This window comes from Chiloscyllium punctatum, chromosome 50 (genome assembly GCF_047496795.1).
Source record: "Chiloscyllium punctatum isolate Juve2018m chromosome 50, sChiPun1.3, whole genome shotgun sequence".
In the NCBI taxonomy this organism is placed as follows: Eukaryota; Metazoa; Chordata; class Chondrichthyes; order Orectolobiformes; family Hemiscylliidae; genus Chiloscyllium; species Chiloscyllium punctatum.
In genome coordinates this window covers 48,262,376-48,334,464 of record NC_092788.1, presented here as the reverse complement: position 1 = coordinate 48,334,464, position 72,089 = coordinate 48,262,376, and the positions used below count along the sequence as shown (strand labels likewise).

At 45.6% G+C, this 72,089-nt stretch overlaps 1 non-coding gene across 1 annotated transcript; it reads left to right on the top strand.

Moving 5' to 3' along the window:
• The first annotated feature begins 37,375 nt into the window (after nucleotides 1-37,375).
• Nucleotides 37,376-37,457, top strand: trnas-gcu (transfer RNA serine (anticodon GCU)). The gene has a single exon. It is a non-coding gene; the product is annotated as a tRNA-Ser (tRNA).
• Nucleotides 37,458-72,089: the final 34,632 nt, after the last annotated feature.

Here is a 72,089-nt window from a genome sequence, read left to right as displayed (position 1 = left end):
ATCCAATGAGATTTTGTAAATGATACAAACAATAAGAGGGGTTGGTAACGTTACAGTGGTTGCACTATAAGCCTTCAAATAATTAATGGGAATTAGAAGAACAAATATGCAGGAAGACTGGCGAGACTTGCAGGAGCAATAGGGTTGTCATAATAGGTGATTTTAATTATCCTAACATAGATTGGGACTTCCAGAGGGTTAAGAACTTAGATGGAACGTAATTTGTTAAGTGTGTTCAGGAAAGCTTCCACAAGCAGCATGTACAGAGTCCTAATCGGGAAGGGACAAACTCGACCTACAGTTGGGAAACAGGGCAGGATAGGTCATGGAGGTAAAGTGGGGACCATTTTGGGAAAAGTGACCAGAGATGTATTAATGTTAAAATAGGTATGGTAGGGAAAGAATTGGCCCACAGATTCAAGTTCTAAATTGGGGCAAGGCGAATTTTGTTGAAATTAGACAGGGGATTGCCGGGCTTGATTGGAGGAGTGTGTTTCTAGATAAAAGGATCCAGGGCAAGTGGGAGGGCTTCAAAGTGAGATAGCTCGAGTTCAAGGTCTGCATGTCCCTGTGAGGGTGAAGGGAAAGTGAGGCTGGAAGAGAGAACCCTGGATGACAAGACATATTGAGGCTCTGACCAGAAAGAAAGGAGGCGTCACTCAAGTACAGGCAGCTGGTTCCAAGGGAATCTCTGGAGTACACAGGGGTTACAGGAGTTTACTGAAGAAGGGAAATCAGCAGGGCTAAAATGGGGTATGAGATAGCCTTGCTGAGCATATTAAGATGAATCCAAATTCAATATAGTAAATAAATAAAACAACTAGAGAGAGATAGGACGCCTTAAAATCCAAAATGGACATGCATGTGTAAAACCTCAAGAGATGGGTGAGGTCCTCAATTTCCCCTCTGTGTTTATCATGAAGAAAGACATGAAGACCTGTGACCTTTGGGAGGTTAGTTGCGATATCTTGGTACAGTCAATATCACAGTAGAGGTGTTGTTGGACATATTAGAACGCATAAAGTCAGATAAATCTCTTGGTCCTAACCAGATATATCTAAGAGCACTGCACAAGGCGAGAGAAGGTAGTTCAGGGGCAAGGTCCAGGAAGATTGGGCAGTAACAAATGTAGTGCCCTTATTCAGAAGGGCTGCAAAGAAAATCCTGGGAAAGATAGACCAGTAAGCTTCACATCTGTTTCGGAAACCACTTGAGAATGTTCGGAGATATAAGATATGGATGCATTTGGGAAGACAGAGTTTGACTTGGAGCAGTCAGCATAGCTTTGTGCCTGGCAGATCATGCCTGACAAAGTTTGATCGAGATTTTTGAGGAAGTGACCTGGAAGGTTGATGAGGAAAGATGTTTGACATAGTCTATATGGATTTCATTAAGGCCTTTGATAAGGTTCCACATGGTAGGCCGCTCGAGAAGGTTAGATCGCATGGACTCCAATGTAAACTGGCAAAATGGCAACACAATTGGCTCAATGTTCTGAAACAAATGGCTATGGTGGAGGTATGCTTGTCAGACTGGAGGCTTGTAACTCGTGGTCGGTCCTGGGCCCATTGCTGTTTGTTATCTATATCAATGATTTGGACCAGAGTGCATAACGCAATGTTAGTAGGTTTGCAGATGACACTAAATTAGGAGACATCATTTGCAGTGAGGAACATTATCAGAAATTGCAGCAGTACCTTGATCACCTGGGGAAGTGGGCTGAGAAATAGCAAATGGAGTTTAATTTAGATAAATGTGGCGTCTTGCATTTTGGAAAGTCAAATCCAGGGAGGAGTTTAATGACGAATGATAGTGCCTTAAGACGTGTAGTGGAACAAAAGGTCGTTGGAGATCAGGTGCACGTTTGTCTGAAATTTGAGTCACAGATACACAGGACAGTGAAGAAGGATATTGGCACATTGGCCTTCATCAACGCATTGAGTATAGAAGTTGGGACGTTATGCTGCAATTGTACAGGATGAATGTAAGGCTGCAGTTGGAGTATTGTGTTCAGTTTTGTTCATCTTGCTCTGGAAAGGATATTATTGAACTAGAAAGTATGCAGAACAAATTTCCAAGGATGTTTCCTGGGCTAAAAGCTCTAAGTTATAGGCAGAGGTTGGACAGGTTAGAACTTATTTCTTTACAGCGTAGGAAACTGAGGGGGTTCTTATCGAAGTGTAGCCCTTATAAAATCATGAGAGGCGTGCATGGGGTGAATACTTCAAACGTCTTTCTCAAGTTTGGTGAATCGAAGACTAGAGGACATCCATTAATGTTTGGAAAGGATAAAAAATATAAAAAGGAAACTGAGGGGCAACTTTTTTACGTAGAGTGTGGTATGCATATGGATTGAGCTGTCAGTGAAAGTGATTGAGGTCAGTACAATCACAACATTGAGATGGCAATTGGACAAATACACAGATAGGAAAGGATTAAAGGGATACAGAACAAGGGCAGGGAAATGGGGTGTGTCTGGATGTGCATTTTGGTTTCCATGGACCAGCTAGGCCAAATGACCAGTCATACAGGCAGTCTCGTGCAATATGACTGTAAATGAGTGTGTTTTGGGGTGGAGATAGGATGCGGGGGTGGGAGATTGAGATAAAATGTCATGGAAGGATATGTTCACAGGTTTCAGAATGAAGACATTTCGATAGTATCATGCAACACGGGTCTGTATTTCGAAGAATTATGAGTGAAAGGGATATTGCTGTGAGTTCAGGCAATGGAGGGTTTTGGATGAGCATTTGTTCTGCAGCTTTGTAACTGCGAATGAGGACAGCAGAGTGTTCACCTCACTGGGCTGAATCTAACAAAAAACTGTCGCAGTGACATTTTAATTAAGTGTGACAGAGGGGTTGTCTGCATGAGGCCGAGCTAGTTTCCTGGTGCTATCTTACCAAACTCACCTCATTAACTACCCACCCCACTCCATAGTCTCCCTCTCATACCATGCCAGCCCGATTCTGCCACCCATCATGACTGGAGGTACTCACAATCGCCTGGATGCCCCTGGATATTCTATGATCACTGACACTGGTGCCATCTTTAAAAGGCCGATGGGCACACGGTTGCGCTTTCTCAGTTTGGAGCTGCCCTGCACATTTTCCCCAAACATGGCAGCGAAGGGGCAATTACACCACGGTTTGTCGACAGCAACATGGAGGTCCTGGTGGATGGGCAAATACAAAAGCAGACCATTCTCTTCCCAGAGGGGGCCACACTACCAGACCCACCGAGCATGGGCTGCTCTCTCCACCCAGCTCAGTGCAGTATCTACGGTCTGAAGAAATGCCCAGCAATACAGGACAAGCATCAATAACCTTCCCCATTCTGTCAGGATAAGGTTCACCATATTTTCTCTGCTCCCTCACACTCGCTGTATATCTGTTATAGCACCGACCCCCGAACAAGGCTCATGCTCCACCACACTCACTACTGCATACAGCACCTTCCCTCTCTTTCTCTCTTGCTTTTCTCATGCACCCCACATAGTTATAGAATATTCCTGGGAATGCCAATTATGGAATTTTCGAGGTATTGTTCCAACTTATTCCCAGTTTCAGGAAAACGGCAGAGCCCCAGTGTGTAACATGTAAGAGGATGGAGGAGAGATGTACGTTTTTCAAATCACAAAAATTAAAATCCACCATGAGGCCATTCAGTACTTCAAACATGCTCCAACAGTCAATACGTTTGGGGGTAATCTGATGGTTTTCTCAGCTCCATGTTACAGGAACTTTCAGTCATTCAACCCCCAGGTTCCTGTTACTGAGCAGACGATTCTCAGACACTTCATACCCCGGGATTCTTCTAGCACGTGTTCAGAAGGCATTTCCCATGTGGATGGACTCTCCTTTCAATATATTTCATCTGATTTATAAATTCATGCAACAGTCAGCAAGCTTTCCACAGACCAATCAAAAACATGGACTTATTTTATGGTTATCGATATCCAATCACAATTAGTCATTCTGGTTATTTCACTTGTCTCACCTTATTGTATTCAGCCAAAGACAGCTTCCAAACACTTGTCCCATTATAAAATACAATTTCTAGCACAGAACATTTTTGTATCAAATACACCTTTTTCCTTGTCATTAAAATTTCTCTTGCCTTTTTTCTGCGGCTGATTCTGTGTGTAGCAGTTACACAGTCTCCCACTCAGTTGGTTGGATGGTTGGTTTGTGATGCAGAGGGAGGCCACTAGCGCAGGTTCAGTTCCCCACAATTCTCCAGAGGTAATCGTGAAGGGGATCCTCTCTCAACCTTACCCTATCACCCGTGTGGTGACCTTCAACGTAAACCACCATGAGTGGTCTCTCTAATGAGAGTTATTTGGGACTCTAATCTATCCATATTAGCATTTTAATTTTTAGCAATTTTTTTTATTGAAAAAGATATTTTTATTATTATATTAAACCAATAACAAAACAACTCAAATAACTGATCAAAATTACACCCATGTAAATGTATATACAAAATAAGTTAAATTCTCTAAACGGACAGAAGAAAATAAAAATAAACAATAAATAATAAATAAATAATAACAAAGTGATAACTCTCGTTCTTCGAGAGCATCAACTGATACACATTCATACGTTCATAGTTCCTAATATGTGATTCATTAGACAATATCGTCATGGCTATATAAAAGACCTTTTTAGAGTGGCAAATAATTCTGCATCGCGGTAATCCAGAAAGGGTTGCCATATCTTACATAAATCTCTGCTTTTCGGTGCACCATACTAATGAGAACGTCCAAAGGGATATTCTCCATGACGAGCGAACAACGACCCATTAGACCCAATAGGGTTTTCAGACATCCAACACAACAGAATATTTTTTCTAGCACAGGAAGTATGGGGGAGATACTAAACGAGTATGGTGCATCAGTATTTACTGTGGAAAATGATTTGGAAAATATAAATTGTAGTGAAATAGATGGTGACACCATGCAAAATGTCAATATTACAGACGAGGAAGTGCTGGATGTGCGGGTAAAGGTGGATAAATCCCAAGGACCTGATCAGGTGACCCCAGAACTCTGTGGGAAGCTAGAGAAGTGATTGCTGGGCGTCTTGCTGAGATATTTGTAATATGGATAGTCACGGGTGAGGTGCCGGAAGACTGGAGGTTCGCTAACGCTGTGCTATTGTATAAGAAGGGTGTTTAGGACAAGCCAGGGAACTATAGGCCAGTGAGCCTGACGTTGGTGATGGGCAAGTTGTTGGAGGGAATTGTGAGGGCCAGGATGTTCTTGTATTTGGAAAGGCAAGGACTGATTAGGGATAGTCAACATGGCTTTGTGCGTGAGAAATCATGTCTCACAAACTTGATTTAGTTTCTTGAGGAAGTAACAAAGAGGATTGAGGAGGGCAGAGGGGTAGATGTGATCTACATGGACTTCAGTAAGGGTTTTGATGAGGTTCCCCATGGGAGACTGAATGGCATGGTTAGATTTCATGGAATACATGGAAAACTAGCCATTTGGTACAGGACTGGCTCAAAGGTAGAAAACATAGGGTGATGGTGAAGGGTTGTTTTTCAGACTGGAGGCCTGTGACACAAGGATCGGTGCAGAATTCACTACATTTTGTCATTGACATAAATGTTTTGGATGCAAGCATAAGAGGTACAATTAGTAAGTTTGCAGATGACACCAAAATTGGAGGTGTAGTGGAGAGCGGAGAGGGTCACCTCAGATTGACCAAATGGCCAATGGGCTGAGAAGTGACAGATGAAGTTTGATTCAGATAAATGCGAGGTGCTGCATTTTGGGAAAGAAAATCTTCGAAGGACTTTTACACTTAATGGTAAGGTCGCAGGGAGTGTTGCTGAACAGAGACCTTGGAGTGCAGGTTCAAAGCTCCTTGAAAGGGGAGTTGCAGGTAGATAGGATAGTGATGAAGGCGTTTCCTTTATTTGTCAGAGTATAGAGTACAGGAGTTGTAAGATCATGTTGCAGCTGTACAGAACATTAGTTCGGCCAGGGTTGGAATAGTGCGTGCAATTCTGGTCTCCTTCCTATCGGAAAGATGTTGTGAAACTTGAAAGGGTTCAGAAAAGATTTCAAGGATGTTGCCAGCGTTGGAGGATTTGAGTCAAAGAGAGAGGCTGAAAAGACTGGGGCTGTTTTTCCTGGAGCGTCGGAGGCTGAGTGCTGACATAATAGAGTTTTACAAAGTTATGAGGGGCATGGATAGGGTCAATAGGTAAAGTCTTTTCCCAGGGGTCGGGGAGTCAGAACGAGAGGGTATGAATTTAGGGTGAGAGGGGAAAGATATAATAGAGAACTACAGGGCAACTATTTCATACAGAGAATGGTACATGTATGGAATGAACTGCCAGGTGATGTAGGGGAGGCTGATACAAGTGTAACATTTAAGACGCATTTGGATCAGTAAATGAATAAGAACGGTTTGGAGGGACATGGGCCGGGTGCTGGCAGGTGGGTTTAGATTGGTTTGGGATATCTGGCCGGCATAGACGGGTTGGACCAAAGGGTCTGTTTCCATGCTGTACATCTCTATGACTCTATGACTCTATGACTTATATTAATCTCTGTTTTTTTTTTGTTGCACCATGCTGGTGTGAAAGTCCAAAGGGATATTCTCCATGATGAGTTTACAAAGTCCCAACAGATCCGGGGAGTTTTCAGACATACAACACAACATAATATTTTCCCTAGCCCAGAAAGTAAGGATATATTTTTTCCCCATGTGCATCTGTGTAAGATACTCTGGGCAGGCCCAGGAAAAGAGAAACCAGGTCCATCTCCAATTCGGTCCCCTCGACCCACTCTCTCACACCTAACGCAGTGCTCCAATATATACGAAGCATGCAGCAGGACCACATGCAATGAGTCAGAGTGCCTGTAGTCATTCTGCATTTAGGACACGCTGAAGATAATCCCACTTTGAATTTTGAGGCAAAATCTGGGGTCAGATAGACCCTGTGAAGAATTTTCAACTGCATGGAATGGTCCTATTTCAGATCAAAATCCTTAGAGCATTTTCACAAATATCCTCCCATGTCTCCGAAGACATCTAAACCCCCAACTCTCTCGCACAGACGTCACGAAGCTGCACAGTCTTGTCTGAGCGGACACGATCCAACTAATGATAAAGGGTACTGACAGAGAGTGTATTCTTAGCAGTAAGAACCCACTTCTCTCTGTCGGATCTATAAGTGTCTGTTCAAACTAATTTTTTAATCAAATCTCTAATTTGGAAAAAAAAAAGAAGGCGTCTGTACTAGGTAGCCCATACTTACGAATTATTTGAGCAAATGATATAATTGTTTCTCCCTCAAGTAACACGTGGTGGCTCAGTGGTTTGCACTGCTGACTGACAACATAAGGGTCATGGGTTTGGTTCCAGCCTTGGGTGACTGGCTGTGCGGAGTTAGTATATTCTCAACTGTGTCTGCGTAGGTTTCCTCCCACAGTCACGCAGATGTGCAGGTTAGATGAATTGGTCATTGCTAAATCGCTCATAGTGTTCCAGGATCTGTAAGTTAGGGCATTAACCAGGGTAAATATAGCATGGTAGGGGAATGGGTCTGAGTGGGTCACTCTTCAGAGAGTCGAAGTGGACTTGCTGGGCCCAAGGACCTGATTCCACACTGCAGGGCTTCTACTAATTCTAAATCACCCAAGCAAGGTATCCCCCTCGCTGCCCACAGTTTATACCTGGAATCCATTATCCCTGGTTGACAACCTGGTACACCAATTGGGGTTAAGAAACATGGTTTTGGCTGTATTGCCTCAATCTGATGGATTGTCCTTCATGCTTTAACAGTATTGATCATCATCAGTTTCTGACAATACTCCATAAACGTTGTCAATTTATCTAAGAACAACAGAGTAAAAGGGTTCACTTTGTCTGAGAGGGCTCAGTGTCTAGCCATATTGACGCCAAGACCACAGCGGCCCAGGCACTCAAATACGTTGACGAAAAACTTAATTGATTGCTATTAATTGGGGTGATCAACTCCCCACAATCTTTGGGGCAGTTGCAATTTTGATAGCTTGATAAACAATCGCTTATGGTGCCAAATAAAAGAGCTAAACCAGCCATTTTTTTCAAAAAAAACTTTGATTACATTACTTACAGTGTGGAAACAGGCCCTTCTGCCCAACAAGTCCACACCGACCCGCCGAAGCACAACCCACCCACACCCATTCCCCTACACCTAACACTACGGGCAATTTAGCGTGGCCAATTCACCTAACCTGCACATTTTTCTACTGTGGGAGGAAACAGGAGCACCCAGAGAAAACCCACGCAGACACGGGGAGAATGTGCAAACTCCACGCAGCCAGTCGCCTGAGGTGAGACGTGAACTGGGTCACTGGCAGTATGAGGCAGCAGTGCTAACCACTGTGCCACAGTGCAGCCCACATGCCTCATCTGTCTGGGAAACATCAAAAAAAGCATTCACACGGTGTGTAGGAAATGAGGAAGGACATTCATTTTCATAACAGCTATCCGACCTAGCCAGGACTTTAGAAATGCCTCCCATCTTTGAAGGTCTTGTTTAATTTTGTCCAACAAATGGACATAGTTCACGTTACATAAATGATCAAAGACAGATGTAATGAATATACTGAAATAGAGAAACCACCCCCGTGACCATTTAAAAGGAAACCAGGATTTAGCCTCAGTATCAGATATTTCCCTAAGACCTCCCATAGGCATGGCCTCCAACTTTGTAAAATTAATCTTATCGCCCAGAAAGGCAACAAGCGAATTAATGCATTGCATCACATGACCTACCGAAATTGCAGGATTTGATAAAAAAAACATAACACCCTCATCTGCATACAATGTAATCTTTCGTGACTTATATCCCACCTTTGGGGTAGATATGTTGACATCCCTACAGATGGCCTCCGCCAGTGGCTCAATCCCCAACGTAAACAACAATGGTGAAAGGTGTCAACCTTGTCGGCTGCCTGGAGAAATATTACTATTACTGGTTGGCACACCATCAGTGAGAACTGCAGCCAGAGGATCACAGTAAATGACCCTCACCCACTTGATAAAATCTTTGCGTAGACCAAACCGTTCTAATGTACAGAAGAGATCCGGCCACTCAACCCAATCAAATGCCTTCTCTCATCTAAAGAGATCAATAATCCCTGGGCAGATTGTTGTTGACACTCTTGGATCATATTGAGTAAATTCTTAGCATTGTAGGAAGATCTGCCGCCCTTTATAAAGCCTGTTTGGTCCTCTTTGGTAATGGAAGGCAGCAAAGTTTCCAGCCTTAATGCATGGGTTTCAGACGGGATTTTGAGACCAACATTTAAAAGTGAGATTGGCGTGTAAGTAGCACAATCCTCCGGGGTCTTCATTTCTTCAGCATCAGAGAGATATGAACCTCTCTAAAGAATGGAGGGAGGGATTTGTGACTGTATGAGTGACGGAACACTTTAAACATCAGGCCTGACAACAGGTGTATAAATTAATTATAAAACTCACTAGGAAATCTGTCAGGAACGCGCAGCTTTACATGCTGAAGCTGCTTCACACCCTGCTGTGCTGACAGGTTCTTGAAAAGTGCTTCCATCTTAATCCATCTATCCTCAAAATGTTCAGGCTGAAATAATTCGATGAAAATCTAGGACAGGAGGCATTAATCTATTTGGAATTGAAGGTAAGGATCCCAGTACCCTCCCTAATTGAGGTAATGGCTTAAGAGGGGCGTTCGTTTTCCTGGCAAGATAGAATAAATACCTGCCTGGCTTATCACCATGTTCAAACAGCCTTTGTTTTGCAAAAGTAAGTACCTTTCTGGCTGTCTGTGTGAGCGTGGAATTCACTGTAGACCGAAGCATTGTGATCCTCTGCAGGTTAGCCACTGAGGGTCTATCATAGTATGCACTCTCGGCTGGCCTCAGCTCTGCCTCAAACCAGCGTTCGTGCTCCCCTTTCTGCTGCATCCTAAGGATTAATTAATCCCTCGGCAGAAGCCTCAGCAATTTCTCATCGAATGGATGGTTTACTGGTTAGATCTGAATTAATGGCTAAGAAAGATCTGAATTCATTGCAGTGGGTGGCACGGTGGCACAGTGGTTAGCACTGCTGCCTCACAGCACTAGAGACCCCAGTTCAATTCCTGCCTTAGGTGACAGTTTGTGTGGCGTTTACACATTACCCCTGTGTCTGCGTGGGTTTGCTCCGGTTTCCTCCCACAGTCCAAACATGTGCAGGTCAGGTGAATTGGCCATGCTTGTGCGAGATAAGTGGCTATCCAGCCCCATCTACGGCACTTTTTATTTCCCTTCCCAGGAACAAAAACACGGAGGAGTCTGTCCAAAACTTTTTCATTCAACTTTGCAAAGTCGGGTGCTGTTCCCAAAGGTACACACACACAAGCATAGTAATCTCCACGCATTATATACATGTATATGTGGGCTGAGTCTACAACTGCTGCCTTGACCAACGAGTGCTAGGATTCCCCACTGTTTTCCTTATTTGGGTTCTGGTGTCTGTGATTATTTTGTTATTCACTTGGCCAATCAGTGTTTGAGCTTCCCGTTCTTCCGTTATATGGATGATGTTGTACAACTGTGGTTAAGGGCGGTCTCTCAACTATCGAGGAAAGCTGTTACAACTGTTTCATTCATATAAACGTGGGGGAGGTCCGGCAACAGTTTCGAGTGTCTGCTTGTGTTTACTATGAGGTAGAAAAGACTAAAAGGCAGCTAACCGTTTAAAAATTATACTTCCCCCACAAATCCCCCGTGTCTTTTCTTACGGCCTGTAATTTTTCAACCGTAAGTTTCTTCTCCAGGGCATTTAATAACTCCCGAGCTTGTTCATCAAACTGCCCTTCTCTAATACTACCCCCGCCCAAGAGGGATTCACGTTGTTCCATCTCGAGATTTATTCGTTCAACCTGCCCATAGGGAACATCCCTCTGAGTAAGGGCGGTTCCGATCAGTCGTTGAGTTAATCCCCGGACACAGGGAATAACGCAATACCCAAGGGCAGTGAGTACCCCTGCCACCACTATACATGAGACAAGAAAGGGAACGACCACCCCCGTCCATTTACCGAACCAAGCTTCCAACCAGTCCGTGAGGCCAGAGTCGATGCCCGAGTTTTCGGCCAGTTCGTCCGCCAATGTGCTGAGTCCATCCAGGGCGCGGGTGATGGACCCATCAGGGGCTGTGTTGTTGGGGATGAAAGTGCAGCACTGAGTGCCTATCATGACACAAACACCCCCCCCCCCCTTCTCTGCCAACATCATGTCTTAGGCCAACCTATTTTCCCACGCCATCCCACTCGTGGCGTCCAGTTGTTCTGCTATTCCTTTCACTGCATCCCGGGTATAATTAATGAACCTCTGCTGATTGTAGTAAATATAATTAATCCAATCCACGTTCTTATTGATGGCCACCCACCAGAACAGTGACGACTCAAAACCCGCCGCTATCTGGTTCCTAGCCTTGTATTCATCAGGAACACCCCTGGGGACCCCTATGGCATCTAAATATATGTTATCATCGAAAGAGGTCTCCAAAGCTCTCTCAGTTCTTCCACTAGAACGGGGTTGCTCTTGTTTTTCGAATACCAGGGTGAATGGGATGGCCAATTTAACGATCGCACAAGTGCCCGTCCATTTTTGGGGCAGGGTCGGTCGCAGAACCCTCCCACCACAGTACCACCAGAGGTCTGCCCTAGGCACATGAATGTGGGAGTAATTCCCGCCCCCAGTAGTTTCATTGACCAGCCGAATTGATCCGCTGCACTTGTCAAATGTCCCCACATCGTCGTCCCACTGTAGTCCCGTCCGAGAGACGCAGGCCTGGTGCGTACCCGTTACCCCTGAGAATGATGGCGGGCGTGGCGCCCCCTCAGACCTGACGGGGGGAAACTTCAAACTCAAGGGTCGACAAGTGGGGTCGTTCCAGGCCTCTCGGTCCTGGTCCAGCCTTATCATGCAGTCCATGGCTCGTGGGTGTTTCTCCCATCCCAGCGGGAATGGGACCAGCTGAGGGTTAGGGCGGGCACTCGTGCATGCGTAGCAATCACTCTTTTTCATGCTCCTCACAGTATATTTGACCCATTCCATCCAGGCATTCGCCTCCCCGTATCCCGTTTCTATTTCAAAGGTCTTTTCCAAATCCGTCGTCTCAATTATTCTAATCTTTTCCTGCTTATCAGTGGTGGATGAGCCCCCAGACTCAGCTTCAATGACCGTGATGTACGTGCAGCACAGCTGCATCCCCCCACCCCATCCTGCCTGGCCCCCAACTCTAATACCCAGTATTGTTCTATTAAGGCTCGCCCCGTTCTTTTCCAAGTTCTTTATGGTCAGATAAAGCGGATTGCACTAATTCTGCCCGCAATCTCGTCCAGGGGTGATGGGATCACGGACAACTGACACCATAGCCTGGACCCCGGGGGCTGGAGGCCTATTTAGGACTTCCCTACCATGCAATTGTAATACTAATGTCTGACCCTGGAATCCACTTTCTCTCTCGAGGTTCCGCTTAGTTTGATTCAGTTGACTTTTAGTCCTACAGGGCACCAACTCACATAGGTCTAATCTAAATGTCTGTGTTGATTGGTTGGCAAGCACGGAGATGGTGAACCACTGACGGTCCTCTGCTTGTTTTATCCGGAGGCCAAATTGGGTAACACGCACACTATGACCCAGCCCAAGGACAATAGCATAGCAAGTTAACAATACGATTGACCGCATTTTTTTTTTCGCGACACCCGTAGCCCGAGGGCACAGTTCCTTTCGACTCGCCAAAGTCCGATTAGTTCGTTCTCAGGGTCTCTGTTCCTTAGATGCCTTTGTCAGAGAGGTTCGTTCGTCCTCCGTCGGTTGTGGCACTGGTCCCTTGACTCGAGTGTAATGTGTCCAGCCCTTTTCGGCTGTACGGACAGCCGTTTCGGTCGTCAAAAGTACCAGGAAGGGACCGTCGCAAGTTGGTTTGAGGGTACGTTGCTTCCAGCTTTTAATCAGGACCCACTGACCTGGCTTGAGGGTGTGCACCGCAAACTCGAGGGGCGGCGTCTGTGCCAAAAGTCCCTGTTGGCGTAAACGAGATAGAGCAGACCCCAGAGCCACCACATATTTTTGCACAAACATATCCCGAGACTCAAATACAGGAGGTTCCCCCTTCGGCCCATGGAACGGGAGGCCAAATAACATTTCGAAAGGGGAGACGCCCAAATCCCACCTTGGCTGGGTGCGAATTTGCAACAGGGCAAGGGGTAGGCATTTGGTCCAAGGCAGGCCGATTTCACTAGTGAGCTTGGTTAGCTGCTTTTTGATGGTCTGGTTCATTCTTTCGACCTTGCCCGAGGAGGAGGGATGCCAGGGGGTGTGCAAATCCCAGTCAATCCCCATTGCTTGCACTACATTCTGGAGGACGGTCGAGGTGAAATAGCTCCCCTGGTCTGAGTCAATAGCGCGGGGTAGCCCAAATCGTGGGATGATTTGCTCGAGTAGAATCTTGCTAACCTGAGTTGCCGTTGCCGTGGTAGTGGGGAAAGCTTCCACCCATCCTGTCAGGTGATCTACCACTACTAATAGGTACTTCAGGCGACCTGTGGGGGGGAGCTCAGTGTAATCTACCTGAACATACTCAAACGGCCTATAGGCCGGACTCCTACCCCCTTGTCTTGCATGCTGCCGCAGCCCCCTTTTGTTAATCTTTCGACATGTTATGCAATCTCCTGTGACCTGCTTGGCTACCGTGTACAGACCAGGGTGAGCATATCGGCGCAGGAAGGCATCACACAGTGCCTGGGCGCCCCAGTGACCCCCTTGGTGTAATGTCCCGCGTCAACGGTCGATTTAGTAGCTGGCGGCCATCGGGTAAGGTCCACTTGCCTTCCCTTTCCTTTGTACCCCCCAGAGACGCGAGAAGAGTTTCTTCTTTGTCAGTAAACGTGGGCACTTCGGTAATTTCGGATATCTGTGGAATCCTTACCAGGCAGTTTATTACTTCCTTCCCCATCCCAGCCAATTTTGCCTGTTCATCTGCCAATTGATTCCCCAGGGTCTCTATTTTATCGTCTTTCTGGTGTCCTTTCACATGTACTACAGCAATCTCTTGTGGCAGCAACAAATCCTCCAAGATCATGGCTACTAGTTCCTCGTGGACCAACTCCTTTCCTCTACTATTTATCATTCCCCTTTCTTTCCAGATCTTCCCAAAGGTGTGTACTACCCCAAAGGCACACTTAGAGTCAGTGTAGATTGTCCCGGCTATTCCCTTTAAATTCCTCAGAGCCCGGTGCAAGGCGTACAATTCGCACGGTTGTGCCGACCAGGCATTCGGTAGCCGTCCACTTTCCACTAATTCCCAACCAGTCTCACTAATGACTGCATAACCGTTGTGTCTCTTCCCATCTATCACTCGAGAGAACTCATCAATGTACCACCGCCTACCTGCATGTAAGGGGGTATCCCTCAGATCTTCCCTCACTTTACTCTGGGACTCTATTATGTCTGAACAGCAGTGTTCCAGTTCCTCCTCCCCTTCCCCTTTCCAAAGAAATTCCGCCGGGTTCTGGCAGCCCCCGACTTCTATTCGGAGGTCTTCTCGGTCTAACAATATGGCTTCATATTTCAGAATTCTCGAGTCAGTCAGCCACCTCCCGGCCTTCTGATTCAGGATAGTTCTAACCTGGTGGGGAGTAGTGACTGTCAAGGGGGCCCCAAAAGTCAACTTGCTGCTTTCCTCTACCAGCTTTGCCGTGGCTGCCACCGCTTGGACACACTCCGGCCACCCTCGGGAGACTGGATCCAGAATTTTTGACAGGAAAGCCACGGGCTTCCTTTTTCCCCCCCAGTCCTGGGTCAATACTCCAAGAGCGGTTCCCTTTCTGGAGTTCACAAAGAGACGAAATGTCTTACTAAAATCCGGCAAGCTTAAAACAGTTGCGGCCATCAATTTTCCTTTTAGGATTTCAATTAACTTTTTCTCCTCCTCTTCCCATTTTATTCTGTTGGGTGCCTCCTCAATGAGTTTTAGGTACAAGTCTTTAGTAAGGGGGGCATAGTCGTCTATCCATAACCGACAATAGCCTAAGAGTCCCAAGAACTTCCGCAACTCCCTCTTGGTCGTTGGGAGGCCTAGTTCGATTATTGCCCGCACTCTTTCCGGACTTATTCGTTTCTGTCCCTGGCTTATCAAGTGTCCCAGGTACTTAACCTCTTTCTCGAAATATTGGAGCTTCTTCTGGCTCACTCTTAACCCCTTCTCAGCTAATTTAACAGGGCATTAGTCCCAAGTAGGACGTCCTCCTCCGCCGGTCCGGATAAAAGGAGATCGCCCACATATTGTATTAGCTTAAGGGCCGGGGACAAGGTTAGTCCCTCCAATAATTGTTCCAGAATCTGCCCGAACAGAGTCGGGGACTCAGTGAATCCTTGGGGGAGCACGGTCCACCTGTACTGTTGTTTTCTGCCAGTATCAGGATCCTCCCATTCAAAAGCAAAAAGACCCCTACTGTCCTTGTCCAGGGAACACGCCCAGAAGGCATCCTTTAAGTCGATAACACTAAACCAGCCGAGGTCCGGGGGGATTCGCCCCAGAATAGTGTATGGGTTCGGTACCACAGGGTGCCGTACTTGGACAATTTTATTTACTTCCCTTCGGTCTTGGACCATTCGGTAGCTCCCATCTGACTTCCGGACCGGCAGGATGGGGGAATTGTATCGTGACATACAGGGCTCTACCAATCCATCTTTTATTAGGTCTTCCATAACTGTCTTCAGTCCCTGCCTCCCTTCCCAAGAGATGGGGTATTGGCGCACTCTGACGTCGGGGCTCTGGGGCTTTAATTTTACCTCCACAGGTCGAATTGCGAGTCCCCCCCGGTTCCCTTTGGCGACCCAAACACTAGGATCTATCTCTGTCAATCGGGACTCACTAAGGTATGACATGGTAACGGCTAATTCTTCCTCTTCTCCCACTTCTATTCGCAATCCGAAACGGACTATCAAATCCCGTCCCAACAACCCATAGGGAAGATGGGGGAGGTGAAGGAGTTCCACCTGGAGCTCCTCCTCCTCCAGCCGCAAGGGTTGTGGTTCGAATATTTTCGCATTAAAAACCCCACCCTTAACTCCTGAAATGTTTAATGTTTTAGCTTGGAAGCCAACCCCCCTCGGATGGAGGGGAATTGAGGACCTGCCAGCGCCTGTGTCAACTAAGAAGGTAACATCTTGTCTAAATGGGCCCACCCGTAAATTTAACAGGGGTTCTTGGTAGGCCCGTGTTCCGATCCTCCCCTGACTTCCCTAATCCATTTGTTCACACTCCATTTCATACATCCCTTCTCTTTCCCTTTTAAACTCGGGACAATCCCTTTTGAAGTGTCCCAGTCTCCCGCAATGGTAACATCCGGCCTTCTGAGGGCGCTCAATTCCATAAGATCCTCCTCTCTCACTTCTGCCCCGTCTCGCTTCTCTCCCTCTCCAACTTTTCTTCGACGTTCCTCTTTCCACCCCATAATCTCCCTCCCCCATTCCGGTGGACCTACAAGCTTCCCGTACGGCTGCCACCATCATTTTTGTCTTATGTTTCTCCCTTATTACATCCCTCTGAACGTACACCTTCTGTGCTTCTCGTAATAATTCTGCAACATCCTTTTTAGCCCAATCCTCCACTTTCTGTAATTTCTTCTGAATGTCAGGCCATGACTTAGTCACAAAGTGCACCTTAAGCATGCTCTTGCTTATTTCCCCATCGGGGTCTAAACCTGAATACTTTCGCATGGACTCCCGCAAACGGTCTAAAAACTCACTCGGGGATTCATCCTTTTTCTGTCCAACTTCAAATGCTTTTGCTAAATTCTGCTGTTTGAGCACGCAGGTTTGGATCCCCCTGATTATAAGGCTTCTGAGGTCTTTCATATTGGCCCGTCCCCCCGCGTCGTTATGATCCCACCGGGGGTCCTCTAAGGGGTACTTCTGCTCTCCACGCTGAGGGCCGTCCTGATGCTCCCTATCCCAAATGGCCATTGCACTATTCCGGATCATAACAATTTCATCGTAATTAAATAGTATTCTCATCATTGCCTGCAGTTCAGCCCATGTATATTTACTGGGCCCCAGAAATTGTTCCAGTTGTATTCCCACACTGACGGGGTCGTCCAGTAGACGGGGTAGTTCATTACGGAGTTGCCGGATATCCCCAGAATTTAAAGGTTGTACTACGAACCCGGTCCGTTCATTCCCAAACAGCACCTCTCGTAAGGGGTTCAGCTGTTCAATATTGTCACTCCTCCCAGCTCTCAATCCCTCTTCTCGACCTCTCCGCATCTCGAGTCGGACTGATTTCCTAGTGCCTGAGGTGAGTTCTGCGCCCCCTCCTGTGCCCCCCCCCCCCCAGCAGTCCCTTCCTCACTGGTCGTAGCCTGCTGGGACTCGGAATTATCCGTCGCAGGAGGGAGGTCCGCGCTGGATGCCTGGTCGTGCACGGGTGGTATATACGGGGGCGGGGAAGACGGTGGCAAACCGTCGGTGAGGATGTCCCAAGACTTCTGGGGTTTCCTTGGGTCTGTTTGGGGAATCAGAGGATAGAGACGCGTGGGACTCTCGCCGTCGCCCGCCAACCAGGCGGCGGCATATTTGCTCTCCTCTGGGTCAAACGGTTGTTTTCTGTTAACATATACATTTAGGATTTGACACACCCAGTCTTCATCAGACCCATACTCGGGCCAAACTACCGAGGGGGCGCGGATAGGTTCTTTGGTCCATATAAAACAACAATATTTTATCATGGTCTCTTTCTTTAAGTCCTTCGTTCTACTACTGTCCGTCCATAGACTTAACTTCCGACCTAATGGACTATCGGGGGGGTATTTGTTTCCCATTTGCAGTCTTCCCTGACTTTTCCTTAGAAGTCTGATTTCCCATGGTTTATCTTCGGTCCTGGTCTTAAACGCCCATAGCGTTTTCACAGATGACCGTCAAAACCACAATTTCCCGTGGTTTATCTTCAGTCCTGGTCTTAAAAGCCCAAAGCGTTTTCACAGATGACCGTCAAAACCACGCGGTCAACAAGGAAGAACAAAAGAATCTCTTACCTTTATCCGTGCACTGAGTTGTCTGGCCTTTTTAAATGTGTGTACCCCTGTGTTTAGTCACTAACCGGTCGTCCCAGCACTCGTCCGTGTGTTCCTTTTCCAGGATTCAAAATTATTTTTAAATGAGCCGGGTCACATCCTCTCTTGGCCGACGGCCGACGGACCAAGCTGATCAGTGAGAAGTATAAATATATGCTAGACGCGTCTTTGTTGTAATCAGGCTTGATCCGTGAGCCGAAGAGACTGTGCCCCCCCCCAGCAATAATTATTTCATCCCGGACGAGCCCCAATTGTGCGAGATAAGTGGCTATCCAGCCCCATCTACGGCACTTTTTATTTCCCTTCCCAGGAACAAAGACACGGAGGAGTCTGTCCAAAACTTTTTCATTCAACTTTGCAAAGTCGGGTGCTGTTCCCAAAGGTACACACACACAAGCATAGTAATCTCCACGCATTATATACATGTATATGTGGGCTGGGTCTACTACTGCTGCCTTGACCAACGAGTGCTATGATTCCCCACTGTTTTCCTTATTTGGGTTCTGGTGCCTGCGATTATTTTGTTATTCACTTGGCCAATCAGTGTTCGAGCTTCCCGTTCTTCCCTTATATGGATGATGTTGTACAACTGTGGTTAAGGGCAGTCTCTCAACTATCGAGGAAAGCTGTTACAACTGTTTCATTCATATAAACGTGGGGGAGGACCGGCAACAGTTTCGAGTGTCTGCTTGTGTTTACTATGAGGTAGAAAAGACTAAAAGGCAGGTAACCGTTTAAAAATTACACTACCCCCTACAAATCCCCCGTGTCTTTTCTTACGGCCTGTAATTTTTCAACTGTAAGTTTCTTCTCCAGGGCATTTAATAACTCCCGAGCTTGTTCATCAAACTGCCCGTCTCTAATACTACCCCCGCCCAAGAGGGATTCACGTTGTTCCATCTCGAGATTTATTCGTTCAACCTGCCCATAGGGAACATCCTTCTTAGTCAGGGCGGTTTCGATCAGTCGTTGAGTTAATCCCCGGACACAGGGAATAACGCAACACCCAAGGGCAGTGAGTACTCCTGCCACCACTATACATGAGACAAGAAAGGGAACGACCACCCCCGTCCATTTACCGAACCAAGCTTCCAACCAGTCCGTGAGGCCAGAGTCGATGCCCGAGTTTTCGGCCAGTTCGTCCGCCAATGTGCTGAGTCCATCCAGGGCGCGGGTGATGGACCCATCAGGGGCTGTGTTGTTGTGGATGAAAGTGCAGCACTGAGTGCCTATCATGACACAAACACCCCCCTTCTCTGTCAACATCATGTCTAAGGCCAAGCTATTTTCCCACGCCATCCTACTAGTGGCGTCCAGTTGTTCTGCTATTCCTTTCACTGCATCCCGGGTATAATTAATGAAACTCTGCTGATTGTAGTAAATATAATTAATCCAATCCACATTCTTATTGATGGTCACCCACCAGAACAGTGACGACTCAAAACCCGCCGCTATCTGGTTCCTAGCCTTGTATTCGTCAGGAACACCCCTGGGGACCCCTATGGCATCTAAATATATGTTATCATCGAAAGAGGTCTCCAAAGCTCTCTCAGTTCTTCCACTAGAACGGGGCTGCTCTTGTTTTTCGAATACCAGGGTGAATGGGATGGCCAATTGAACGATCGCACAAGTGCCCGTCCATTTTTGGGGCAGGGTCGGTCGCAGAACCCTCCCACCACAGTACCACCAGAGGTCTGCCCTAGGCACATGAATGTGGGAGTAATTCCCGCCCCTGGTAGTTTCATTGACCAGCCGAATTGATCCGCTGCACTTGTCAAATGTCCCCACATCGTCGTCCCACTGTAGTCCCGTCCGAGAGACGCAGGCCTGGTGCGTACCCGTTACCCCTGAGAATGATGGCGGGCGTGGCTCCCCCTCAGACCTGACGGGGGGAAACTTCAAACTCAAGGGTCAACAAGTGGAGTCGTTCCAGGCCTCTCGGTCCTGGTACAGCCTTATCATGCAGTCCATGGCTCGTGGGTATTTCTCCCATCCCAGCGGGAATGGGACCACCTGAGCGTTAGGGCGGGCACTCGTGCATGCGTAGCAATCACTCTTTTTCATTCTCCTCACAGTATATTTGACCCATTCCATCCAGGCATTCGCCTCCCCGTATCCCGTTTCTATTTCAAAGGTCTTTTCCAAATCCGTCGTCTCAATTATTCTAATCTTTTCCTGCTTATCAGTGGTGGATGAGCCCCCAGACTCAGCTTCAATGACCGTGATATACGTGCAGCACAGCTGCATCCCCCCCTTCTCTCTCTAGGTTTCGCTTAGTTTGATTCCGTTCACTTTTAGTCCTACAGGGCACCAACTCACATAGGTCTAAGCTAAGTGTCTGTGTTGATTGGTTGGCAAGTACGGAGATGGTGAACCACTGACGGTCCTCTGCTTGTTTTTTCCAGAGGCCAAATTGGGTAACACGCACACTATGACCCAGCCCAAGGATAATGGCATAGCAAGTTAACAATACGATTGACCGCATTTTTTTTTCCGCGACACCCGTAGTCCGAGGGCACAGTTCCTTTAGACTGGCCAAAGTCCGATTAGTTCGTTCTCAGGGTCTCTGTTCCTTAGATGCCTTTGTCAGAGAGGTTCGTTCGTCGTCCGTCGGTTGTGGCACTGGTCCCTTGACTCGAGTGTAATGTGTCCAGCCCTTTTCGGCCGTACGGACAGCCGTTTCGGTCGTCAAAAGTACCAGGAAGGGACCGTCCCAAGTTGGTTCGAGGGTACGTTGCTTCCAGCTTTTAATCAGGACCCACTGACCCGGCTTGACGGTGTGCACCGCAAACTCGAGGGGCGGCGTCTGTGCTAAAAGTCCCTGTTGGCGTAAACGAGATAGAGCAGACCCCAGAGCCACCACATATATTTGCACAAACATATCCCGAGACTCAAATACAGGAGGTTCCCCCTTCGGCCCATGGAACGGGAGGCCAAATAACATTTTGAAAGGGGAGACGCCCAAATCCCGCCTTGGCTGGGTGCGAATTTGCAACAGGGCAAGGGGTAGGCATTTGGTCCAAGGCAGGCCGATTTCACTAGTGAGTTTGGTTAGCTGCTTTTTGATGGTCTGGTTCATTCTTTCGACCTTGCCCGAGGAGGAGGGATGCCAGGGCGTGTGCAAATCCCAGTCAATCCCCATTGCTTGCACTACATTCTGGAGGACGCTCGAGGTGAGTGGCTCCCCTGGTCAGAGTCAATAGCGCGGGGTCGCCCAAATCGTGGGATGATTTGCTCGAGTAGAATCTTGCTAACCTGAGTTGCCGTTGCCGTGGTAGTGGGGAAAGCTTCCACCCATCCTGTCAGGTGATCTACCACTACTAATAGATACTTCAGGCGACCTATGGGGGGGAGCTCAGTGTAATCTACCTGAACATACTCAAATGGCCTATAGGCCGGACTCCTACCCCCTTGTCTTGCATGCTGCCGCAGCCCCCTTTTGTTAATCTTTCGACATGTTATGCAATCTCCTGTGACCTGCTTGGCTACCGTGTACAGACCAGGGTGAGCATATCGGCGCAGGAAGGCATCACACAGTGCCTGGGCGCCCCAGTGACCCCCTTGGTGTAAACGGGCAATAATGTCCCGCGTCAACGGTCGATTTAGTAGCTGGCGGCCATCGGGTAAGGTCCACTTGCCTTCCCTATCCTTTGTACCCCCCAGAGACGCGAGAAGAGTTTCTTCTTTGTCAGTAAACGTGGGCACTTCGGTAATTTCGGATATCTGTGGAATCCTTACCAGGCAGTTTATTACTTCCTTCCCCATCCCAGCCAATTTTGCCTGTTCATCTGCCAATTGATTCCCCAGGGTCTCTATTTTATCGTCTTTCTGGTGTCCTTTCACATGTACTACAGCAATCTCTTGTGGCAGCAACAAATCCTCCAAGATCATGGCTACTAGTTCCTCGTGGACCAACTCCTTTCCTCTACTATTTATCATTCCCCTTTCTTTCCAGATCTTCCCAAAGGTGTGTACTACCTCAAAGGCATACTTAGAGTCAGTGTAGATTGTCCCGGCTATTCCCTTTAAATTCCTCAGAGCCCGGTGCAAGGCGTACAATTCGCACGTTTGTGCCGACCAGGCATTCGGTAGCCGTCCACTTTCCACTAATTCCCAACCAGTCTCACTAATGACTGCATAACCGTTGTGTCTCTTCCCATCTATCACTCGAGAGGACCCATCAATGTACCACCGCCTTCCTGCATGTAATGGGGTATCCCTCAGATCTTCCCTCACTTTACTCTGGTACTCTATTATGTCTGAACTGCAGTGTTCCAGTTCCTCCTCCCCTTCCCCTTTCCACAGAAAGTCCGCCGGCTTCTGGCAGCCCCCGACTTCTATTCGGAGGTCTTCTCGGTCTAACAATATGGCTTCATATTTCAGAATTCTCGAGTCAGTCAGCCACCTCCCGGCTTTCTGATTCAGAATAGTTCTAACCTGGTGGGGAGTAGTGACTGTAAAGGGGGCCCCGAAAGTCAACTTCCTGCTTTCCTCTACCAGCTTTGCCGTGGCTGCCACCGCTTGCACACACTCCGGCCACCCTCGGGAGACTGGATCCTGAAGTTTTGACAGGAAAGCCACGGGCTTCCTATTTCCCGCCCAGACCTGGGTCAATACTCCAAGAGCGGTTCCCTTTCTGGAGTTCACAAAGAGACGAAATGTCTTACTAAAATCCGGCAAGCTTAAAACAGGTGCGGCCATCAATTTTCCTTTTAGGATTTCAATTAACTTTTTCTCCTCCTCCTCCCATTTTATTCTGTTGGGTGCCTCCTCAATGAGTTTTAGGTACAAGTCTTTAGTAAGGGGGGCATAGTCGTCTATCCATAACCGACAATAGCCTAAGAGTCCCAAGAACTTCCGCAACTCCCTCTTGGTCGTTGGGAGGCCTAGTTCGATTATTGCCCGCACTCTTTCCGGACTTATTCGTTTCTGTCCCTGGCTTATCAAGTGTCCCAGGTACTTAACCTCTTTCTCGAAATATTGGAGCTTCTTCTGGCTCACTCTTAACCCCTTCTCAGCTAGATAATTTAACAGGTCATTAGTCCCAAGTAGGACGTCCTCCTCCGCCGGTCCGGATAAAAGGAGATCATCCACGTATTGTATAAGCTTAAGGGCCGGGGACAAGGTTAGTCCCTCCAATAATTGTTCCAGAATCTGCCCGAACAGAGTCGGGGACTCAGTGAATCCTTGGGGGAGTACGGTCCACCTGTACTGTTGTTTTCTGCCAGTATCAGGATCCTCCCATTCAAAAGCAAAAAGATCCCTACTGTCCTTGTCCAGGGGACACGCCCAGAAGGCATCCTTTAAGTCGATAACACTAAACCAGCCGTGGTCCGGGGGGATTCGCCCCAGAATAGTGTATGGGTTCGGTACCACAGGGTGCCGTACTTGGACAATTTTATTTACTTCCCTTAGGTCTTGGACCATTCGGTAGCTCCCATCCGACTTCCGGACCGGCAGGATGGGGGAATTGTATCGTGACATACAGGGCTCTACCAATCCATCTTTTATTAGGTCTTCCATAACTGTCTTCATGCCCTGCCTCCCTTCCCAAGAGATGGGGTATTGGCGCACTCTGACGTCGGGGCTCTGGGGCTTTAATTTTACCTCCACAGGTCGAATTGCGAGTCCCCCCCGATTCCCTTTGGCGACCCAAACCCTAGGGTCTATCTCTGTCAATCGGGACTCACTAAGGTATGACATGGTAACGGCTAATTCTTCCTCTTCTCCCACTTCTATTCGCAATCCGAAACGGACTTTCAAATCCCGTCCCAACAAGCCATAGGGAAGATGGGGGAGGTGAAGGAGTTCCACCTGGAGCTCCTCCTCCTCCAGCCACAAGGGTTGTAGTTCGAATATTCTCGCATTAAAAACCCTACCCTTAACTCCTGAAATGTTTAATGTTTTAGCTTGGAAGCCAACCCCCCTCGGATGGAGGGGAATTGAGGACCTGCCAGCGCCTGTGTCAACTAGGAAGGTAACATCTTGTCTAAATGGGCCCACCCGTAAATTTACCAGGAGTTCTTGGTAGGCCCATGTTCCGATCCTCCCCTGAATTCTCTAATCCATTTGTTCACACTCCATTTCATACATCCCTTCTCTTTCCCTTTTAAACTCGGGACAAACCCTTTTGAAGTGTCCCAGTCTCCCGCAACGGTAACATCCGGCCTTCTGAGGGCGCTCAATTCCATGAGATCCTCCTCTCTCACTTCTGCCCCGTCTCGCTTCTCTCCCTCTCCAACTTTTCTTCGACGTTCCTCTTTCCACCCCATAATCTCCCTCCCCCATTCCGGTGGACTTACAAGCTTCCCGTACGGCTGCCACCATCATTTTTGTCTTATGTTTCTCCCTTATTACATCCCTCTGAACGTACACCTTCTGTGCTTCCCGTAATAATTCTGCAACATCCTTTTTAGCCCAATCCTCCACTTTCCGTAATTTCTTCTGAATGTCAGGCCATGACTTAGTCACAAAGTGCACCTTAAGCATGCTCTTGCCTATTTCCCCATCGGGGTCTAAACGTGAATACTTTCGCATGGACTCCCGCAAACGGTCTAAAAACTCACTCGGGGATTCATCCTTTTTCTGTCCAACTTCAAATGCTTTTGCTAAATTCCGCTGTTTGGGCATGCAGGTTTGGATCCCCCTGATTATAAGGCTTCTGAGGTCTGTCATATTGGCCGGTCCCCCCGCGTCGTTATGATCCCACCGGGGGTCCTCTAAGGGGTACTTCTGCTCTCCACGCTGAGGGCCGTCTTGATGCTCCCTATCCCAAATGGCCATTGCACTATTCCGGATCATAACAATTTCAACGTAATTAAATAATATTCCCATCATGGCCTGCAGTTCAACCCATGTGCATATACTGGGCCCCAGAAATTGGTCCAGTTGTATTCCCACACTGACTGGGTCGTCCAGTAGATGGAGCAGTTCATTACGGAGTTGCCAGATATCCCCAGAATTTAAAGGTTGTACTACGAACCCGGTCCGTTCGTTCCCAAACGGCACCTATCGTAAGGGGTTCAGCTGTTCAATATTGTCACTCCTCCCAGCTCTCAATCCCTCTTCTCGACCTCTCTGCATCTCGAGTCGGACTGATTTCCTAGTGCCTGGGGTGAGTTCTGCGCCCCCTCCAGGGCCCCCCCAGCAGTTCCTTCCTCACTGGTCGTAGCCTGCTGGGACTCGGAATCATCCGTCGCAGGAGGGAGGTCCGCGCTGGACGCCTGGTCGTGCGCGGGTGGTATATACGGGGGCGGGGAAGACGGTGGAAAACCGTCGGTGAGGATGTCCCAAGACTTCTGGGGCTTCCTCCGGTCTGTTTGGGGAATCAGAGGATAGAGACGTGTGGGACTCTCGCCGTCGCACGCCAACCAGGCGGCGGCATATTTGCTCTCCTCTGGGTCAAACGGTTGTTTTCTGTTAACATATACATTTCGGATTTGACACACCCAGTCTTCATCAGACCCATACTCGGGACAAACTACGAGGGGGCGTGGATAGGTTCTTTGGTCCATATAAAACAACAATATTTTATCATGGTCTCTTTCTTTAAGTCCTTCGTTCTACTACTGTCCGTCCATTGACTTAACTTCCGACCTAATGGACTATCGGGGGGTATTTCTTTCCCATTTGCAGTCTTCCCTGACTTTTCCTTAGAAGTCTGATTTCCCATGGTTTATCTTCGGTCCTGGTCTTAAACGCCCAAAGCGTTTTCACAGATGACCGTCAAAACCACAATTTCCTGTGGTTTATCGTCAGTCCTGGTCTTAAAAGCCCAAAGCGTTTTCACAGATGACCGTCAAAACCACGCGGTCAACAAGGAAGAACAAAAGAATCTCTAACCTTGATCCGTGCACGGAGTTGTCTGGCCTTTTTAAATGTGTGTACCCCCGTATATAGTCACTAACCGGTCGTCCCAGCACTCGTCCGTGTGTTCCTTTTCCAGGATTCAAAATTATTTTTAAATGAGCCGGGTCACATCCTCTCTTGGCCGACGGCCGACGGACCAAGCTGATCAGTGAGAAGTATAAATATATACTAGACGCGTCTTTGTTGTAATCAGGCTTGATCCGTGAGCCGAAGAGACTGCCCCCCCCCCCCGGCAATAATTATTTCATCCCGGACGAGCCCCCAATTGTGCGAGATAAGTGGCTGTCCGGCCCTATCTACGGCACTTTTTATTTCCCTTCCCAGGAACAAAGACACGGAGGAGTCTGTCCAAAACTTTTTCATTCAACTTTGCAAATTCGGATGCTGTTCCCAAAGGTACACACACACAAGCATAGTAATCTCCACGCATTATATACATGTATATGTGGGCTGGGTCTACTACTGCTGCCTTGACCAACGAGTGCTAGGATTCCCCACTGTTTTCCTTATTTGGGTTCTGGTGCCTGCGATTATTTTGTTATTCACTTGGCCAATCAGTGTTTGAGCTTCCCGTTCTTCCCTTATATGGATGATGTCGTACAACTGTGGTTAAGGGCGGTCTCTCAACTATTGCGGAAAGCTGTTACAACTGTTTCATTCATATAAACGTGGGGGAGGTCCGGCAACAGTTTCGAGTGTCTGCTTGTGTTTACTATGAGGTAGAAAAGACTAAAAGGCAGCTAACCGTTTAAAAATTGCACTACCCCCTACATAACTTTATCCTTGGAATTATCAATGACCTTAGAGTGAATAAATCCCTCGATTGCAGTGATCACAGTGTGACTGAGTTTTCCATTTATTTTGGGTGAGGGCAGGCTTGATCTGACACGAGCGCTTAACATCTAAACAACGGGAATGGTATCCGTTAGCGAAGTTCGGGCGGGCTGAAGTGAAGTGGAAAATTCTGTCAGAAGATGGATCAGTAGATCAGTTAACATCTGAGTCCCAACTGTCCCAGATGAAGCTACTCCGAATGAAACCCTCACTCACTGAGAACCATCCCCACAGCCAGCAGCTGCGGGGCTGCAGGCAGTCTAAAGCGGAAGGGAGGATTAAAAATGAGCCATTTTTTCTACCTCAGCCACACTGTCACAGAGACAGGGAGAGGGACGGCAGTCGTGTGACGTCATTCACATGCCGACAGAAGCCGTTCAGCCCATCGAGTCCACGGCAAATCTCTATTGCTTGCTTCATTCAGAGGATTTTCATCATCACTGCTGCTTGTTCTAATTATAGGGAACTGTATCTGTCTCGAAATGCTGTCTCCAACAGACTGAACCACATGTCATTCACGGCTGTTCATTTCACCGGAGGACCCTGCTGTGTGACACAGCATGGGGAATAACTGCAAGGCGGTAAAAACAATGACTGCAGATGCTGGAAACCAGATTCTGGATTAGTGGTGCTGGAAGAGCACAGCAGTTCAGGCAGCATCCGAGTAGCTTCAAAATCGACGTTTCGGGCACAATCCCTTCATTAGGAATAAAGGCAGTGAACCTGAAGCGTGGAGAGATACACTGGAGGAGGGTGGGGAAAGGGGAGAATTTAGCATAGAGTACAATGCGTGATTGGGGGAGAGGGTTAAGGTGAAAGGTCAGGGAGGAGAGGGTGGAGTGAATAGGTGGAAAAGGCGCTCGGCAGGTAGAACAAGTCTGGACAAGTCATGGGGACAGTGCTGAGCTGGAAGTTTAGAACTATGATGAGGTGGGGGTAGGGGAAATGAGGAAACTGTTGAAGTCCACATGATGCCTGGGGTTGAAGTGTTCCAAGGCAGAAGATGAGGTGTTCTTCCTCCAGGCCTCTGGTGGTGAGGGAGCGGCGGTGAAGGAGGCCCAGGACCTCCATGTATTTGGCAGAGTGGGAGGGGGAGTTGAAATGTTGGGCCACAGGGCGGTGTGGTTGATTGGTGCGGGTGTCCCGGAGATGTTCCCTAAAGCGCTCTGCTAGGAGGCGCCCGGTCTCCCCAATGTAGAGGAGACCGCATCGTGAGCAACGGATATAATAAATGATATTAGTGGATGTGCAAGTAAAACTTTGATGGATGTGGAAGGCTCCTTTAAGGCCTTGGAGAGAGGTGAGGGAGGAGGTGTGGGCGCAGGTTTTACAGTTCCTGCGGTGGCAGGGAAATTGCCAGTGTTGGAGGGTAGGTTGTAGGGGGGCGTGGACCTGGCCAGGCAGTCACGGAGGGAACGGACTTTGTGCAAGGCGGAAAGGGGTGGGGAGGGAAATATATCCCTGGTGGTGGGGTCTGTTTGGAGGTGGCAGAAATGTCAGCGGATGATTTGGTTTATGCGAAGATTTGTCGGGTGGAAGGTGAGCACTAGGGGCGTTCTGTCGTTGTTACGGTTGGAGGGCTGGGGTCTGAGGGCGGAGGTGCGGGATGTGGACCAGATGCGTTGGAGGGCATCTTTAACCACGTGGGAAGGGAAATTGCAGTCTCTAAAGTAGGAGGGCATCTAGTGTGTTTTGTGGTGGAACGGGTCTTCCTGGGAGTAGGTCCGGCAGAGGTGGTGGAATTGGGAATACAGGATGGCATTTTTGCAAGAGGTAGGGTGGGAAGAGGTGTAATGCAAGAGGTAGGGTGGGAAGAGTTGTGCAAGAGGTAGGGTGGGAAGAGTTGTGCAAGAGGTAGGGTGGGAAGAGGTGTGCATCGGGTCAAATCCCCGTCATATACGTGACTGTTGTTCTCATGTTTATTTCTTCTCTGCGTGTGGTGAAGTAACACAGTGAGGGAGCAATTACTGTTGTCAGACATACAAGTAGGTGCGTATTGAATACTGAAGTTGTGAGATTCGAGCAGTGTTTATTAACATAGACCATTCACTGTTCGAATCTCTGGCTCAGGAATTTGACAGAGAGCGAATTTGAGCAAAGGTTGAGCCAGGGCGTTTACCCCATGACGTAACACGAGTTTCTGTGGTTGCTTTGTTGTTCACCTCATTTGTTTTGCATCATTGAGGATTTTGAAGTTGTCCCCTTGATTCAAAAGGCCCGTACTTTTGCAACATTGTACAAAAGATGCAGTACAATAACAGCCGATGCTAATTCAGTCTACTTATCCAGATATTGACCCCTGGAAACAGCACTGTCCACTCTCCTCGAGTCTGGAAAACAAACTCCTCACATATAATGTTATTTTCTCGCTCTCATGGGGCTTTTCATTCCATCGGCTTGTGTTTTTTTCACAGAATCCGATTCAATCGATCTTGTCACTGTGTCATTTCTTTCCATGGCGTCAAATCTTGTGAACAGAATATCACAGTGGGAGTGCCCTGGGCCCATAACCCAGACGTCAGACCATACTCAGGGAACCGTATTCTGGTTTTGACCATTTCATGAACACCAGGAAGACATATCTATGCTCTTCAAAATTTAATTACCTGTTTTAAGACAAAGGTAAACAGTTCCTGGTTCCTGCTTCTGTTACCACACGGACCAACATTATAAACGCTGGAACCAGTCGAAACTGTCCGCTCTCCCACATCCAATTTATCCCCAGGTTGTGTTAAGATGATAGTCTGAATCACTTCCTTCTCTTCCCTGTCACTCGAGGATGATGTGAGCTGTGAAATCTTTGATGTGACCTGGAGGCAACGTGGAAAAATGTATACACGTCAGCTGCGTGAGCGATGGGACTCGCTGCAGTAACATCCCATGCTGATTCAGACAGCAGAAGCCACCCCGTGACTTCGAGAAGCACAGACACTGTTCCCGATTAATAGGGAAAGATTCACTCTTTCCTCGCAGTTCTGCATTTTCTATCTGTCTCAGATCGCATTATTTGGACAATAGTTCCCAAAAGAAGATGATTTCTTGTGCATGCATGATCTCCCTTTTCTACACCTTTCCAGAATTTCCATACTTCCCACTCCTGCCAGACCCCTACCCCGCTCCACAAACTCTTGTTTGATAGCAAGCTGAAGACCGCGTTCAAGCTGCTCTCCATCAACACTGCGTGACAATGCAAGATGAGTTCGTTCAGTTCTCAATGAAGACCGCCCTGTACCGGGAAAGCAGCTAGCACAGCCTCCTGGGAGAGGCGAGTCAGAATGGAAAGGAGCTGTTATTAAAACTCTGTGCTTCTTTCACTCTGAAACAGCAGAGTGAACCAAAGAAACTCACCTGATTTATGGTTACCACGTCAGGCGCCGTTCTGGCTCATTTGACTCGGGTGTGATATTGCCTCAGACAGGTGACATACGTGTGAGAGCTCTCGGGTTCACATTGCAGATGAGCCTTGGAATTTTGCACACTACTTCATTTTTGACTGAGAAGATATGATTTCGATGAGATCGAGTTCAGAGAAAGATTCCAAAGCTTGAAAACATACACAAGCAAGTTCAAGAGCCGCTTCTTCTCGGCGTTGATGCTCTGAGAAATGAATTGTCTAACTTGAAATAATGCTAATCTTGCCAATGTGGATTTGCATACCACACGTCCTATACGTAGTAACCTGAATTCCTGGGTCTGGTCAAATGTTGCTTTTCTCACACTGTGATCTGTATGTCCTTGATTACTATGATCTGCCTTTACCAATCGCAAACAACGCGTCCCACTGCACTTAGGTCCATATGACAATCAATCAATCAAAACATAGTCATTTCCTCATTGCGTGGAGCCAGCAGAGCGAAGGTGGGCTGCATGGCCTCAGTCTGCAGTGTGACACATTTTGTGATTCTGATTGAAATTGCAATTAAAACAGCAGAATTGGGGAAGTTACAGAGTGGTTATATTGACACAACCGGGACACATCTGTGCCACAGTGTATCACACAATAACAGTGAAGATCTTTTAACGTCATCCTCGAAGGTACATGCGATAACAGAACGGTCCAGAAGGATCGTGGTGGGCGCATAATGCAGAAATTAATAAATGAAAAGCATCCTCTGCTAGATGAAAATTCCAGCTTTCAGTATGTGTACTGCCACTGCCAGTGTTTCGCTATAACAGTGCTCCGTTCTTCACATTACATATTGATGAACCTTCTACGTCCTTACACTCAATGGTATCTGAAATAGATACACCCGCCACATTTATACATTTGAGGAAACACACGTTTGAAGTTATGGAATTATTTTGCTGTTCTCTGTCGGTCTGTTATAACCTGATTCGCAAAGTCACTTGACTGAGCTGGGAATACACTGGCGAAGTTGAGAGAAATCAGTTGTGGTGTGGAACGTGCCCCTGACGCCTTGCAGTTATTCCGCACGCTGTGTCACCCAGCAGGGTTCTCCAGTGAAATGAACAGCCGTGAGTGACATGTGGTTCAGTCTGTTGGAGACAGCATTTCGAGTCAGATACAGTTCCGTATTATTAGAACATGCAGCACTGATGACGAATAATCTCAGAGAGAAACAAGCTATAGAGATTTACCTTGGACTCGATGGGCTGAACGGCTTCTGTCGGCATGTGAATGACGTCACACGTCTCTGCCGTCCCTCTGTCTGTCTCTGTGTTAGAGTGGCTGAGGGAGAAATAATGGCTCATTTTTAATCCTCCTTTCCGCTTTGGACTGCCCCAGCCCCGCAGCTCCTGGCTGTGGGAATGGTTCTCAGTGAGTGAGGGTTTCATTCGGAGTCGATTCATCTGGGACAGTTGGGACTCAGATGTTAACTGATGCCCGATTGCAGCAAAGAAACCGACGCCTCTGAAACAAAAACCTTTCTGCTGGATTGTTCTGCGAAGATTGTTTCTGAACATCAAATGGGCAGCACAAAAATGCACTTATTTGAATTTTACTGAGGGAAGAGCGTCCAGAGCTCATTTCTGTCTTTCCAACCAGCTCAGCACCTTTCTCTTTCTCTCAAATAAATGATTTTTGGAGGAAGTTCGCAATCAAAGTTGCTAAGTTCCAGCGGCTCTCTTGCACCTGGCTGTGCCCGTGAGAGGAAGCTTCAGAGCATATTAGCACTTATATCCCGTCATAATGCCTGCAAGTGGAGGGAAATGCTGAATACTCTGCCAATAGAGACAGCTCAGTCACCAAGGATGGGATAAACAGCACCGTCCCAGTGGGAACATCCTGCAGATCAGACACAGTCCACTTTATCATTCAGATCATACCAGAGTGAGAGCGCTCGAGAACGCCAAGCGGTCACTCGTACCTGTGACAACTCGGGAGTTGCAAAAGATTGGTGAAAGTGGAAACACTCGTGATTTGATCACGTTTCAAGTGTTTCCGTGAAGCAGGAAGCAGAAGAAGATACACAGTGAAGTGATTGAGTTCTGACGACAGGAGCAGCAACAAAGTTGTACAGCACAGAGGAGAGCTTTGAAGTATTGATTTCTGGTTGATGGGACGATCATGCTTTTACTCGGCCATGCTACTACAGAAGAAACTATGTCAGTGTCTCTCAACAATGTGATGTCACAGGCAAATATCGCCGTAACACTGCAGGAAATTCCTTTTTCCAATGTGAGGGCAGTGCATGTGTAAAGGTGTAGTTTATATATCGAATCATTTCACATAAATAATTCCACTGCACCTCAGTGTGTTGTATTGTCTCCTTTCCACTTTACCTGTCATTGTGCCTTCACTGAAGTTGATTTTCTCCTTCTATGTGTCTTTTACAGTCTGGGTGATGTGATGCAGTTGTATTGATCCATCTTCTGACAGAATTTTCCACTTCATTTCAGCCCGCCCTAACTTCGCTAACTGATACCATTCCCGTTGTTTAGATGTTAAGTGCTCGTCTCAGATCCAGCCTGCTCTCACCCAAAATAAATGGAAAACTCAGTCACACTGTGATCACTGCAATCGAGGGATATATTCTCAATAAGGTCATTGATAATTTCAAGGATAAAGTTAGGACTGCGGATGCTGGAGATCAGAGATGGTAGTGTGACGCTGGAAAAGCACAGCAGATCAGGTAACATCCGAGGAGCAGGAGAATTCAGGTTTCAGGCTTATGCCCTTCATCAGGAATAAAGCTTGTGAGTCGGGCTGAGACATAAATGGAAATGGTGTGGGGTTCAGGGGAAATAGCTGGAAATCAATAGATGGATGAATAGGAGGGAGAAGATAATAGGTCAGAAATATCAGTGATGGAATGGGTCGAGAGGGCAGTGGAGAGTTGAAGGCTTGGGCTTGGGGGAGGAGAAATGAGGTAACTGTTTAAATTCGCATTTATCCCGTGTGGTGTTAGGGTCCCAAGCCGGCAGGTGTAGTTTTCCTCCTCCAGGCGTTGGGTGGTAACGGTTTGACAGTGGAGGAGGTCCAGGACCTGTATGTCTTTGATTGGGTAGGAGGGGGAGTTGAAGTGTTCAGCCACGGGACGGTGAAGTTGGTGGGTGCGGGTGTCCCAGAGATGTTCTCTGAAATGATGTGCAAGATGGTATCCTGTCTCCCTGGTATAGAGGAGACCACACTGGGCCCAACGGATTCAGTAGATGACATTGGCAGCTGTACAGGTGAATTTGTAATGGGTGTGGAATAATGCCTTCGGGCCTTGGCTGAGGTGAGGGGAGTGGTGTGGGTGCTAGTTTCACCCTTCCTTTGGTGGCAGTGAAAGGTGCCAGGAGAGGGTTGTGGGCTGGTGGGGGGATGTGTGGACCTGAAGAGGGGGTCATTGAGGGAATGGTCTTTACGGAATGTTGGCAGGGCTGGGCAGCGAAATATATCTCTGGTTGTGGTGTCTGTTTGGAGGTGGCATCAGTGGCAGAATATGACGCGTTTATGCGGAGTTTGATGGGGTGTAAGATGAGCACCAGGTGGTTCTGTCCTTGTTGCGTTGAGAGGCGTGGCTTCAAGGGTGGTGGTGTGTGAAATGGAGGTGATGAACTCGAGGGGGCTGTCAACCACGTGGGAAAGGAATTTGTGATCGTGGAAGAAGGAGACCAACTTGCTCTTTCTGAGGTGAAATTGGTCATCCTGGGAACAGATGTGCTGGAGATGGAGGAATTCGGAATAAAGAATGGCGTTCTGACACGAGATAGGGTTGGAGGAGATTTAGTCTAGATACCTGTGGGAGTCGGTGGGATTGTATTACATGTCTGTAATTAGTCAGTCGCCGGAGTCGGTGATGCAGAGGTCCAGGGAGGTGGGGGAAGTCGCCAAGATGATCTGGTAAATTTGAGGTCGGAGTGGAAGGTGTTGGTATAGTTAGTGAGCTATTCAACCTCATCGTTGGAGCACCAAGTTAACCCAAACATTCATCAATGTAGCGGAGGAACAGGTGGAGGATGGTACTTGTGCAATTGTGAAATTGGACAGTTCCGCATATCTGACAAACAGACAGTTTCACAGCTAGGTCATATGCGGGTCCCCGTGGCTACCAGCGTCAATGGAGGAAGTGGGAGAATTGGAAAGAGAAGTTGTTGATTGTGAGGACCAGTTCAGCCAGGTGGATGACGATATCGGTGGAAAGGTACTGTTTGGGATGGTGTGAGATGAAGAAATGGAAGGCTTGCAGACTTCTGTCATGGCAGATGGATTTGTACAGTGACTGGATGTCCATGGTGAAGATGACGCATTGAGGGCCAGGGGAACGAAATTCTTGGAGGAGGTGAAGTGCATAGAGGTGTCACGAATGTAAGTGGGCAATTCCTGAACTGGGAAGACAGGATTGTGTCGATGCAGGAAGAGATGATTCGGATGGGACAGGCGCAGGATGAGACAATAGGTCGACTGGGGCAGTCAGGTTTGTGAATCTTAGGAAGGAGGTAGAATTGTGGAGTGCGCAGTTCCCGGACAATGAGGTTGAAGGTTGTGGATGGGAGATGCCCAGAGGTGATGAGATTGTGGTTGGTCTGGGAGATGATGGTTTGGTGAGGGGAGGAGAGTTTGTGATCGTGGTCTGTAGGAGGAGGTGCCTGCGAGTTGGCACCTGGCTTCAGCTTTGTTCCTCTGCCCGACTCACAAGCCTAATTCCTGATGAATGGCTAATGCCTAAATCGTCCATTCTCCTGCTCCTCACAAATTGCCTCACCTAGTGTGCTTTTCCAGTACAACACTCTCCACTCATTCATTATTACTGTCTCATTTCACACTCCCAGGTCCATGCTGTCTGTTTGATTCTAATGAGCACTGTTCTCATGGACTGCGACAAAATCTGCCAATCTGAAACAAAAACAGAAATTGCTGTAAAATCACAGGTGAGCTGGCAGCATCTGTGCAGATGAATCACAGTTAACGTTTCACATCCATTGGGTCTGTGACTCCACAGAAGCTGCCAGACGTCCTGAAATATTCCAGCAACGTCTGTTTTTGTTTGATTTTCAACATCAGCAATTTTTTCATTTTTGTTTTCTTATTTTCTGCCAATATGCTTTGGCTAAAGATTACGTGAAATGTTTTAAATATGACTGTGATGGAACGGCCAGATTCCACCAGCCGACTCCTTTTATTTGGTTCACGTGACCAATGCCTTTCAACTTGGACACCGCGCCTGTAGCTGGACTGCATATAAATTGACAAGATTGTGGCATTCTCTCGGATTGGTAATCAGGAGCGAGATTGATTGAAATTATTGAAAATTTAAGATAAACTGATAAAATACGGGATATAAAACGGGAAACTGAAAGAGAAAGAGAGAACAGCGAATGATAATTTTTTGACAAAACTGAAGTACAATTGCTCAAGTTTCAGAAAGTGCTTTCATCCACAAACATACCATAATATGGAATGTAATGTTTGGGACAACCAATGCAAGCAGATAGCAAAATCTTAGTTTTAAAGTCTTGCTGCAACTGTTTTGTTTTTAATGAACGCACACAGGGGACTCAGTGCTGTAATGGTCCCCGAAAATGGAATAGGAAATCCTTGCCTTCGAGGATACGTGGGGAATGTTCACTGATTCATCAGTGAAACATGTGTAAACTGTGTAACATGAAACCAGTTCAACATCTATTTTCCCGGAATTTAACGTAGTGCACATGGGAAACGCTATCCATCTGCTGAAAAATCACCTTCGGCTCTCTCTCTACAGATGTCTCTTCGCGATTTAGATACTTGCAGTATGTTTGTTGATTAAGGAGTCATTATCCAGAAAAGGTTGTTTCTCAATCCACAAACACGGGTATTTTCCCATAAACTTGGCTTTGCTCAATATCTCCTTCTGTCCGTATCCGACAACACGACGATAAAATGAATGTGCTCCATGTGAGGCTAAAACTTAAAATTTCGGCACAGCACAGCCCACTATACTGGAACAGAGATACCGTGCACTGGTCACCTGCAGCACAGGAGCAACACATTAATGCTTCCCTCCACATTCCTGGTTTTACCTTAACGTTTGGGAAACCGAGTTTCTCTGATTCCATGTCTCGTTACGGGGATTATATGATCATCTTCACCAGTGGTTCTGTCCCCGAGTGAGGAAAGTGGTGAGGTACTCATTGTAAAGATGGATAGATTGATGAAATGTACAATTTCATCTTTTGCCTTCACTAACCCATGAGCTTTTTATTATGTTTTGCATCTGTAGAAATCTTAAAATCTTCATCTTTAACAGACTCAATGACAGATCACCATTGTGTGTCTGGCATCAAATTTCAAAGTGTAAACCCCCTCTGAATTCTTCCACCGCAGTCCGCTGTTTGGGAAGTGTTCCTGTTGTGGGAAATGCCCTTCTCCGTGTGTCACCTGCTGCTCCCAGTATGCGCTCTGGCACTGCACTCATTTTCCTTCTGACACTTGGTCACTCTGTTGCTGTGATCTTACAGTGACTTGGTGTCGCACGGCCCAGGAAAATGATACAGGTCAAGGTTTTTGTATTGTTGACTTCAATTGTCAGTTTAGCCTTATTTTGGATTTTGAAATTGTCCGTTCTGTACACAAGTGCGTGTCAAAAACATCTGAGCGGTAGTTAGGTGTTCCGTGTAATGTCATTGAGGACTATGCACTCTCCTCCAGTCTGGAAAACAATTCCTCACAGGCAATTTAATAGACAATAGACAGCAGGTGCAGGAGTAGGCCATTCTGCCCTTCGAGCCAGCACCACCATTCATTATGATCATGGCTGAACATCATAAATCTCTATCCTTTTCCTGCCTTATCCCCATAACCCTTGATTCCACTATCCTTAGGAGCTCTATCCAACTCCTTATTGAAAGAAAACCTTCTGCTGTCTCGGGTTCTTCATTCCGTTGATTTCAAATCTTCTCCGAATTCAACAGACCTTGTTACATATTCATTTCCTCATTTTTGTTCAGATCATTATGTGCATCGTGTGACTGTGGGAGTGCACTTGTCCCACATCCCAGGGGTCAGACCATAGTCTTGGAACCATACTGTGTTATTTATCATTTCACCAATACCAGCGAGAAATGTCTGCTGCTCTGCATAATTTACGCAATTCAATTATTCATAAGGTCATAGCCTCCATTGCACCGGCGACGAGGTGGCTGCGTGGTTAAGGCAATGGACTGCTAATCCATTGAGCCCTGCACGCGTGGGTTCGAATCCCGCTCTCGTCGCTGTCATCCACAGCTTTCAATGGTGCTGTTTTCAGATGATCACAGCTGTCATATTAAAACTGGAACTCCAATGGTCAGCTTCTCTGCATTGTCGCTATTACAGAGCCTCAAAGAATAGTTTGAGCCTGTTGACTAAACTGCATTGAAATGTCGGTTGCATTGGGATAATGAAAAGGAGGGCGTTTTTCTTTTTCAAGTTGCTGTGAACGTTTTTTCGTATGAAAGGCATCCAGGAAAATCAAATAACGAGAGCTGCGAAGTCAATGTTTATGCAAAGGGAATCTTAATGAATGTTTTGTCTGATGAAATCTGGAGGAGGTTGAGTAGAAGTAAGTCATCCTGGTGAGAAGAGCACAGTGAGACAGCACAAAATAATGGAGATATTTCAAAAGGGGCAGAGCGTGGGATTAGGGTAACTGAGAACTGGCTGTAAATGCACAGTGGTGAATTGCTGATGTGGGTACCGTGCATGAGCACGGACAGACTTACACATTGGTCTCGCCCTCGCCCCTTGCTCTCGCCGTTGATGAATACTGGACATAAGGCACAGATAAATTCAAGATGTGGGAAGTAAGCCCCCTCTCGTTATGCACACACTGGATGCATCACATTGAACTATGAACAACTGGAGAAATCAACATGTTTCCTATCGTGAGTGAAACTAAACTGTGGATCAATAACCGCAGATTCATGCAACATAAACATAAAAACATGATTTAAAATGTAGGGTTTATGTTTGCTCGCCGAACTGTAGCTTTGATATCCAGACGTTTCATTACTTGGCTAGGTAACATCATAATCAGTGGTAACCTCCAAGAGAAGTGAAGCTGTTGTCCTCTGCTTTCTATTTATATCTTTCTCCTGGATGGGGTTACTGGGGTTTGTGGTGATGTCATTTCCTGTTCGTTTTCTGCAGGATTGATAGATGGCATCGAGATCAATGTGTTTGTTTGTGGCATTGTGATTGGAGTGCCAGGTCTCTAGGAATTCTCTGGCATGTCTTTGCTTAGCCTATCCCAGGATAGAAGTGTTGTCCTAGTCGAAATGGTGGTATTTTTAATCTGTGTGTCGGGCTACGAGGGAGAGTAGGTCGTGTCTTTTTGTGGCTAGCTAGTGTTCGTATATCCTGGTGGCTAACTTTCTTCCTGTTTGTCCAACGTAGTGTTCGTCGCAGTCCTTGCATGGAATTTTGTCGATGACATTCGTTTTGTCCATGGGTCGTACTGGGTCTTTTAAGTTTGTTAGTTTTTGTTTGAGAGTGTTGGTGGGTTTGTGTGCTACTAGGATTCCGAGGTGTCCTAGTAGTCTGGCTGTCATTTCTGAAACTTCTTTCATGTATTGGAAAGTGGTTAGAGTTTCTGGCTGTGATTGGTCTGCTTGCCGTGGTTTGTTCTTGAGGAATCTGCGGACTGTATTTTTTGAGTATCTATTCTTCTCATCTGTTTTCCGAAGTTCGTCTGTGCTGCAGTGTGTGTTGGCTCGTTCGAATAGTGTTCTGATATAGCTTTGTTTGTGTGTGTTGGGATGGTTGCTGGTGTAGTTAAGTATTTGGTCAGTGTTTGTCGGTTTTCTGTATACGCAGGTTTGTAGTTCTCCGTTGTCCTTTCTTTCTACTGTGACGTTCAGGAATGCGAGTTTGCTGTCGGTGTCTTCCTCCTTGGTGAACTTTATGCGGTGAGGGTGTTGTTGATGTTAAATGTCTCTTCTATCTTGTTTCGTTTTGTGATGACAAAGGTGTCATCTACGTAGCGGACCCAGATTTTAGTTTGATTGTTGGCAGGGCTGTTTGTTCTCGTCTTTGCATTACCACTTCTGCTATGAATCCTGATAGCGGAGATTCCATGGGTGTGCCGTTGGTTTGTTTGTAGACTATGTTGTTGAAAGTGAAGTGGGTGGTGAGGCACAGGTCCACAAGCTTCATGATGTCTTCGTTGGTAATGTGATTGATGGTGGTTGCTATGTGTGATGTTCTCTTCTGAAAGTGTGGGAAGTGTTTCCTTCGCCAGGTCGATGTTGATGAAGGTGAACAGTGCTGTTATGTCGAATGAGATCATTGCTTCCTCTTCCTCTATTTTGGTATTTTTGATGATTTTTAGGAATTCGTGGGTGGAGTCGATGGAGTGCTGTGACTCTTCTATGAGGAATTTCAGTCTTGCGTGCAGTTCTTTGGCCAGTCTGTAAGTTGGTGTCCCTGGTAATGAGACTATGGGTCTGAGGGGGGCTCCTGGTGTATGGATGTTTGGTAGTCCGGTTCGACGTAGGCAACACACTGATCCTAGGACAGTCGAAGCAAAGACATACCAGAGAATTCCCAGAGTCCTGGCACTCCAACCACAACGCCATAAACAGTCGCATAGATCCATATGCCATCTATCAACCCCGCAGAAAACGAACAGGAAATGACATCAGCACAAACCCAAGGAACACCATCCAGGAGAAAGATATAAATAGAAAGCAGGAGACAACATCTTTGCTTCACTTGGAGGTCGCCACTGATGATGTTACCTAGCCAGGTAATGAAATGTCTGGATATCAAACCTACAGCTCAGCGAGCAAACCCACACCCTAAATCTCAACCTGAGCTACAAACCTTCACAAACCTTGCGATTTAAAGTGTCTTTATACGCATATCATTAATAGACTTTTCGTTATAATACCCGTCTGGTTGAAAGAAGAAGACATCACATTTCAAGATGGATGACAACGTTACCAATTTTGTTTTGAAATTGAGATCCATTTTATCATTTTACACAGTGAACTAGTTCATTTTAAATAATGCAAACCACATTCTCTCACCTGGAATAAAAGTGTGATTTCAAGATCAACATTGTCCTTGCTAAGTCGCAGTTACTCAACATGAAAAATAAGATGCAATTTTTATTAAGCATACATCAATTAGCACCATTATCTTACTTCGGATCGTCTGCAGTATGCACATGCTAAATAAGGTTTAAGAAAGAATGACTTTTGGAAATAATGATTCGGTGGTGACTAAAAATAATATTAGGTTCTCATGATGCGGATATTCCACCAATGGCTCCAGTGGTGGAAATGTTCAGTGGGCAGTGAGTGTAGAACAGGCCAGTAAAAATGTTTGTGTATTTTAGCGTGAGTTCTTCTCACTCCCACAACGACCCATAGGTGGCTGATGTGCTAAATGCCACACCTCCTTTCTATAAGGCACTGGTAAGGAATTTTTCCCCTTTCCCATCTGCCTGATTGTCTCATCAAGACATCATTTTAAAGTTAGTTACATTTGGGAATGCACTCAGATTCTTCTTCTGTGTATACTTTTCAATGCAATTGCTTCAGGTTTTCATCTTTCTGTTGTCACTCAGTCAATTTCTCTGAACTAAAAATATCGATTTGTTCTCCATCTGTTCTTGTATTGTCTGAGCCATTCAATCAAATATGGTCTCTGATAATTCTGCTTTAACTTGCTTTTCTGTACTCTTTGATTTCTTCTCCTGTTTCAACTGGGGACTTTATGACCTTGTTATCTCTCCGTTAATGTTTTCCAATTCTTTCATGATTCACATAACAGTGATATTCATTGTATTTATTTAGAACATGAGATAATCCATACACACGTATGTTGAATTATTGCGCTCTATTAGAATGATGACTAAACTATTGATTTTTACTGCCCAATTCCAACAGCAGACCTTGTCCCAACAATAGTCTTCACTTCTGACCGAGAAGTTGGTGTTTCGGGCAGGACACTCCATGGAAGGCTTCTACCCGAAAAGTTGACTCTCCTACTCCTTGGATATATTTCCTGACCTGCTGTGCTTTTCCAGCGCCACACTTTGCGACTCTGAGCTGCAGTCCTCACTTTCTCCTTTTCCCTCGGTTGTCTTGTCTGGTCTAAAGTTAGGTGAGAGGTACAGATGCACTTGCAAGGAGTTTTATGGTCCTGGAACATGCAGAGGGAGGAATGAAAAGGCTGTTGTATGGAGACTTGCAGGGGTTGTTGGGTTTAATTGAGATGTGGGCGAGGGTATCCCAGTTGGAATGCTCAGATTTGGAGGTGACGTGACAAAATCTTGAATTCTGTGTCCTCTCAAATGGAGAATCCTTAAATCATCCAACAAGTGTATCTTGGACATGTAAAACAGAATGGAAACATGTGACGTGTGAATTTACTTCCTGCATGGTGAGATTCCTACAGCCAGGCAGCTAGTGGTGGACCAAAGGGTCCGCTTCAGGAATGCTGAAGAATGGTATGACAGCCCTGAACATCGACTATATATGGAGAGAGTCCCCATTGGCTGAGAGTAATGAATGGGAAGATTTCCATTGGTTTGACATGAGCTATCAGGGTGACCAGACATCACCTTAGATGCTAAAACTAAAGACATAAAATGACACTCTGTAAGTGTTAGTGAGAAATCGGTGATGAAAGCTGTCTGTTATGAATTAGTATCTTCGTCAAGCAGGAAAGTTACATTGCATGGAGGCTCGCAATCTGAAATACATCAGAGCACCTTCCAGCAACTGGAGCATGCTGGTGGCCTCCGACAAAGAAATTAGTTTCAAGGAAATATGATGTGCTTCACATGGCCACAGACACAGAAATAGACATCCACGTGTGCGTGACACACACACACACACACACACACACACACACACACACACACACACACAATCACACACACACACACACACACACACACATACTCACACTCACACACACACACACACACACACACACACACACACACACACAGACACACAGCCATGGATATGCACAGATGCACACACACACACACACACACACACACAGAAATACAGACACACATAACAATCACCGAACAAAATGACATCTTGTGTTAAGAATGAACAAAGCTGCACCTCAACCATCACACCATGACTCTTGGGAGGAGCTGTGTCATTGAAATTTGAGAGGTTACGTCGCCACATTATTTTTCATGTGGGGTGATGAGTGATATTTTGAGGTAAATGGGAAAGCACTAATAATGCCAAGGTTTGCTCAGGGCTATATCCTCTTAAACATTGAAGGTAGGAGCAGGAGAAGGCCACTCAGCCCTTTGAGCCTGCTCTGCCATTCATCATAATCATGGCTCATCATCCAGCTCAATAGCCTCGACCTGTTTACTCCCCATTACCTTTGAACCCATTTGCCCTAAATGCTACATGTAGCCGCGTCTTCAATACATTCAATGCTTTGGCATTAACAAGTTCCTGTGGTAATGAATTCCACAGGCTCATCACTCTTTAGGTGAAGAAATGACTCCTCATCTCCATCCTACATGATCCACCCGAATCCTCAGTCTGTGTCCCCTGATTCGTGTCACCCCCACCATCAGGAGCATCCTCCCTGTATCTAACCTGTCTCGTCCTGTTAGAATGAGGTCCCCTCTCATTCGTTTAAACTCCAGCGAAAACAATCCTAAGCTAGACAACCTGTCCTCATACGTTAGTTCCACCATCCTCGGAATCAGTCACTTCGCTGTACTCCCTCCAGAGCAAGAGATTCCTTCCTCAGAAAAGGAGACCAAAACTGCACAAAGTGTTTGAGGTGTGGCCTCACCAAGGCCCTGTACAAATGTAACAATGCATCCCTGCTCCTGTACTCGAAACATCTCTCAATGAAGGTCAATATAGCATTTGCCTTCTTTACTGCCTGCTGCACCTGCATGCGTACCTTCAGCGACTGGTGCACAAGGACATGTGGGCCCTGCAGCACACTGCCCTCTCCCAATTTGCAGCCAGTCAGGTAGTAATCCACCACCTTCCTTTTGTTTCCAAAGTGAATAACATGATATTTATCCAAATAAACTGCATCTGCCATTGATTGGCCCGCTCACCCAATCTGTCCAGATCATGCCATAGGATCTATGCATTCTCGTCACAGTTCATCCTCCCACCCAACTTGGTATCATCTGCAAAACTTGAGATGTTGCATTTTATTCCTTCATCCAAATCATTAATATATATTGTTAATCGCTAGAGTCCCTGTGGCATCCCACTAGTTACTTTCTGCCTATTTTACATGGGCCCCTTCAGCCCTCCTCTGTTTCTTCTCTGCCAATCAGTTTTCTATTTATCTCAGTCACTTACCCCAATCCCATGTGCTTTAATCCTGTACAGTGACCTCTTAAATGGGGAATTGTCAAACGCTTTCTAAAAGTACAAATATACCATATTGACCAGTTCCCCTTTGTCAACCCTGACAGTTACATCTTCACAGAATTCCAATAGATTTGTTAAGCATTATTTTCCCTCCATAACACCATGCTGACTTTGTTTGATTTTGCCACGGATTTCTCAATGCTCTGCCATAAAGGATAAAGTATTTGAGAATTTTCCCCACTGCTGATCTGAAGCTTACTAGTCTAGAAATCCCTTTCTCTGTATCTCTCTTTCTGAGTGTTGGAGTGGCAGTAGCTGCCCTCCAATCTGCAAGGACTGTACCAAAATCAAAAGAATCCTGACAACCAAAGCATCCACTATTTCCAGAACCATTTCCTTAAGTACTCTGGGATGTAGATTTATCAGGCCCTGAGGATTTATCGGGTTCAATCCCCTCAATTTCCCAGCACCATTTCTCTACTAATATTGACCTCCCTCAGTTCTTCCCTCTCACTAAATCTTGCGATCTCCAGGATTTCTGGTACCTGATTTCTATCTTCGAGTCAGAGAGTCCTACAACACAGAGACAGGTCGTGTGGCCCAAACTGGTCCATACTGACCAAAATGTCCACCCATGCTAGCCCCATTTCCCTGCATTTGGTCCACATCCTTCTAACCCTTTCCTATTCATGTATTTGTCAAAATTGCTTTAAATGTTGTTCACGTACCCACCTCAACCTCTTCCGCTGATAGATCATTGCCTACAGCAGCCTCTGTATAAACAAATTGCCCCTCAGTTTCCCGTTTATACGTTCCCCCTCTAACCTTAAACTAATGCCATCTAATCCTCGATTTCCCAACCCTGGCAAAAAAGACTGAGTGTATGCCTCTCATGATTTTGTATACTTCTCTAAGATCCCCTCACAGTCTCCTAGACTCCCGAGAAAAGCAGTTCTATCTTGTTCAGCCTCTCCTTATAACTCAGATCTTTGAGTCCTCGCAACATCTTTATAAATTTTCTGCACACTTTCCAGTTTCATAATATCCTTCCCCGGGCAAGGTGACCAATACTGAACACATGCTCCAACTACAGCCTCACCAACCTCCTGCACAACTGTCCTTTTTTTGTGAAGACAGAATAAGTATGTATTCAGTTACTCAGTTGTTTCCTTGTCCTTTGTTATACATTTCCCCATTTCTATCTGTAGGGACCTAAATTTGTCTTCACCAATCTCTTTCTCTTCACGTACTGTAGAGCCTTGTAGTGTCAGTCGTCATGTTCCCTGTAAGCGTGCTTTCTTTTGTACTGTGTTTTCCCCATCTTCATCAACCCCTTGGTCCTTTTTTGCTGAATTCGAAACTGCTCTCAAACATCAGACCTATTATTTTTCTTGGCCAACATCTATGCTTCTTCCTTCAATTGGATACTATCTAATTTCGTTTATAAGCCAAGGATAGGCCCTGTTACTCATTTTGCTTTTGTAACAGACAGGAATAAATAGTTGTTGCAGTTCTCCCATAATTTCCTTGAATATTTGCCAATGCCTATCTACTGTCACAGCTTTAAGCAACTTCCACTAATCAATCAACGCCAACTCATACCTTATATATCTTCATGGTTTCCTTCACTAAAATTCAGCACCCTAGTCTCCAAATCAGCTGGCTCACTCTCCATCTTGATAAAAAGTTGTATCATCCCCAAGAAGTCTCACGCAGATAGATTGGCAATGATTCCCTTCGCATTACACAGTACCCAGTCTAACATGGCCTGCTCTCTAGTTGGTTCATCCGCATGTTGGTTAAGAAAACCATCCCGTATGTACTCCAGGAATTCTCCCTGTTAGACATTGTGGCTTTGTGATTTGTCCAATCTAGATGCAGATTAAAAGCACCCATGATCACCGATGTCTCCATATCACATGCTTGGTTAATTTCCTGTCTAATGCTGTTCCAACATGACCACTGCATTCTGGGGGTCTGTGTATGACACCCACTAATGTTTTTGTCCCTTGGTATTTCACAGCTCCACCCACACAGTCTCCACATTGTCGAAGCTAATGTCCTAAATAGAGATGAACAAAAATATGTGACCAGGAATTGAGATATCTTTGCTCAAATATTGATCTTGGTTTGATGCTAATTAGCCGTGTCGACTTTCAATGAGTTGCTTCGTAAAATCTGGGACCACCAGCAGAAGGTGATGAGCTAGAACATGTGGAATTGCATTCTCATTAAATGAACATCAGATACATTTTGTTGAGATTTTCACAGTAGATGTAATGACAGTGCTTCTCCAGCAGGTGCAAGTGAGGGCTGATAGTAGATCCTTCACCCAACACCTTCACTCAAAAAAAGTTAAGGCACAAAAAAGATTGACTGAAGCTACTTAGTTTAACATCATTTATTGAAGAAAATGGTGGAGTCTAAAAAAAAAGATTTTACAGCAGTACACTGAGAATGACTTTGCAAAATCTAAATCTTGCCTGATAAAAGTATTGAAATACTTGAGAAAATGGAGGAAACCGTGATTGTAATATGTTTTGATTTTCTGAAGGTGTTTGATAGCACCCATGCATTAGATTACTGAATAAGATAGGAGCCCTGAATTTGGAGGTACTGTATTGACATGCAGAGAGGATTTTTGAAATCCCAATCAGAAAAGTTTGATCAAGAGTTTTATTTTCGAGTATGTTAATCTGTGGATTACCACATAAATCTGTTCTGGGGACACAAAAATTTGCAAAATACTTTGATGACTTAGATGAAGAAAGTGAATATATAGTAGACAAATTTGAGAATGACTCAAAAATTGGAGCGCAGGCAAGTGGTGTGTATTAGACAAAAGTAAGTTTGCAGAAGGATACAGATAGGACAAGAGAGTGAACAATGAGCTTTGTATAATAATGTAATGTGTATGAAAAAAATGAGAACAGACATAAACAGTGAAGTTATGCATTTTAACAGGCAAGATAGAGATTGAATTCAGAAATCGACAGAGAGTCCGCATCTCCGAACCACAAAAAGTTAGCTTTTAATTTCAACTGTCAATAAAGATGGCAAATGTCATGTTGGGGTTTGTTTAAAAACTAATGGAATATCGAGATTAGGAACAGTCGGATAGAGCAGCTAATGTGTGGCTGAGGAGCTGCTGCAGGGGTTAGGATTCCCATTTTCAATCATTGGGATCTCTTCAGGGATAGAAATGACCTGTATAAGAGGGATCTGAATTGGAAGGGGACCGATATTCTTGTGGGGAAATTTGCTAGCAGTATGCTGAAGGTTTTAAACTAGTAAGGCGGGGGTGGGGGGGGGGGGGGTGGGGGAGGTTGGTGGGGAAAGAGAAATTTTTGAGGTGAGTTGTGGTGAGCAATTCTAGCAGTCAAGGCAGACTACAGGTTGGCAAGAGTGCGGTAAGGCTGCTAAACTGCATTTGCTTCAATGCAAGAGGCCTGACATGTGAGACAGATGAACAAAGGGCATAGATGGGAATGTGGGACAAGGATATCATTACCATTACAGAAATGTGGCTCAGGGATGAACAGGACTGGCAGCTTAATGTTCCAGGATATAGATGCTATAGAATGTATCGACAGAGGAGCAAGAGAGGGGGTGATGTTGTGTTTTTGGTTATACAGAACATTACAGCTGGATGCACAGAGGATATTTCTTGGAGGCTGCCTAGTGAAGTTATATGGATGAAACTTAAAAATAAGAAAGAGTTGATCACCCAGCTGGGATTGTAAAATGGGCCTAACAGTCAGTGGGGAATTCACAAGTGAATATGAAAGGAGGTATCTGCTATCTGTCAGAAAAATGGATGATGGTAGGGAATTCTAACTTTCCAAACAGAGTTTGGTATAGTGTTAAGATTTTGGAATGTGGAGAAATTGGTTAAGCGTGAACAAGAAAACTTTGTTATTCAATATGTGGATGCACCTACAAGACAGTTCGCAATACTTGATCTTCTGTTGGGAACCAAGGCAGGGCAAATGACTGAGGTGTCCATAGGGGCACACTTCAGGGAAAGTGATCATAATTCTATTGGTTTAATAATAATGGATAGGAGAAAGGATAGAATTGATTTAAAAATGAATGTTTCAAATTGGAGTGTGGCCAGTTTCGATGGTATTAGACTTTGAGAAGTTAGTTGGGGGAGGTTATTCACAGGTAAAGGGACGGCTGACAAGTCGGAGGCCTTTAAGAATGAGACAATGGGAGTTCAGTGATGGTGTGTCTCTGTTTGTGTGAAGGGCAAGGCATGGGAAAAGGTCAATGATGAGGGAAGTTGCAATTCCTGTCCAGAAAAAGAAGGGGCATTCATCAAATATAGACAGTTGGGATTGAGTGAATCCTGGGAAGGGTATAAGGACAGACGGAGTATACTTAAACAGGAAATCATGAGGGAAAAAAGGGGACATAAAATTGCTTTGGCAAATAGAATTAAGGAGAATCCGAAAAGATTCTAAAATCATTTTAAGGTAAAGAGAATAACTAAGGAGAGAATACAGCCCTTAAAGATCAACATGGCTTTCCATGCATGGAACCACAGGGGATGGCTGAGACACTAAGCAAATATTTTGTATCAATATTTACAGTAGACAGGAGCATGGAAGCTAAGAAACTTGGGAAATAAATAATGTGGTCTTAAAATGAGTTCATCTTAGAGAAAAGGAGGTGTTGGAGGTCTTAACGTAGAAAAATGGAAATAAATACTGGAGAACTGAATGGGTATTCCCAGAACTTTGTGGGAAGCTAGAGAAGAGATTCCTGGACCCCTTGCTGAGATATTTGTATCGTTGATAATCATAGATGAGATGCCAGAAGACTGGAGAGTGACTAATGTGGCAGCATTATTGAAGAAAATTGTATGGAAAAGCCAGGGAACCATAATCTGGTGAGCCTTTCACGCCAGAGATGCTGCCAGACCTTCTGAGCATTTCCAGCAGTTTCTGCTTTTGTTTCTGATACACGGCATCCACAGTTCTTTCAGTTTTTATTTAGTAGTCAGAGCATTAAGTTTTGGATTGGAGGCCTGTTAGAACATAACAACATCCGAACATAAGAAATACGACCAGGAGTAGGCCATCTGACTCCATAAGTCAGCTCTGCCTTTCAATAGCGTCATGGATCATCTTTCAATGGACTGAGACTCCACTTACCCACCCGCTCACTATAACCCTTCATTCCTTTACTGTTCACAAATCTATCTTCATCTTTAAAACATTCAACAGGTTTTACTCAGCTGCTTCACTAGGCCGGGGATTCCAGAGATTCACAACCCTTTGGGTGAAGACGTTCATCCCCAACTCAGTCCTAAATCTGCTGTCCTAATTTTGAGGCTTGCACTGTAGTTCTGATTTCACCCATCAGTGGAAACAGCATCCCTGCTTCTGTTTTATCTATCCCATTTATAATTTTACAACCCCCCTTCCCCATTCTTCTAAATTCCAATGAGTATAATCCCAGTCTGCTTAATCTCTCCTCATAAACCAACCCCCTCATATCCAGAATCAACACAGTCAACCTCCTCAGCAAATCCCACCCCCAGTACCATCTCATGTCAGGCAATGAAAAGTGTACAGAGTACTCCAGGCATGGCCACACCAGCGCCCTATACAGCTGCAGCAGAAAGTCCTAATTTTAAACTCTATCCAATGGCAATGAAGGACATTATTCCATTTGTCATCCTAATTAGCTACTGGATTTGCAAACTATACTTTTGTGTTTCATGCACAAGAACACCCAGGTCCCCCTGCACAGCAGCATTCTGTAACTTTTCACCATTTTAAGGTCGACCACTTTGTTATTATTCCTATCAAAATGGAGGATCTCGTGTTTACTAACATTGTACTCCATCTGCCAGACCCTTGCCCACTCACTTAGCCTGTCCATATCCTTCTGCACACTTTGCCCTATCACTCATTTAAGTAGCTTCTGTGAACTACATCACACTGCACTTGGTCTCTAACTCAAAGCAATCTATCTGAATTGTAAACAATTGCAGTCCCAACAATTGTAACCAATTGCAGTCTCAGCACTGATCCCTGAGACACATCACTAGCCCTGAGACACATCATTACAAGCACCCATTTATCTCCAATCTTTGCCCAATTTTTCCATTCTGTTAGTTAATCAATCTTCTGTCCATGCTAATGCATTGCCTGTAGCACTGTGCATCTTTATCTTATGCAGCAGCCTTTTGTGGAGCACCTTGCTGAATGCCTTTTGGAAATCCAGATACACCACGTTCACCAGTTCCCCATTGTCTACCACACTTATTATGACCTCAAAGAATTCCAATAAATCAGTTAGACATGACCTGTCTTTCATGAACCCATGCTTTATAAAATAAATGTGAGGTGTTGCATTTTTGTAAGGCAAACCAGGGCAGGACTTATACAATTAATGGCTGGGCATTGGGGAGTTTTGCTGAGCAAAGAAACCAAAGGGTGCAGATGCATCATTCCTTGAAAGTGGAGTTGTAGGGAGACAGGGTGGGGAAGAAGGTGTTTGGCATGCTTTCATTCATTGGTCATAATATTATGTGGAGGAGTCGAGATGTCATGTTTCAGCTGTACAGAACATTTATGATGCCACATTTAGAATTACTACAGACAAATCTGTCTGATCATTTCTATCAAGGATTTTGTGAAACTTTAGAGGATGTAGAAAAGATTTCCAAGAATGATGCTGGAACTGGAGTGTTTAAGGTATAAGGTGAAGCTGAATAGTCTGTGGCTTTTCTTTTCCCTGCAGTGAGAGGAAAGGAGGCTGAGGAGTGGCCTGAACAAGACTTATAAAATCAGGCAGGGCATTGATATGGTGAATAGCCAAGACCTTTTTCCTCAAGTGGGAGAGTCCAAAACAAGAAGACAGCGGATTAAGGTGAGAAGAGAAACATTTGAAAAGAACCTGATGGGTAATCTTTTCACATGTGTGTATGGAAAAGCTGCCAGCGGTAGTGGTCGAGGCTGGTTCAATTACTGCATTTAATAGGCACCTGGATGGGTGTATGAACAGGTAACATTTAGAGGAAGATTGGCCGAAATTCTGGCAAATGCTACTCTGTCAGATTGGGAGATATCTGTTCAGTGCAGTTGGAGCGAAGGGTCTGTTTCTGTGCTGGATATCTGTATGCCCATAATGTTTGTTAAAACTGAAAAGAAGCTCTATTTTTACCACAGCTGGAATACTGTGACCTGTTCTTGGGTCTCATATCACAAACAAAAGGTACACTGGGATGTGAGACAATCCACATGATGTTTAGTCGACTAATCCTGAAGTTGGAGGGACTGTCTTGAGAGTAGAGATTGAGTCGTTTGGGCCTATATTCATTGCAAAACAAAAGATTCAGTGGCAACATTCTGAAACATCTATTATTTTCAGGAAACTTGATAGTGTAAATGCAGAAATGTTGTTTCCCCTTGTGGGAGAGTTTCGGACCAGTGAGTAGAATCTCTGAATTAGAGATCACAAATTTCGGGCAGAACAGAATTTTGTCTCCCAGAATGTAGAGAATTTGTGGAATTCTTTACCACAGAAGACTGTAGAGGTTGGGTCATTCAGTATTTTGAAGGCTGAAATGGGCAGATTTTGATTTGGTAATTGAATCAATGCTTACAGTTAAAACCCTGAAAGGTGGAGCTGAGGATTATCAGTTCAGCCATGATGTCATTGTTTGGAAGACCAAACTCCATTGGCTGAGCAAGCTGCTTCTGGTTCCCTATCATTGACCTTTGCTCTAAGTTAGTCTTTTCAGAATTATATAGGCTTCAGTTAAATTAACCTCCATTTCATGTTTGAAGCCCAGCTGCTTCAATCCCTCCTCATCATGAAAAAAGACAGGGATCGCCTTTCTCCCTGTTTCATGGCATTGCACTCTGTCTCTAATGCAGTGACTACATTTATAGTCCTCCCGTTCTGTTGAATATTTGTCAAACACAACCAGAGTTGTCACAGAAAAGGTTAAAGACAGAACAAAACTACATTTAAACTACCATATCAAGCACACTGTCGGCATGTGTTGCATGGAATACACACATTGCATATTAAAGCTGTCTCAGCACTCAACCATTAAACACTGCAAGGGTTGTTCATAGATGATTTGCGTATGTGTGTATGTATGTCTGTGCCTGTAGATGATAATCTAATTGTATAACAAAGTTTCGATGCATAGTGTTTTTCCCTTTTTATTCTGGTATCAAGCATTTCAAAATCAGAAAGACAGTGGGTAGGAGTCCAAGCCCCTTTACATGGCAACGTCATATGTTTTCCGTGATTGTACAGCTCATGTAATGTACTGGGTAAATCTCCCTCTATATTGCGCTGTCCAATGCAATCATGTCAAATACATTTTGGTTTAGACAAGGTGAAGAGCTGCATACAGGATTCCCTAAAAAAAAAGCTCCCAGCGTAGGTACAACACAGAGTCGTTACAGAATAAATCACCCTCTACAATATTAAACATTCCGTGAGATGTGCAGTAAAGGTTAATTATCTACTAAATATGCATTACACTGAACCATTAAACATTCCTCAGCCAAGAATAATACTGCTGGGTTACAATTAAAACGCTATCACAGTAAAGTCTTGCAGCCTCATTCCTATCAAGTATTTCCAGACCATACAATACTCAGACAGATTTTTGAGAAAATCTGTCTGTACTGACTCAAATCTCTCAAATGAAATGGATGAATTTGGCTGAGAGGATATGTTGGTGAGGTGTTGGCTTCATGTTATTAAGGAAAATATTGTCCGATTGTGGAGAGGCAAAACAAGGCATCAGATATAAAGAAGAATGGGGGGAAGGCAGGAGGGGAAGAGAGAAAAAGGGAGACAGAAATATGAGCTGTGCCAATGTATCTCTTAATTATAGTTTTTTTTGACTAAACATGACAATTGATACCTCTGTCATTCAACAATCATACAACTTATGTAGTAAAACGTCCTAACATCAATTAGACAGAGTCGTAATCTCTGGGTTGTTGCCAGTGCCACGTGACAGTGAGGCAAGGAAAAGGGAGAGAGTGCAGTTGAACACGTAGCTGCAAGGATGGTGTAGGAGGGAGGGCTGCAGGTATTTGGACAATTGGACTGCATTCTGGGGAGGTTGGAACCTGTACAAACAGGACGGGTTGCAACTGAACCAGAAGGGCACCAATATCCTAGGGGGGGTAGGTTTGCTAGCACTCTTCGGGGGGGTTTAAACTAATTTGGCAGGTGGATGGGATCCGGACTTGTAGTCCAGCAAGTAAGCTAGCTGTGTGTCAGGATGTCCAAGACTGTAGGGAGGCTGTGGTGAAGGTAACACTGACAGGGAATACTTGCGGACACAGAGAGGGGCTCAAGTGCGTATACTTCAACGCAAGGAGTATCAGAAATAAGGTGGGTGAACTTAAGGCGTGGATCGGTACCTGGGACTACGATGTTGTGGTCATCATGGAAACGTGGACAGATGAGGGACAGGAATGGCTGTTGGAGGTTCCTGGTTACAGATGTTTCAGAAAGATTAGGGAGGGTGGTAAAAAAGGAATGGGGGTGGCATTGCTAATTAGAAATGGTATAAGTTTGAGTGGGATCTGCCTTCGGAGGTAGTATGGGCTGAAGTCAGAAATAGGAAAGGTGCAGTCACCTTGTTGGGTGTTAACTATAGGCACCCCAATAGCAGCAGAGATGTGGAGAAACAGATTGGGAAACAGATTTTGGAAAGGTGCAGAAGCCACAGGGTTGTAGTCATGGGCGACTTCAACTTCCCAAATATTGATTGGAAGCTCTTTAGATCAAGTAGATTGGATGGGGCGGTGTTTGTGCAGTGTGTCCAGGAAGCTTTTCTAACTCAGTATGTAGATTGTCCAACCAGAGGGGAGGCCATATTGGATTTGGTACTCCATAATGAACCGTGACAAGTGATGGGCTTGTTAGTGGGTGAACATTTTGGTGATGGTGACCACAATTCTGTAACTTTCACCTTGGTTATGGAGAGAGATAGCTGCGCACAACAAGGTAGATTTTACAAAATGGGGGAAGGGAAATTACGATGCTGTAAGACAGGATTTGAGGAGCATAAGTTGGGAGCATAGGCTGTCAGGGAAGGATGTGGTGGAAATGTGGAACGTTTTCAAGGAGCAGATACGACGTGTCCTTGATATGTATGTACCTATCAGGCAGGAAAGAAATGGTCGTGTGAGGGAGCCTTGTTTGACGAGGGAGGTTGAATGTCTAGTAAAGACGAAGAAGGAGGCTTACGTAAGGTTGAGGATGCAGGATTCAAACAGAGCAGTGGAGGGATACAGGATAGCCAGAAGGGTACTGAAGAAAGGGATGAGGAGATCTAAGAGAGGGCATGAAAAATCCTTGGCGGATAGGATCAAGGATCACCCCAAGGCATTTTATGCGTATGTGAGAAACCTGAGAATGACGAGAACGAGGGTAGGTCCGATCAAGGACAGTAGTGGGAGATTGTGTATTGAGTCGGAAGAGATAGGAGAGGTCTTGAACAAGTACTTCTCTTCAGTATTTACGAACGAGAGGGACCGTATTGCTGAAGAGGAGAGTGTGAAACGGACTGGTAAGCTAGAAGAGATACTTGTTAGGAAGGAAGATGTGTTGGACATTTTGAACAACTTGAGGATAGACAAGTCCCCCGGGCCTGACGGGATATATCCTAGGATTATGTGGGAAGCAAGAGAGGAAATTGCAGTACCGTTGGCAATGATCTTCTCGTCTTCACTGTCAACGGGAGTGGTACCAGGGGACTGGAGAGTAACGAATGTTGTGCCCCTGTTCAAAAAAGGGAATAGGGATAACCCCGGGAATTACAGGCCAGGTAGTCTTACTTCTGTGGTAGGCAAAGTAATGGAAAGGGTATTGAGGGATAGTATTTATGAGTATCTGGAAAGACACTGCTTGATTAGGGACAGCCAGCACGGATTTCTGAAGGGTAGGTCTTGCCTTACAAGTATTATTGAATTCTTCGAGGAGGTGACCAAGAATGTGGATGAGGGTAGAGCAGTGGATGTAGTGCACATGGATTTTAGTAAGGCATTTGATAAGGTTCCCCATGGTAGGCTTATTCGGAAAGTCAGGAGGCATGGGATAAAGGGATATTTGGCCAATTGGATAGAAAACTGGCTAACCGGTCGAAGTCAGAGAGTGGTGGTAGATGGTATCTAGACAACATCTCCTCCAACCCTATCTCGTGTAAGTACGCCATTCTTAATCCCAATTCCTCCACCTCCAGCACAGCTGTTCCCAGGATGACCAATTTCACCTCAGAAAGAGCCAGTTGGTCTCCTTCTTCCACGATCACAAATTGCTTTCCCACGTGGTTGACAGCGCCCTCGAGTTCATCACATCCATTTCACACACCACCACCCTTGAAGCCACGCCTCTCAACGCAACAAGGACAGAACCACCTGGTGCTCACCTTACACCCCATCAAACTCCGCATAAACGCATCATATTCTGCCACTGATGCCACCTCCAAACAGACACCACCACCGGAGATATATTTCACTACCCAGCCCTGCCATCATTCCGTAAAGACAATTCCCTCCACACATCATCCCACCAGCCCACAACCCTCTCTTGGCACCTTTAACTTCCACCATAGGAAGGGTGAAACTGACACCCACACCACTCCCCTCACCTTCGCCAAGGCCCGAAGGCATCATTCCACATCCATTAGAAATTCACCGGTACAGTTAACAATGTCATCTACTGAATCCGTTGCACCCAGTGTGGTCCCCTCTACATCAGGGAGACAGGAAACCTTCTTGCAGATCATTTCAGAGAACATCTCTGGGACACCCGCGCCCACCAACTTCACCGTCCCGTGGCTGAACACTTCAACTTCCCCTCCTACCCCATCAAAAACATATAGGTCCTGGACCTCCTCCACTGCCAAATCGTTACCACCCAAAGCCTGGAGGAGGAACACTACACCTGCCGGCTTGGGACCCTAACAACACACGGGATAAATGCGAATTTAAACAGTTACCTCATTTCCCCTCCCCCAAGCCCAAGCCTTCAACCCGCCACCGTCCTCTCGACCCATTCCATCACTGCCACTTCTGACCTATTATCTTCTCCCTCCTATTCATCCATCTATTGCTTTCCAGCTATTTCCCCTCAACCCCACACCATTTCCATTTATCTCTCATCCCGACTCACAAGCATTATTCATGATGAAGGGCTTAAGCCTGAAACTTGAATTCTCCTGCTCCTCGGATGCTACTTGATCTGCTGTGCTTTTCCAGCATCACACTACCAACTCTGATCTCCAGCATCTGCAGTCCTAACTTTATCCTTGTAATTATCAATGACCTTAGAGTGAATATATCCCTCGATTGCAGTGATCACAGTGTGACTGAGTTTTCCATATATTTTGGGTGAGGGCAGGCTGGATCTGAGACGAGCGCTGAACTTCTAAACAACGCGAATGGTATCAGATAGCGAGGTTATGGCGGGCTGAAGTGAAGTGGAAAATTCTGTCAGAAGATGGGTCAGTACAACTGCCCCACATCACCCAGACTGGAAAAGACACGCAGAAAGAGAAAATCAACTTCAGTGCAGGCACAATGACAGGTAAATTGGAAAGGAGACAATACAAGACACTGAGGTGCAGTGGAATTATTTATGTGAAAGGATTCGATATATAAGCTACATCTTTACATATGGACTGCCTTCACATTGTAAAAAGGAATTTCCTGCAGTATAACGGCGATATTTGCCTGTGACATCACAATGTTGAGAGACACTGACATAGTTTCTTCTGTCGCAGCGTGGCCTCGTAAAAGTATGATCGTCCCATCAACCAGAATTCAATACTTCAAAGCTCTCCTCTGCGCTGTACAACTTCTTTGCTGTTGCTGTAGTTAGATCTCAATCGCTTCACTGTGTATCTTCTTCTGCTTCCTGCTTCACGGAAACACTTGAAACGTGAACAAATCCACTTTCCACTTTCACCAATCTTTTGCAACTCCCGAGTTGGCACAGTTACGAGTGACTGATTGCCCTTATCGAGCTCTCTCACTCTGGTATGACCTGAATGATAAAGTGCACTGTGTCTATTCTGCAGAATGTCCCCACTGGGACGGTGCTGTTTATCCCATCCCCGGAGATTGAGCTGTCTCTATTGGCAGAGTATTCAGCCATTTCCCTCCACTTGCAGGCATTATGAGGGGATGTAAGTGCGGATTTGCTCTGAAGCTTCCTCTCACGGGCACAGCCAGGTGCAAGAGCGCCGCTGGAACTTAGCAACTTTGATAGTTCACTTCGTCCAAATATCATTTATTTGAGACAGAGAGAAAGGTGCTGAGCTGAAGGGAAAGAGAGAAATGGGCTGTGGACTCTCTTCTTTCAGTAAAATTCAAATATGTGCATTTTTGTGCTGCCCATTTGATGTTCAGAATCGATATTCGGAGAACAATCCAACAGAAAGGCTTTTGTTTCAGAGGCTTCGGTTTCTTTGCTGCAATCGGGCATCAGTTAACATCTGAGTCCCAACTTTCCCAGATGAAGCTACTCCGAATGAAATCCTCACTCACTGAGAACCATTCCCACAGCCAGGAGCTGCGGGGCTGGGGCAGTCCAAAGCGGAAGGGAGGATTAAAAACGAGCCATTGTTTCTCCATCAGCCGCTCTGTCACAGAGACAGGGAGAGGGACGGCAGAGACGTGTGACGTCATTCACGTGCCGACAGAAGCCGTTCAGCCCATCGAGTCCAAGGTAAATCTCTATAGCTTGCTTCTCTCTGAGGTTATTCATCATCAGTGCTGCTTGTCCTAATATTAGGGAACTGTATCTGTCTCGAAATGCTGTCTCCAACATATTGAACCACATGTCATTCACGGCTGTTCATTTCACCGGAGGACCCTGCTGTGTGACACAGCCTGGGGAATAACTGCAATGCGTCATGTGCATGGTACACGCCACAACTGATTTCTCTCAACTTCGCCAGTATATTCCCAGCTCAGGAAGTGACTTTGCGAATCAGGTCATAACAGACCGACAGAGAACAGCAAAAAAATCTTCCATACCTTCAAACGTGGGTTTCCTCAAATGTATAAATGTGGCGGGCGTATCTATTTCAGATACCATTGAGTGTAAGGACGCAGAAGGCTCATCAATATGTAATGCGAAGAACGGAGCACTATTATAGCGAAACACTGGCAGTTGCAGTACACACACTGAAAGCTGGAATTGTCATCGAGCAGAGGATGCTTTTCATTCATTAATTTCTGGATTATGCGCCCACCACGAGCCCTCTAGGCCGCTCTGTTATCGCTGACCACAGCAGTTTCATGCAGGCTTCAGGTATTTGGAGCATGCACCTTCGAGGATGACGTTAAAAGATCTTCACTGTTATTGTGTGATACACTGTGGCACAGATGTGTCCTGGCTGTGTCAACATAACCACTCTTTAACTTCCCAAATTCTGCTGTTTTAATTGCAAATGCAATCAGAATCACAAAATGTGTCACACTGCAGACTGAGGCCCTGAAGCCCACCTTCGCTCTGCTGGCTTCACGCAATGAGGAAATGACTGTGTTTTGATTGATTGTCACATGGACCTAAGTACAGTGGAAAGCGTTGTTTGCGATTGGGAATGGCGGATCATAGTGAACAAGGACACGCAGATCACAGCGTGAGGAAAGCAACATTTGACCAGACTCAGGAATTCAGGTTACTATGCATAAGACGTGCGCTCAGCAAAATCCACCTTGGCAAGATCATCATTATTTCAAGTGAGACAATCCATTTCTCACAGCAGCAATGGGCGAGAAGAAGCGGTTCTTGAACTTGCTTGTGTATGTTTTCAAGCTTTGGAATCTTTATCTGAACTCGATCTCATCGAAATCATATCTTCTCAGTCAAAAATGAAGTAGTGTGCAAAATTCCAAGGCTCATCTGCAATGTGAACCCGAGAGCTCTCTCACGTATGTCACCTGTCTGAGGAAATATCACATCCGAGACAAACGAGCCAGAACGGCGCCTGACGTGGTAACCAGAAATCAGGCGAGTTTTTTTTTGGTTAACTAAGGCTATTTCTGCTGTTTCAAAGTGAAAGAAGCACAGAGTTTTAATAACAGCTCCTTTCCATTCTGACTCGCTTCTCCCAGGAGGCTGTGCTAGCTGCTTTCCCGGAACAGGGCCGTCTTCATTGATAAGTGGACGAACTCATCTTCCATTGTCACGCAGTGTTGGTGGAGAGCAGCTTGAACGTGGACTTCAGCTCCCTATCAAACACGGGTTTGTGGAGCGGGGTAGGGGTCTGGCGGGAGTGGGAAGAATAGGAATTCTGGAAAGGTGGAGAAAAGGGAGATCGTGCATGCACAAGAAATCATCTTCTTTTGGGAACTATTGTCCAAATAACACCATCTGAGACAGATAGAAATTGAAGAACTGCGAGGAAAGCGTGAATCTCTCCCCATTATTCAGGAACAGTGTCTATGCTTCTCAAAATCAAAGGGAGGCTTCTGCTGTCTGAATCTGCATGGGATGTTACTGCAGCGAGTCCCATCGCTCACGCAGCTGCTGTGTATACATTTTTCCACGTTGCCTCCAGTTCATATCAAAGATTTCACGGCTCATATCATCCTAGAGTGACAGGGAAGAGAAGGAAGTGATTAAGACTGTCATCTTAACACAACCTGTGGATAAATTGGATGTGGGAGAGCGGACAGTCTCGACTGGATCCAGCATTTACAAACTTGGTCCGTGTGGTAACAAAAGCAGGAACCAGGAACTGTTTACCTTTCTTCTTAAAACAGGTAATTACATTTTGAAGAGTATAGATATCTTTTCCTGGTGTTCATGAAACGATCAAGACCAGAATACGGTTCCCTGAGTATGGTCTGACTTCTGGGTTATGGGCCCAGGGCACTCCCACTGTGATATTCTGTTCACAAGATCTGACGCCATGGAAAGAAATGACACAGTGACAAGATCGATTGAATCGGCTTCTGTGAAAATTAGAAGCCGATGGAATAAAAAGCGCCATGAGAGCGAGAATATAACATTATATGTGAGAAAGTTGTTTTCCAGACTCGCGGAGAGGACACAGTGCTGTTTCAAGGGATCTATATCTGGATAAATGGCCTGAATCAGCATCGGCTGTTATTGTAATGCATCTTTTGCACAATGTTGCAAAAGCACGGGCCTTTTGTATCGAGGTGACAACTTCAAAATCCTCAATGATGCAAAACACACAAATGAGGTGAACAACAAAGCAACCACAGAAACTCGTGTTAAGTCATGGGGTAAACGCCCTGGCTCAACCTTTGCTCAAATTCGCTCTCTGTCAAATTCCTGAGCCAGAGATTCGAACAGTGAATGGTCTATGTTAATAAACACTGCTCGAATCTCACAACTTCATTATTTAATACGCCCCTACATGTATGTCTGACAACAGTAATTGCTCCCTCACTGTGTTACTTCACCACACGTAGAGAAGAAATAAACATAAGAACAACAGTCACGTATGTGACGGGGATTTGACCCGATGCACACCTCTTCCCACCCTACCTCTTGTATTCCACCTCTTCCCACCATACCTCTGCAAAAATGCCATCCCGTGTTACCAATTCCTCCGCCTCCACTGGATCTGCTCCCAGGAGGACCAGTTGCACCACAAAACACACCAGAAGGCCTCCTTCTTTAGAGACCGCAATTTCCCTTCCCACGTGGTTAAAGATGCCCTCCAACGCCATCTCGTCGACATCCCGCAACTCCGCCCTCAGACCCCACCCCTCCAAACTCCAACCGCGACAGAACGCCCCTGGTGCTTACTTTCCACCCTACCATCCTTTGCATAAACCAAATCATCCGCCGATATTTCCGCCACCTCCAAACAGACCCCACCACCAGGGATATATTTCCCTCCCCACCCCTTTCCGCCTTCCGCAAAGACCGTTCACTCTGTGACTACCTGGTCAGGTCCACACCCCCCCTACAACCCACACTCCCATTCTGGCACCTTCCACTGCCACCGCAGGAACTGTAAAACCTGCGCCCACACCTCCTCCCTTACCTAAATCCAAGGCCCTAAAGGATCCTTCCACATCCATCAACGTTTTACTTGCACATCCACTAATATCATTTATTGTATCTATTGCTCCCGATGTGATCTCCTCTGCATTGGGGAGACTGGGCGCCTCCTAGCAGAGCGCTTCAGGGAACATCTCCGGGACACCCGCTTCAATCCACTACACCGCCCTGTGGCCCAGCATTTCAACTCTCCCTCCCACACTGCCGAGGACATGGAGGTCCTGGGCCTCCTTCACCGCCGCTTCCTCACCACCAGCCGCTTGGAGGAAGAACGCCTCATCTTCCGCCTCAGAACACTTCAACCACAGGGCATCAATGTGAACTTCAACAGTTTCCTTATTTCCCCTTCCCCCACCTCACCCTAGTTCTAAACTTCCAGTTTAGCAGTGTCCCCATGACTTGTCCGGACTTGTCCTAACTGCCTATCTCCTTTTCCACCTATCCACTCCACCCTCTCCTCCTTGACCTATCACATTCATCCCATCCCCCACTCACCCATTGTACTCTCTGCTACTTTCTCCCCACCCCCACCCTCCTCAAGCTTATCTTTCCACGCTTCAGGCTCACTACCTTTATTCCTGATAAAGGGCTTTTGCCCGAAACGTCGATTTCGAAGCTACTTGGATACTGCCTGAACTGCTGTGCTCTTCCAGCAGCGCTAATCCTGAATCTGGTTCCCAGCATCTGCAGTCATTGTTTTAACAGCCTTGCAGTTCTTCCCCAGGCTGTGTCACCCAGCAGGGTCCTCCGGTGAAATGAACAGCCGTAAATAACATGTGGTTAATTATGTTGGAGACAGCATTTTCAGACGGATACAGTTCCCTATTTTTAGGACAAGCAGCATTGATGATGAATAACCTCAGAGAGAAGTAAGCGACAGAGATTTACCGTGGACTCGATGGGCTGAACGGCTCATGTAGGCGCGTTAATGACGTCACACGTCTCTGCCGTCCCTCTCCCTGTCTCTGTGACAGAGTGGCTGAGGGAGAAATAATGGCTCGTTTTTAATCCTCCCTTCCGCTTTGGACTGCCTGAAGCCCCGCAGCTCCTGGCTGTGTGGACGGTTCTCAGTGAGTGAGGGTTTCATTCGGAGGAGCTTCATCTGGGACAGTTGGGACTCAGATATTAACTGATGCCCGATTGCAGCAAAGAAACCGACACCTCTGAAACAAAAGCCTTTCTGCTGGATTGTTCTCCGAATATCGATTCTGAACATCAAATGGGCAGCACAAAAATGCACTTATTTGAATTTTACTGAAAGAAGAGAGTCCACAGCCCATTTCTCTCTTTCCCACCAGCTCAGCAACTTTCTCTCTCCCTCAAATAAATGATGTTTCGAGGAAGTTCACAATCAAAGTTTCTAAGTTCCAGCGGCGCTCTTGCACCTGGCTGTGCCCGTGAGAGGAAGCTTCAGAACAAATCCGCACTTACATCCCCTCATAATGCCTGCAAGTGGAGGGAAACAGCTGAATACTCTGCCAATAGAGACAGCTCAGTCCCCGGGTATGGGATAAACAGCACCGTCCCGGTGCGGGCATTCTGCAGATTAGACACAGTCCACTTTATCATTCAGATCATACCAGAGTGAGAGAGCTCGAGAAGGCCAATCGGTCTCTCGTACCTGTGCCAACTCGGAAGTTGCAAAAGATTGGTGAAAGTGGAAAGTGGATTTGTTCATGTTTCAAGTGTTTCCGTGAAGCAGGAAGCAGAAAAAGATACACAGTGAAGCAATTGAGATCCAACTACAGGAGCAGCAAATAAGTTGTACAGCGGAGTGGAGAGCTTTGAAGTATTGAATTCTGGTTGATGGGACGATCATGCTTTTGCGAGGCCACGTTGTAACAGAAGACACTATGTCAGTGTCTCTCAACATTGTGATGTCACAGGCAAATATCGCCGTTATACTGCAGGAAATTCCTTTTTCCAATGTGAGGGCAGTCCATATGTAAAGGTGCAGCTTATCTATCGAATCCTTTCACATAAATAATTCCACTGCACCTCAGTGTCTTGTATTGTCTCCTTTCCACTTTACCTGTCATTGTACCTGCACTGAAGTTGATTTTCTCTTTCTGCGTGTCTTTTCCAGTCTGGGTGATGTGGGGCAGTTGTACTGACCTATCTTCTGACAGAATTTTCCACTTCACTTCAGCCCGCCATAACTTCGCTATCTGATACCATTCCCGTTGTTTAGATGTTAAGCGCTCGTCTCAGATCCAGCCTGCCCTCACCCAAAATAAATGGAAAACTCAGTCACACTGTGATCACTGTAATCGAGGGATATATTCACTCTAAGGTCATTGATAATTACAAGGATAAAGTTAGGTCTTCAGATGCTGGTGATCAGGGTTGGTAGTGTGATGCTGGAAAAGAACAGCAGATCAAGTAGCATCCGAGGAGCAGGAGAATTCAAGTTTCAGGCTTAAGCCCTTCATCATGAATAATGCTTGTGAGTCGGGATGAGAGATAAATGGAAATGGTGTGGGGTTGAGAGGAAATAGCTGGAAAGCAATAAATGGATGAATAGGAGGGAGAAGATAATAGGTCAGAAGTGGCAGTGATGGAATGGGTCGAGAGGGCTGTGGCGAGTTGAAGGCTTGGGCTTGGGGGAGGGGAAATGAGGTAACTGTTTAAATTCGCATTTATCCCGTGTGTTGTTAGGGTCCCAAGCCGGCAGGTGTAGTGTTCCTCCTCCAGGCGTTGGGTGGTAACGGTTTGGCAGTGGAGGAGGTCCAGGACCTATATGTCTTTGATGGGGGAGGAGGGGGAGTTGAAGTGTTCAGCCACGGGACAGTGAAGTTGGTGGGTGCGGGTGTCCGAGAGATGTTCTCTGAAATGATCTGCAAGAAGGTTTCCTGTCTCCCTGATATAGAGGGGACCACACTGGGCGCAACGGATTCAGTAGATGACATTGGTAGCTGTACAGGTGAATTTCTAATGGATGTGGAATAATGCCTTCGGGCCTTGGCTGAGGTGAGGGGAGTGGTGTGGGTGCTAGTTTCACCCTTCCTTTGCTGGCAGTGAAAGGTGCCAGGAGAGGGTTGTGGGCTGGTGGGATGATGTGTGGACCTGAAGAGTGGGTCATGGAGAGAATGGGCTTTACAGAATGTTGGCAGGGCTGGGCAGTGAAATATATTTCTGGTGGTGGTGTCTGTTTGGAGGTGGCATCAGTGGCAGAATATGATGCGTTTATGCGGAGTTTGATGGGGTGTAAGGTGAGCACCAGGTGGTTCTGTCCTTGTTGCTTTGAGAGGCGTGGCTTCAAGGGTGGTGGTGTGTGAAATGGATGTGATGAACTCGAGGGTCCTGTCAACCCCGTGGGAAAGGAATTCATGATTGCGGAAAAAGGAGACCAGCGGGCTCTTTCTGTGGTGAAATTGGTCATCCTGGGAACAGATGTGCTGGAGGTGGAGGAATTGGGAATAAAGAATGGCGTTCTTACACGAGATAGGGTTGGAGGAGATGTCGTCTAGATGCATGTGGGAGTCGGTGGGCATGTAGTATATGTCTGTAATTAGTCAGTCGCCAGAGTTGGTGATGGAGAGATCCAGGAAGGCGACGGAAGTTGCCAAGATGATCCGGATAAATTTCAGGTCGGAGTCGAAGCTGTTGGTAAAGTTGTTGAGCTATTCAACCTCCTCGTTGGAGCACCAAGTGGCCCCAAAAATTCATCAATGTAGCGGAGGAACAGGTGGAGGATGGTGCCTGTGTAACTGCGAAAGATAGACAGTTCCGCGTATCTGACAAACAGGCAGGCAGATCTAGGTCCTATGCGGGTGCCCGTGGCTACCAGTTTCGATGGAGGAAGTGGGAGAATTGGAAAGAGAAGTTGTTGATTGTGAGGACCAGTTCAGCCAGGTGGATGAGGATGTCGGTGGAAAGGTACTGTTTGGGATGGTGTGAGATTAAGAAATGGAAGGCTTGCAGAATTCTGTCATGGCAGATGGATTTGTACAGGGACTGGATGTCCATGGTGAAGATGACGCGTTGGGGGGGGGGCAGGGAAACGAAATTCTTGGAGGAGGTGAACTGCATAGGGGTGTCACGACTGTAAGTGGGCATTTCCTGGACTGAGGAGAGAGGATTGTGTCGATGCAGGAAGAGATGATTCGGATGGGACAGGCGCAGGATGAGACAATAGGTCGACTGGGGCAGTCAGGTTTGTGAATCTTAGGAAGGAGGTAGAATCGGGGATTGCACGGTTCACGGACAATGAGGTTGAAGGTTGTGGATGGGAGATGCCCAGAGGTGATGAGATTGTGGTTGGTCTGGGAGATGATGGTTTGTTGAGGGGAGGAGAGTTTGTGATCGTGGTCTGTAGGAGGAGGTGCCTGCGAGTTGGCACCTGGCTTCAGCTTTGTTCCTCTGCCCGACTCACAAGCCTTATTCCTGATGAATGGCTTATGCCTAAATCGTCCATTCTCCTGCTCCTCGGATGTTGCCTGACCCGCTGTACTTTTCCAGTACAACACTCTCCACTCATTCATTATTACTGTCTCATTTCACACTCCCAGGTCCATGCTGTCTGTTTGATTCGACTGAGCACTGTTCTCATGGACTGCGACAAAATCTGCCAATCTGAAACAAAAACAGAAATTGCTGTAAAATCACAGGTGTGCTGGCAGCATCTGTGCAGATGAATCACAGTTAACGTTTCACATCCATTGGGTCTGTGACTCCACAGAAGCTGCCAGACGTCCTGAAATATTACAGCAACGTCTGTTTTTATTTGATTTTCAACATCAGCAATTTTTTCATTTTTGTTTTCTTATTTTCTGCCAATATGATTTGCCTAAAGATTACTTTAAATGTTTTAAATATGACTGTGATGGAACGGCCAGGTTCCACCAGCCGCCTCCTTTTATTTGGTTCACGTGACCAATGCCTTTCCACTTGGTCACCGCGCCCTACAGCTGCACTGCATATAAATTGACAACATTGTGGCATTCTCTCGGATTCGTAATCAGGAGGCAGATTGATTGAAATTATTGAAAGCTTTAGATAAACCGATAAAATACGGGATATTAAACGGGAAACTGAAAGGGAAAGGGATAACAACGAATGATAATTTTTTGACAAAACTGAAATATAATTCCTAAAGATTCAGAAAGTGCTTTCATCCGCAAACATACCATAATATTGAATGTAATGTTTGGGACAACCAATGCAAGCAGATAGCAAAGTCTTAGTTTTAAAGTTTTGCTTCAACTGTTTTGGTTTTCATGAACGCACACATGGGATTCAGTGCTGTAATGATCTCCTAAACTGGAAAAGGAAATCCCTGCCTTCGAGGATACGTGGAGAATGTTGACTTATTCATCCCAGTAATGGCAGGACTGTCCTCTGTAAGTGTATGAGTTAAATCTTTCAATGTTCCATGGAGTTTCGAATGAGCGGTGAAGGGAATGTCTCCATTCACAAATTAATCATTCAGTAGAATTCAATACAGGGACCCATGAAATGATGAACAAATTGAACAAGAACACGGACATACGACACACAATAGCTACGACCATTACAATGTGAAAACTGTTGATTTCAGATCCACGGTGGCCTTTGGTGATGGCATTTACTGTCCAGAACCAGTCTGCACAGGAATGACGGGAGACACACTATGAAGTATTTGAACTTCAGTCGCCTTTAGAAATAGCTGAGACTGACTCAGGACACGGGGATTTAGAGATGTTGGCCTTACAAACCTTTCAGACATTCCGTGGAAGAATAAAGGAAGTGATAGAAAATTTTCGTCTCCATGGAGACGATGTTCATGAACTGGATAGATAGTAATTTACCTTATTGGAGTTTATAAATAGAGGCGTCATATTTAAAAAGCAAAGAGTTCATAGTGAAACTATAAAATCTTTTTGTCACACTCAGTGGGAACATTGTGTGTGATCCCTGTCCTCATTCTCCACCAAAAACATGTGAAGAAGTTAGAAAGGGCACAGACGCTGTTTCCTGGGTAGCAAGATATTAGAAAGCCAAGTGACGTTGTTTACTGAGACATACGAATATCAGAAAGGATACAAAGGGGATGATAGAAAGAATGAAGGAGTTTATTCCCGAGATTTGGACATACTGGAGCAGAAACACGCAAGTTGAAGTAAACAAATGAGATTTTCACATAACGCGAGTTTTGAATGACTAAATCAGGGAAATTCCCTCTTTCTTGTGGATCAATAACTTTCGTTAGAGCTTCAAAATCATTAGTGAATGATTAAGAAAAGTGTGGATGAAAGTTTCTTCCACTCAATAGAGTTATTTAAATCGTGAACGACTTTTCAAAAATAAAGCGTAGAAGTTGGTTTCACAGTGTTTTAAAAGATACACGAACAAACATACAAGGAGAGAATTTATCATTGAGAGAAAGTCAGTGTGATTGCGCAACAATTTCGAATTTGGTTGACTTCGGACACAAACACATTTCATGAACACGTACAATTGAATACGATTGAGTATAAAAAGTTCATTGATTGGTAAGGTCTGGCGTATTATTCAAGGTGAAACTCAGTAAATAGTGCTGATGTCCTAAAATAACTGCAGACAGAAGTTATATACTAATGAGTAGGCATTGAATCGTCACTAGGAGACGTAACACCTACTTTAAATATTTTACCACATTCACATGATGTTATGCATATTTCGTACATTCTTATATCCACCGAAGTAATGCACCAAGAAGACTCTGTCCTTTTTTATTGGTAATCCTCTGTACTTCTCTGCAGCACGCCATTGAAGATAAAATATGCTCAGACCAAACTTCAATTCAATACAATATTCAAACGGTCCTATGTGTTTTTTTTAATATTGCAATAACCTTTGTGGGTTTGCACCAAACTGCATATCATGAAACCAGCTCAACATCGATTTTCCCGGATTTTAACGCAGTGCACATGGGAAACGTTATCCATCTGCTGAAAAATCACCTTCGGCTCTCTCTCCACATACGTCTCTTCACATTTTAGATACTTGCAGTGTGTTTGTTGATCAAGGAGTCACTATCCAGAAAAGGCCGTTTCTCAATCCACAAAGACGGGTATTTTCCCATAAACATGGCTTTGCTCAATATCACCTTCTGTCCGTACCCCTCAACATGACTACAATTGAAACTGCTCCATGTTAGGCTCAAACTTAAAACTTCGGCACAGCACACCCCACTATACTTAAACAGAGATACTGTGCACTGGTCACCTGCAGCACAAGAGCAACACATTAATGCTTACTTCCAAATGCCTGGTTATACCTGAACGTTTGGGAAACCGAGTTTCTCTGATTCCATGGCTAGTAACGGGGATTATATGATCATCTTCGCCAGTGGTTCTGACCCCGAGTGGTGAGCTACTCATTACAAAGATGGGTTGATTGTTGAAATATAAAATTTCAACATTTGTCTTCACTAACCAATGAGCATTTTATTTTGTTTTTCATCTGTAGAAATCTTAAAAACTCAATCTTGAACAGACTCAATGACAGATCTCCATTGTGTCTCTGGCATCAAATTCAAAAGTGTAAACCCCTCTGAATTCTTCCACCACAGTCCGCTGTTTGCGAAGTGTTCCTGTTGTGGGAAATGCACTTCCCCGTGTGTCAACTGCTGTTCCCAGTATGCGCTCTGCCACTGCACTCATTCTTCTTCTGACACTTGCTCACTCTGTTGCTGTGATCATACAGTGACTTGGTGTCGCACGGCCCAGGAAAATGATACAGATCAAGGTTTTTGCATTGTTGAATTCAATTGTCATTTTAGCCTTAGTTAGGATTTTGAAATTGTCTGTCTTGTACACTAGTGCGTGTCAAAAATATCTGAGCGGAAGAAAAGTGTTCTGAATAATGACATTGAGCACTATTCACTCTCCTCCAGTCTGGCAAACAATTCCTCACAGGCAATTTAATAGACAATAGATAATAGGTGCAGGAGTAGGCCATTCTGCCCTTTGAGTCACCACTACCATTCACCATGATCATGGCTGATCATCCTCAAACAGTATCCTCTTCCTGCCTTAACCCCATAACCCTTGATTCCACTCTTCTTAAGAGTTCTATCCTACTCTTTCTTGAAAGAACACCTCCTGCTGTCTCGGGTTCTTCATTCTGTTGACTTCAAATCTTCACAGAATTCAATAGACCTTGTTACATAGTCATTTCTTCATTTTTGTTCAGACCACTGTGAGCAGAGTGTCACAGTGGGAATGCGCTTGCCCCACAACCCAGAGGTCAGATCATAATCTTGGAACCGTACTGTGCTATTTATCATTTCACCAACACCAGGGAGAAATATCTGCTGTTCTGCATAATTCACTTATTCAATAGATCATAGCTACTCAGCTGGATATGACGAGGTGGCCGAGAGGTTCAGGTGATTTGCTTGTGTTCTGCACGCGTGGGTTCAAATCCCACTCTCGTTGCTGTTTTCGATGTTGCTATTTTTAGATTATCACAGCTGTCTTATTGAAACTGGAACACCAAAGGTCTGTTTATATGCATCGACGCTATTATAAAATCTCAAAGAATAATTTGAGCCAGTTGCCTAAACTGCATTGAAATGTAGATTGAATTGGGATAATGAAAACGAACGCGATTTTCTTTTTCAAGTCAAGCTGCTGTGACCTTTTATCGTATGAAAGTGATCCAGGAAAACCAAAATAACGAGATATTCAAAGTGTATGTTTATGCAATGGGATGCTTAATGATTGTTTTGTCTGATGAAATCTGGAGCAGGTTGAGTCGAAGTGATTCATGTTTGTGAGAAGAGCACAGAGAGACAGCACAAAATAATGGAGATATTTCAAAATGGTCAGGGGTTTGGTGTAGGGGCACCGAGAACTGGCTGAAAATGCACAGTAGAGAATTGCCGATGTGGGTACTGTGCATTGGCACAGACAGACTTACACGTTGGTGTCGCCCTTTCCCCCTTGCTCTCGCCATTGATGAAGGCTGGACATAAGACACAGATGAACGCAAGATGTGGGAAGCAAGCACCTTTTCGTCATGCATACACTGGATGCATCACATTGAACTATGAGAAACTGGAGAAGTCAACAAGTTAGCTGCAGGAAGTGAACCTAAACTGTGGATCAATAACGGCAGATTAATGCAGCATAAACATGAAAAATGATTTCAAGTGTCTTTATACGCATGTCATTAACAGACGTTTCGTTCTAATACCAGTGTGGCTGAAAGAAGAAGACACCACATTTCAAGGTGGCTGACAACATTACCAATCTTATCTTGAAATTGAGATCTATTTGATAATTTTATACAGTGAACAAGTTCAATTTAAATAATACCAACCACATTCCCTCACCTGGAATAAAAGTGTGATTTCATTACAAACATTGTCCTTGCAAAGTAGCAGTTACTCAACATGAAAAATAGGATGTATTTTTTATTGAACATACTCAATTAGCACCATTATCTTACTTCGGATTGACTGCAATATGCACATGCTAAATAAGGTTTAAGAAAGGAAGTATTTTGTAAATAGTGTTTCGGTGGTGATTAAAAATAAGATTAGGTTCTCATGATGTGGATATTCCACCAATGGCTCCAGTGGTGGAAATGATCAGTGGGCAGTATTTCTATGATGGTATAGAGGTGTGTGAGCTGCCAGGGATGGTAGCTCCCACCTCATCAGTAGCAGCGTCTGTTGACATGGACAAGGGAGAATTGTGACATCAGGCTGGGAGTTCCAACCACACCTGGAACAGCTTATATTGAAATGCAGCAGCAGGGAGCATTGGGGCATCAGGCTGGGAGATCCAGCCCCATCGGGAGCAGCTTTTCTTGACATGGCGCAACAGGGAGCATTGGGACATCAGGCGGGGAGTTCCAACCACACCTGGAACAGCTTATATTGAAAAGGAGCAGCTGGGGGGGGGGGCATTGGGGCATCAGGCTGGGAGATCCAGCCGCATCGGGAGCAGCTTCTATTGACATGGAGCAGCAGGAGGCATGGGTCATCAGACTGCGAGATCCAGCGTCACCTGGAGCAGCCTTTATTGACATGAAGCAGCAGGGAGCAATGGGACATCAGACAGCGAGATCCAACCTCATTTGGAGCAGGTTCAGTTGGCATGGAGCAGGGAGCTTTGCGAGATCAATCTGGGAGCTCCACCGTCACCTGCACCATCTTTTAATGACATGGAGCAACAGGGAGCATTGAGACATCAGACTGGTAGATCCAACCTCAACTGGACCGCTTCTATGGACATGGAGCGACTGGGAGCTCCAACCTCATCTAGAGCAGCTTCCGTTGACATGGAGCAGCAAGGAGCATTGGAACATCAGGTTGTGAGCTCCAACCTCACCTGGAGTAGCTGGTATTTACATGGAAGACGAGGGAGTATTGGTACATTAGGCTGGGGGAAAGGATATTCAACTATTTTAATCTTAAGTAAAATAGGCTCTAACACCTTAGATCTTAATTGATTTATGACGAATTTGTCCCAGAAAAATAATTAATTCTTTAGATAGTAAAGACAAGTCCGGCAAATATTAAACACAGGAAAATGCATTGGTACAGAGAGAAATGGGAGTGATGTTTCAGGTCTTTGACTTTTCTTTTCTGGTCGACTCTGCACTGGATTACATCAAAAGAAGAACTTTTTCACTCATTTCATGTTATTCAATTTCCTGCAAATACGGACAGGTCATTAACGTAATTTAAAGCTGAACATTAATGGGAATATGCGATGTTGCGATTAGGTTGGAGTTGTCCTCTAATTATGGTGGAAACACGGCAAAGTAAGTTGTAATTTCCTCGATCATAGTCACCTCATTGATTGGCTGATCAGATTGTGAATGGTAGCTTCTTGGGGACCATTTGAAGTGATGGTGATTATCTTTATTCTTTGTTCATCTTGTGACTGTCACTGTTATTGCTCATGTCTTTGTTAATACCGCAGCCATGCAGCATGTAAAATCTCAGCTATGCATCTGGCCAGTGGTACAACCATTCATATAGCTAGCTACGGATCAGGCGGTTGTAGGTTCGACTTTTATTTGGTGCAAACGTATTGTGCAGATTCGTCACACATCCAAACTAATCATTTTTGTTACACTGAGGTGGATATTATTTGAAATGTTTATCTCCACGAAGGAAAATTCTTTCACTGTCTTCGATTGGTTAAACATTACCAAGAACAATCAGAGCTAAAAATCATGCAGCACCAGGTTACATCGAACAGGCATATTTGGAAGCATCAGGGTTACATGCACTTCTTCTTCATCAGATGGTTGTCAACTGTTGGACTGTAATCTGGCTTTGTGTGATTTTTAAATTTGTCCTGACCAGTCCAACACCAACACCTCCACGTCATGGGTACCATCGACACCACGAACGGTCGGTTAAAGTCCAGATAATCTTCCAAAAGATCGCGCATATTGACACACACATCAGGTTTCACATAGGCAGAAAAACACCCACCTGATGAAGGAGCGCTCTCTGAAAACTAGTGCTGCAAATATACCTGTTGGACTATGCCCTAATAT